Genomic DNA, 51,187 nt, shown 5'->3' with positions numbered 1-51,187 from the left:
AGAGAATAATGATTTTTTATTCTGCCTGAGAATTTTCCTGAGAATTTTTTTCTTTTCCAAGTGGTGTTACATCCCCTTCAGATACTCTACACAGACTGCCAGAGAGAAGAGGATAGAGAGATGGACAGATAAGAGCACACACAGCAAGAGACACCGACGTCTTGATTTACTTTGAAGCAAGTGTTAATTTCTTTTCTGGAACAAGTTGTTTCTGAACTTCAAGAAATTCATACAACTTCTGAAAGATAAAATACAAATCTTGCTTCTCAGGACAGAAGAAATGCTTCCAAAAAATGCCAGTGATTTTTTCTCCTTTTAACGAAAAGTGGAGAAAAACAACAGCAGTGCAACTCTGTCGGCTTGATTTAGCTTAATACAAGTATTCACTTCCTTTTCTGTAGATTACAGTCTGCGAAAGATGAAATGAACTTCTTGGTTACTCTTGGTCAGTGCAGAAGAAATACTGCCAGCTGGCAGGAAAATGACAGTATTTTATTTTCTTTAACTACAAACATGTGAGTTGTGAAAAGCAACGGGAATGTGTCCCTGTGCAGCTGTTAAACAAAGGGCTGGTGGGTCAAACGTACTCAGGGACGTGCTTCAGATTGTGATGATGTAAACAAAATCTCCGCTAAAAATTGAAGGGATTTCTTCGCAAACCCTCTTGAATGTGGCAGGAAATCTTTGTGTTTTACTCGTGTGCAACTACAACAAGTAAACAAATAAGTACATAAGTCAATGTCCAAGAAAACCATCTTCACGTGTGGAATTTTTCTTTAACTGGCTGTTGGGAGAATTCATTTATACACCCGTTGTATCCTTAGCAAAAATATTTTAAAATTAGAACACAGATTTGTTGGAGAACTTGACAATCCTTGACAATCATTATTAAATGAGCATTATACAAATGTGCGTTGATATTTTTAATATGTACCTTAATTGTAATATATATATACATAATTGCTTTGATATGGATGTTCATTTGAAGGAATTGAGGAAACTATGAAGGATCGCAGAACAACCAAAGATACATTTGGGCATCTGCTATTGGTAAAGATGAAAGAGTACCTTAAGTGTGAAGCTTTCATACACACGAGAGAAAAAAACAGTTTTAATGCACTTCATTAAACTGATGGTATGCTTATCAATCGTGCGTAAAGTGTACATAGCAGAGGATGGTTTCGATCCATCGACCTCTGGGTTATGGGCCCAGCACGCTTCCGCTGCGCCACTCTGCTGACAGCTGTTATAATGTGATTCAACACAACTGCTCTATCTTTGCTTTCTAAAAGTGCGCCCGAGATGAAAAGTCTAAACGGTAAACGCAGACGTCACTTTGAGCACTTGGTCTTTTATAGCACAAATCATCACCCGCTGCTCTACATGGGCGTGTCTTCAATATCGTTGAGAACCAAACCTTCTGCTTTCCGAGGCAACTGATTCTTTCGTCGTTAATTCCCAAATCTTCAATGAGAATCAGTGAAACGAAAATCAAACACATGTACACACTCGCGTCCTAACCTGAAAGAAAAATCTACACCCACTTTATAATACTGAAAATGATTCAGGAAGTACAGCAAAGTTCTAAAACCAGCGAATGCATCTGCATACAGTACATAAAATGTCAATTTTTCAAAAGTAAAATCTTCAGCTTTGAAAGATTACCATCCATATATTTTCGTTTTTCTCTTTTTTTACATAACACGCTTTCGAGAAACAAACTCTTTTAATTAAGGTTTCATTAGAAAATGTGTATCTTGGTTTGCCAAGTTAAAATCGGCACATCCCAGTGGGCAAAAGATGTAGAATATACGACTATTGAATGCATACCAGACGTGTAACTGTGCTCCGTAACTGGTCTAGAATGAAATTGATTATATGTTTATTATACATAAATGGTTGTAGTTCTATTATACGGATACATTTAGAAGACTACTATACATATATAGTTAAAGGTCTATTATACATCAAAGAAAGATTTTTATAGGTGTAGAAACTAGTAAATAAAGCCAATGATTTATTTTAGAAATTTATTCTTAAAATATACAACTATTCACACCTGAAAAATATGTAATTCAAATTATACATTATATACAATATTGTAATCAACAAATGTCTAACCATCATAAAAAACACAACTAGTAAACTTCAGTTACAAATTCTAGTAACATGGCAATATATATATATAGTAATGACAAACACAAACTAATTACATGAACACGCTAATATTTAACTCAAAACCACATTTCGAAACTTCTTTATTTCCACGAAAATATTATGAATGTAGCACAAACACTACTTTCTAATAAAGACAGAAAGAAACTATTTGTTTTGTGTCTCATGGTGATCCTCCTCTCGATACTAATGAAATGTTTAATATGATCCCTCGAGAAAAAAAAGGAGTCAATTTCCGCCTGGAATGATTGATGCCCTATCAAACATTTTGTAATATCCCCGGAAGTTTATACAGTAGAATCCTGGTTCGTGGCTTAAATTCAAGGTAAACAAGACTAAGGAAACGAGTTGGAAACTTGATGTCGAAGTGGGATTTAAATCACCCGGAACATTTCACTACATTGGGCAGTATGTGCTAGGGAGCATTGCTTGACATCCCTTCGATAGCTCAGTTGGTAGAGCGGAGGACTGTAGTGGAGTCAGTAGGGAATCCTTAGGTCGCTGGTTCGATTCCGGCTCGAAGGAAGGTGCTTTTTGTGTACTTTAATCAAAGAGTTAAAAAAGCGAATCTGTTTCATTCAGACATTTATCAAAAGTTCAATAAACGACGAAGTAGAGGTTCCTGTTCCGAATTCAGCCCACGTCTGATTGTCTTGTTTTGGCCAAGATCCGATCTTTGAATTAAGGGACTACTCTGTCTGCTTTGTAATTCAAAAATACATACAAATGTCAAGTTTTTTGTAGATATAAAGGTGTTCTCTGTTTTCAAAGGATAGGTACTTAATTGGCATAATGATTTGGTATTGATTTTGTATCGTTGTATTATGAAGTTTGTGCTTTCTGTGTTTTTATCGTATTGTGAACTTATTTTTTAAACAAATGCTTACAAAGGCAAACAGGGCACACATCTGTTTATACCAGTGGTGAATTGTACATTTGTACAAGCTACTGTGCACTTCTGGGAGTATAACAGGTTCGATATAAAGTGGCAAAAATATAAAAGGGGAATATACCCCAGACTGCGTATAAGCTCTCGTTGTGACTGTTGTTTTATTTTTAGATAAAAATGGCGTACTGTGCACGAAATGTTGCAGAAACACAATTTGATATTTTAATAATTATTATTTTAATAATTTGATCAAATTGAGGCCCAGGATCCAAATCTTCAGTTCTGATTTTTTTAAGTGATATCTTTCCTTCCTGTCGTGGAAGTCACACGATGTGAGCAATTGTTTTTTTTTACGTTGCGATCCAAAGATCCTCAGGCGCACTGTAACCAAACCAGGATGGATTCTGCTCGGAGCCGGACTGAGCTCATTCTCACTCCCTGTGCTAAAAACAGAATTAGCTCTTCCCCGAACATCGTCTACAGCTGCTGGATGGTGCTCTGCGTCTTACTGCTCCGGCAATTACTTTGACGAAAGACAGATCACTTGTGCGCTTTTAACCTTCTCGCAGCTACAGCTATAGCCCTGAAAAAAGCATTAGCTTTATCAGTTTTTACATTAATCTATTTTGAATCAAAGTTTGATATTTTTTTTTTTATTGCATTTTACATTACAATTATAATAATAATAATAATCATTATTATTATTACGCACACTTATATAGCGCTGTTCTGGATACTCCACTCAATGCGCTTTACAGGTAATGGGGACTCCCCTCCACCACCACCATTCTCCTGAATGATCACAGAGAGTCAGGACCTCGGTTTTACGTCTCAGCCGAAGGACGGCACCTGTTTACAGTTTAGTGTCCCCTTCATTGTACTGGGATATTAGGACCCGCATGGACCGCAGGGTGTGCGTCAAGCGACAGAAACCAGACGTGTGTCGGGCTCGGCTGCGAGCAGGACAATGACATCACAGGGACAAAGTAGAGGAAATCAAAAGGGTTCTATAAAAGACCTGTGTAAGCTGTTGGTTTGCAGTCTGGACTCTAAATCCTCCTATCCGATTTTAAATCTCTCTAATACCTGAGCTGCGGCTTCTTCCGAGTATTTATTCGTATACTTATTATGTGTAAGTGTATAGATGAAACCTTTCATATATTGTTCAGTTTAAATCAAAATGCTTTACTAATACAAGAGAGAAATATAGTATGAAGGATGTGACAAATCTATGATTTCTTGGAACAAAACGGTTTTTATTTGCATTCGAAATGAAGCGGAATTTTAGCGGGACACACAAACCCTTTGTCCTTTTTAGAGTTTTTAGAGTGAACAGACATAAATGTAGAAAACGTGTTTTTTAGCACTACAATAGCAGGGTCAGTGGCATAATGAATAACGCGTCAGGCCTCGCGTCAGAAAATTATAAGTTGGACTGCCGTCTGGCTTGTTGCGTTTATACCACTTACGTTGTTTTATATAAATGAACTCCACCTGAAAGCTATAGAAAACACTTTGGGTAAGTTGTCTGCAGCCTCATGCGAATTTCGACAACTAACCCAAAACACTGTACTGTCTGGAGATCAGCTCCAGCTCTGAACTCAATTGCAATGAAAAACCATGCGTAACAAAACTGGAGAACAGCTGAACTTGTGTTCAGTTCGGTGATGAGGGATCAGAACTGTCCTTGTTGTAATTAGCACGAACTGCACAGGCTCTGAATCAGACCATGTCAATTAGTCTGATCAATGTAGGACACGTTAATGTAGAATTATTAAAAGGTTTATTAGTTAGTTAGTTCAGGTTTACCCACCTGAACTAATGTAGAATTATTACTTGGTCTGTCTCTTGTTTGTATATAAATGAATGTCTCTGACAACTTAATGTTAGTTTTACGATGTAGGTCAGGCGTTGACATATGCACGAGTATACTAAATGTCTCACTCCTGATTCAACTCATGTTCTATAGGAGATTGGCGATTCCTCCTGTTTCTCATACAACCATATCAGAACAGAAGCCCGTTTCACCCAGCTCTGATTCAAGATCGACTTGCATCTTTATCCCTTTTTTGTTCGTGATCATTATTTTCTTTAGTTATGATCAATATTGAACTTTTTCTAAATGAAATGACAATAATCAAACATGCAGGCAGATTTTTGAAAAGTATTCGGAATTGACAGGGTGCCCCTTTGGAACAATCGTCAGAAATTGTGAGAAAATGAAAGTTATGTAAGCTCTCACACAAAGCATTGAAGATTGGAATCTGAGTGTAAAAAAGTTACCCGTCTCCCAATGATAGGCAGGGATACACACCATGACTCGAATAGACTCAGCGAACTTTAACACCTATGATATTACGAGTGCTTTGCACGTGTCGAATTTCAAGAAGGAACTACTACAACAGTTGTGGACATAATTCAATACCACCGGCAAAGTCCAATGCCGGCAACTTCTGAGAAAATAATGTTCACTCATGGAATTTGGTCTTTGAATGGCTGGCGGGAAAATTCATTTATACTCCTGTTGCACCCTCAGCTGAAACATGTTAAAATAACAACGCAGATTTTTTGGAGAACCTGACAAGAATTATTGGGTTAGCACTGTATGTATTCTTGTATATTTACTTTAATTTTAATATAAATGTAAACATGCATGCTGTATAATCTATTGTAATTTTAAAATATGTTAGCTGAGGATGCGAGGAGGGCTATTATACCTTGTGAAACATGCAAGGAACTGTAAAAAAGGCTGGTATTTGAATAAAATTGGCGATCACAAGAAAACCACAATTTATGTGGTATTATCATCAATATCCTTCAAAATCGACGTTCAAATGAAGGATTTGAAGAAACTATGAAAAAAGCAATAGTAGTAGCAGAGGATTTTGATTTTTGCTCTTCAAGTCAGTAGATCACCGTAGAGTTGTGCCCCTACAAACAGCACAAAGGATGAAACCCACCTCCTTCGCTATTGCTATGTTTGTGCCGGTGAAAGTAGCGTTTGTGCTATTGAAAGCATCTCGGAAGATGAAGGTGCAGTCACTTCCACATGTCATGATGTCATTATATCCGACGACAAGAGCTGAAGCCCCCCAGTCCAAGCCAGCAATGTGAGGAAGATGGACATGGAGGAAGGTAGCGTGGCCGAGCGGTCTAAGGCACTGGATTTAGGCTCCAGTCTCTCTGGGGGCGTGGGTTCGAATCCCACCACTGCCAAATGTTAATATTTTAAGACCTGTAATACGATCAGTAAAAGTGCTTTTTGTTAGGCTGCAGGAGGTGTTTAGAGATAGACTTTCTAAAAGACAGGCTTAACATCAAGGCAGAAAAAATATTTTGTTTTCTCAACAGAAATTCTCTTTGGCAAGTTCAGCTTTATGTAGGGAACAACATCTGCCAAGATCACTTTTGAGGCAGTGCACATGATAGTGTACCGGCAAGTACAGTACATTTAATATTGGCTGTGGTGGTGAGCTGCTTTTGTCTGTGAAACTTTTAATTCTTCACGCCGAATCGTTGGCAGGGGTAAAGCTTATTAAATCTTTGAACATAGCTCTCCATCAGAAGTACTTTGTTCGTGATCAAAAGAGATCAGAGGATTAACTTCATGAATTCACATAGCATACCTTACAGGAAAGATTTAAAAGGGGAATTGATTGTGCTTCCTGATGTTGTTCCTGTGGTTTCTTTGGGTACAAAGGTGAATGTTCTTTGACGTTCTGCTAGAGTATCCACTGGGTGGGCTTTATCAATTAGCTCGGATAGGTCATCAGTGCTCCGTCTCCGGAAAATAATCAGCACTGTCGATCACGAGTTTACAGATTTCTCCAAATAACAACTATACATTTAAACCCAGTGGTTAGCATTCCTTCAATCCAATAGTTTTACTCTGGGTAAAAAGCAGCGCAATCTACAGATAGATGATATTCAAATATTTCAACGTTCTTATTGGATTACCTGTATGGAGATATCGCTCAGAATTCCTAATATGATTTTGAGTTCAGTTTTGCTTTACTACTTTCAGAGTCTTTTATTGACCTTGCTGAAGCAGAGAAGTGACATAATCACAAATGCGACCTACCTGTGCTGCTGTTTCTGGTTAATAATGATTATTACGAGGAAAAAAAAACAGCTCCTTGCATGAAGAGCAAGAGCAACCAACGCACTCGCTTGTTGAGTTGGGTTTTTTCCGTGGTGCTCTTCCTCAGATGCAAAGTTATTTGGCGAGCAAGGACCTCTGAGAAGGAGCCTGAATCCGTCAAGAACTCAGAAATCACAGATCATCTTGAAAAGATTTGGGGATGCACTGGCTCAGTTATTTGAAGGAACCTATACCACCAACGCACATCTGAGAACCACCTGCACATTTTCGCAATCCTCTCTCTCACCTACAAAGTTATGAAGACACAGACGACCAACAAAAACTAATTTGATTCACTCAAGGCTTCACTCTTCTGTTACGATGTTGTTTTAATTAATGTTAGCTGTGATGAGGTGTTGTTTCTGTCTCTTAAAGTTTAAGAGTCTGCTCCTTTCTTCCTGGTATAGAAATAACATGTTCCATCTTTGTTTACAAACACCACTGTTAATAATTGGTCCATCTCTAAAGCCTGTGGGTATTGACAAGGCAATTCAAAAGCACATATTAAATAAAAACACGATCCTTCTTGTTACCATTCCCATGGTTGGAGCGTTGTTTCGCCCTTTAATGTTCTTCTACAATATTTACAGACAGGGCTTTATTACTGGAGTTGTGTGCATCGGTCCATGAACATCAACTGTACTGCTGTTTTTCTATTCGTAATTTAATCGCAAGCACTTAAAAGATGCAAAAAGGTTTCAAAGAAAACATAATTGAAAGACAGTCGAGTAAGGAGGTAGGAAAACGCACTCCCCCGTTGAAGAATCAACCACCGTCGCCCATGTGACTGGATATAAAAATAAATTATTCATTTCAATTATTCATGAAGGGTGGATTGTGGTCAGTAAACATATGCACATCTTTAAGTCAGTTCCACCATCTGTGCCATAGGGGATGTAGCTCAGTGGTAGAGTGCATGCTTTTCATGTATGAAGTCCTGAGTTCAATCTCTGGTGTCTCCAGATGTCTTATATTATTGTGCTCACATCGCAGTCTTCTGTTGAGTGAGAACTCTTTGCTCGTGTTCATAGAGAGCCAGGTTTACACAATTAAATTCAGTCACACACGAAGTGCTACAGTGTTGCTCTGCTGTTTTAAATGTACCTCCAAAGCATTTTGTTCTGTTAACTACCAAATGATTTGAACTAATTTTACGTCATATTCAGGAAATCCAGAGAAGGTCATCAGACTTTTAGTGGCTGTTGAAGAAAACACCTCTTGAATCTCACCAGAGATCATTCAGCAAGGGAGTTAACAGGGGTTAACATAGAGAGTGGCGGGGGTGGGATGTCAGGGCTTGACGTCACTGCTTTATGCAGAGAGTGGAGGGGAGGGTTTCAGGGCCATAAGACACTGCTTTATGCAGAGAGTGGAGGGATTGATGTCAGGGCCATATGACACTGCTTTACACAGAGAGTGGCGGGGGTGGGATGTCAGGGCCTGACAACACAGCTTAATGCAGAGAGTGGAGGGGTGGGGGTCAGGGCCATACGACAGTGCTTTACACAGAGAGTGGCGGGGGAGGGATGTCAGGGCTTGACAACACTGCTTTATGCAGAGAGTGGAGGGGAGGGTTTCAGGGCCATAAGACACTGCTTTATGCAGAGAGTGGAGGGATTGGTGTCAGGCCATATGACACTGCTTTACACAGAGAGTGGCGGGGGTGGGATGTCAGGGCCTGACAACACAGCTTAACGCAGAGAGTGGAGGGGTGGGTGTCAGGGCCATACGACACTTCTTTATGCAGAGAGTGGCGGGGGTGGGATGTCAGGGCCTGACGATACTGCTTTACGCAGAGAGTGGAGGGGTGGGTGTCAGGGCCATACGACATTTCTTTACGTAGAGAGCGGTGGAGGTGGGATGTCATGGTTAAATGACAGTGCTTTCCATTGAGAGTGGTGGGGGTGGGATGTCATGGCCATAAGACACTGCTTTATGCAGAGAGTTGAGGGATTGATGTCAGGGCCATACGACAGTGCTCCACTCAGGCCTCTGCTTGAATTTGTACTCCTCCTCTCTCTCCCTACCTCTACCTCTCCCTCTCTATACCTCTCTCCCTACCTCTCCCTTTTCCCCTCCCTACCTCTCTCCCTACCTCTACCTCTCCCTCTCTGTGGGGCCAGTAGGGGGCGCTCACCCTGCGGTCTGCGTGGGTCCTAATGCACCAGTATAGTGACGGGGGACACGATCTGGCCCACCAGCGACGAGCAGGTTACCAGATCTAGACACAGGGGGCAACTCTTAGTCGTATGAGCTTAGTCACACATCGCAGCGATTAAAAAACAAAACAAACATATTATGTCTGTTACTAACGACTTTTTTTTCTTACATTGAAAGTCTCTTTCCCGGGTGATTTTCTAGCGCAACTGGGGCTCTTCATTTCTCCTCTGTGTCTCATCGCGGGCGGATTTGAAACAGACCACAGAACCTGCCGCTGCAGTGCTCTCGGTTAGGGGCTCTCATCCTGCATCACCAATCTTCCACAGGAGGGACGGAGCTGGATTTCTGTCTGGAAAATAAACTCCAGAGTGAGAGAGAGAGAGCAGAGAAGGGTAGGGAGAGTTAGAGAGAGGTAGTGCTGTAGAGAGGTAGAGAGAGGGAGAGAGGTGGAGGGCGAGGGAGAGGGAGAGAGGTGGAAAGAGAGGGGGTTAGGGAGAGAGGGAGAGGTAGAGAGAGGGAGAGGTAGAGATAGGGAGGGGAAAAGGGAGAGGTAGAGAGAGGGAAAGGTAGAGGTAGGGAGAGAGAGGGAGGAGGAGTACAAATTCAAGAAGGAGAAAATCCACAACACAACACAGGCGTCGGCATGCGTGGGCTACAAAAGGAACAAGTAAAATGTTTCTTCCGGGCTGAAAAGAGAAGGAAGGAAAACACACCGTTGCGGCGCTACGACACGAAGACGCCGAGCCAGTTGAGCACAGCAAACCCAACCTGTTCTCACAAGTTGCCTGCGCTTCAGGCGAAATAAAAGCTGCTGAGCTAAATCAGGAAAGCAGTAACTATCAGGACTGCTCACTGTTCCTCAGGCTGGGACAGGAGGTCACACACTGTATTATTATTATTGAGAGACAGGCTCACTGTCTGTTCCTCAGGCTGGGACAGGAGGTCACACACTGTATTATTATTATTGAGAGACAGGCTCACTGTCTGTTCCTCAGGCTGGGACAGTGGATCACACACTATATTATTATTACTGAGAGACAGGCTCACTTTCTGTTCCCCAGACTGGAACAGGAGATCACACACTGTATTATTATTATTGAGAGACAGGCTCACTGTGTGTTCGTTTGGGCTGGGACAGTAGATCACAATGTATTATTATTATTGAGAGTCTGGCTCACTGTTCCCGAGGCTGGGACAGGAGATCCCACACTGTATCATTAGTATTTATAGACAGACTCACTGTCTTTTCCTCAGTCTGGGACAGGACGTCACACACTGTATTATACTTATTGAGAGACAGACTCACTGTCTTTTCCTCAGTCTGGGACAGGTGGTCACACACTATATTATTATTGAGAGACAGGCTCACTGTCTGTACCTCAGGCTGGGACAGTAGATCACACTGTATTATTATTATTAATATTATTGAGAGTCTGGCTCACTGTTCCCCAGGCTGGGACAGGAGATCCCACATTGTATTATTATTATTTCGAGACAGGCTCACTGTTTGTTCCTCAGACTGGGACAGGAGATCCCACACTGAATTATTATTATTGAGAGACAGGCTTACTCTCTGTTCCTCAAGCTGAGACAGGACATCACATACTGTATTATTATTGATTGACAGGCTCACTGTTCCTCAGGCTGGGTCAGGAGCTCACACAGTATTATTATTATTTAGAGACAGGCTCACTGTCTGTTCCTCAGGCTGGGACAGGAGATCACACACTGTATTTTTATTATTGAGAGACAGGCTCACTGTTCCTCAGGCTGGGACAGGAGTTCAAACTGTATTATTATTATCATTGAGAGACAACCTCACTGTTCCTCAGGCTGGGACAGGAGATGACACACTGTATTATTATTATTGAGAGACAAGCTCACTGTTCCTCAGGCTGGGACAGTAGATCACACTGTATTATTATTATTGAGAGTTTGGCTCACTGTTCCCCAGGCTGGGACAGGAGGACACACTCTGTATTATTATTATTGAGAGACAGGCTCACTGTCTGTTCCTCAGGCTGGGACAGGAGATCACAAACTGTATTATTATTATAGAGAGACCTGCTCTTTCCTGACTGTTCCTTAGGCTGGGACAGCAGATCATAATCTGCTTTATTATTATTGAGAGCCTGGCTCACTCCTGTCTGTTCCTCATGTTGGGAAAGGAGATCACACACTGTATTATTATTATTGAGAGACAGGCTCAATGTCTGTTCCTCTGACTGGGGCAGGAAATGACACACTGTATTATTAGTATTGAAAGTGTAGCGACGAGGCTTATTAATAAGGCAGAATTAAGTGTTTCTGAGCTTTCCCAAATTAGGCCTCATTTCTCTGTTCATCTCTGTGGTGCAGCCACAGAGAAACTATTCATGCAGGCTGATTTAAGATGTTTTCTTTTGATAAGGGACAGCTCCCAAATGGGGATGCACTTAGCTAAGCCTGGCTATCATGATCAATGGTCATCCATTGGTGCCTATCTGTCTAGGGAGTGCCAGTTGGACATCTGGACTGCATTCCTAAGTGTCAGGAGTAAGTGACTCATATCTCACCTTGATCAACCAATCAGGGACTGGTAGGGCCGAGTAACCCACGTGGGACTCTGATGCCCATGGAACTTTCAGCCAATCAATGAGCTGAAGTTACTCCAGGTAAAAACAGGCAACACAGAGATTCAGTAAGATTCAGAAGGGATTCAGGAGAATTCTGTGGACTTTTCTAAAGGGAATTCAAAGGAGAATTCCAGGCCAGGACGGCCCAGGAGCAGAAGGCTCCCAAGGGCAGGACATTCTCGCAGCGCGCCTCCTGACCATCCTGAGACTCAGCCCGGACAACCACGGAACGGCCAGTGTGTCCGAGTGCCAGAACTTTCCTTTGTTCTAAGAGTCTAGACTCTAGAGGTTGCCAGAGAGTAAGCAGAGGATCCACCCGACGTTAGCACCAGCAGCAGGCCTCGTGAACAGGTCGGAACTGTGGACAGCTGAATCACTATTCAGAACTAACGCTTCATCAGGAACGAACCGGTCCTCTTCCTGACTTGCTGGGACCCACAGTCATCTTTTCTCCTGTGCACAAACTTTGCTAGTTAAAGCCAACACTAACTAGCCGGTCAGTGAGCATCAGCAGCGCACCGTCGCAAGCCGCACAGCACAGCCTGGCACCGAGCCAGAGAGCGCGGCTTGGACAGCAACAGCCTGCAACTGTTTCTTTGTGCCCGCAGGAGATCTGAATCCCCAGAGATTGGATGAGTATTTAATTTCAATGCATTACAGCGTGAGGATTTAATTGTTATCCCAACCAGTTGATATCAATTTAATTCCTAAGAGTTATGTACTTGTTTTGAGTATCTAATGTAGAAGTTATAACCAAGTTAATTTACGAAACGGTCTTAATGAATGATATACTGAACGTATGTCCTCTTGATATGTGTAACACTTCGTAACTGACTGAATATATATCTTTTGTATTCTGATAACCCTCTCGATAAGATCTGTTAGGTTTACATGCGTATTCTATGTATTAATAAATGTATCCTCGTGTATTAGTACCTGTGTGTGTGCGTTGTTTGAGTTATGTCGCATGGTTGGATTCTAAAGCCATCAAAAGAATCAACTTTGTGATTTACTGCTACAATTAATAATTATTCCAGTAAATGCCCAAACCCTACAGAACTGGTGCCTTCAGAGAGCCACTACATTTACATTTTGGCTATGGCAACATTACAAGCTCCTTCAGGAACTTGTAGAAAAACTTTTTGGTTGGGTAGCTGCACTTCGGTAGCTGTATCATGTCTGTCATAGGTTATTGTAACAGGTAACTGTGGTGTGCTGACCAGCCAAATCTTTCCCACCTGCTCAACCTGGAGTTCCTTAACCTCACTTTTGCTCGTCACTGTGGCTTTACACTTTTCAGTGGCAGCCCCCTTTCTGATACCACATAACCTCTGAGTTGTGTCCCTAAGGAATGGCTTACTTGGGCATACCCAGTGGATATCCTTGGTTGATATACACAGTTCAAGTTTTGGAACAAGGTACAAATTCGGATCATCCTCCTGGTAAGCTATGAGCGGTGGGGTGGTCAACTTCACATGCATGTCCCCCCCTCCAGAAGCCAACGTTCAATATAGACTTGAGTCTATAGATATCCTTGCTACTCACGATGGGAAGGTTCAACAGGAAACCTATTTCCTTGGCTTCGGGGTTGACATGTATGGGAATGGCACTGCCTAGACTGTATGCAAGATGTACTTGCACTGGCTGCACCATCTCGGAAGTGTTTGTCCTCAGTACTTCTTCTACTAAGGACAGTGGAACCAAGTAGGTTGGAATCTGTCCCATGGCTAGGCTAGTTACCGTGGCACTAAGCTCCCTAAGCAGATCCTGCATCAGCATTCTGACCTGTTGCACATAAGCATAGTCCCACTGTAACACGTCGACAATCCTGCCCACGGTGTGGAGGGTGTTATTTAACACTGCTGCATGAAGGTTTACTGCTAAAATTGTGCCCTGTAAGGTTTTCCCTAGGCTTTTCAGCCGCTGCTGCTGTTGATACAGCCTGTCATAAATTTCTGGCATTTCCTTACGTAACCCAGACACCTGCCTACTCAGGGTGGTCAGGGTGACAGTGTTAGCAGCAAACAGACCAGCTGAAAATAGTGAACCCACGGCGGAGGCCGCAGCAATCAGACCCCCCAAAGAACCTTTTGGGGAGGCTGAGGCCTGTCATCTCCTCCTGGGTGACTGTTGCCTTCCTCAGCTGGCGGAGCATGTGTATAGTGTCTAGCTGGGCATGCCATATAGTATCCCCACCCCACTACCTACCATGATAGGACACCCTACTGTTCATGTTGATGTGCTTCCGAAACACATCATGTGGGTCCAGCCGTACATACACTCGCTGAGTATATGTTCTGCAATTTGTTAACAACAATCCGGGAGCGTCCTGCAGGACTATGCCGGTAGGAGGACCGGGTTCCACAACTTCAAGGGGCTGTGTCGAGGCAATCCACAGTACTGTCAGGACCAGCCATGGCAGTTTTAGGATTCCCATTCTGGAACACAGATGAGGCACATGGTACAGTTCCACTATAATTTTGAATATATTTTCCTAGCAGGACCTACACTACAGTACCCAACTACCTGCAGCTACAAAGGGGCACCCCCCTCTTTGATCGGGTTTGGACTTTTAACCCTATTCTGTGTCCTCCGGCACCATTTGAGGTGGGCGATACAACCGGAGGTGGTTGCGATGCACCCACTTGTAGACCAGAGATTGCCTTCCCTTTTCAATCCGAATTCGATAAGCTACCGGTGATACCTTATCAACAATCTCCTGGGGTCCTGTCCAACTGGGTAAGAACTTCCGGGCCACCCCTGTGAGTTTGGCAAATTGGAAGTACAGGACCTTGTCTCCTACTTGGAGTTCCTGGTTAACTGCCTTTCGGTCATAGTATGCTTTCCTACCCTCTGCACTCCTTCCCAGATTGTTCTGGGCAAAAGCAAAGGTTGCCTGCAGATGTGCTCGCAGGTCTGACACATACTGATGGGCCGTAGCAGTCCCCGTCGTGCTCAGGTCCTCCACCCCATAAAGACAGTGTAGGGGAAGAGTCATCTTCCGACCTGTCATCATCTCAAAAGGTGGGACCCCCGTAGAGCAATGGGGCGTGGCTCGGATGGCCATCAGAACCAGGGGCAGCTTAATGTCCCAGTCCCTACTGCTGGTGGAGACAAACTTTTTGAGCATACTAACCACCGTTCGGTTTGCCCTTTCTGCCTGGCCCGAGGATTGAGGGTGGTAGGAGATATGCAACTGGGCCTTGACCCCAAGCATATTCCACAGGGTTGCCATTACTGTAGCTGTGAAATGGGTTCCCCGATCCGAGTCCACGGTCAGGGGGAGTCCCCATCGACTGAACACATGGTTCACCAACAGCACTGCAGTTGTCTCTGCCGTGTCGTTGGGTGCTGGGAGGTACTCAATCCATTTTGTGAATGCACACGTAAAAGTGAGGAAATATTTGTTCCCTCTGGATGACCTCACCAGCGGCCCCACCCAATCCATTTGTAGATTGGACCAGGGGAATGTCATGCCCTTTTTCTGGAGTGGTGCCCGGTGCAAGGGCCGTGATGGTTGGAACTGGCTACACGTCAGACACCCCTTTACATACGCGGCGATGTCTTGGCCCATGTGAGGCCAGAATGCCACCTGCTGGATAGTGTCGTATGTGGCCTTGATTCCCCGGTGACCCCCACAGGGCTCGTCATGAGCGTGTTGGATCATGACCCCCCGATGGCAGCGGGGAACTACCCACTTTGGGACACCTTGTGCAACTGGTATACAAACCAACAACCCCTTTATAATTTTTAGATTGTCTTTCACCTCTGCCAGCTCCTTCAGCTCCGGAGACTGGCTCAGCACCTGCTCGGAAAGAGGTTGACTCACTGGGTCAGCGATATGCTGATACATTTGCCCAATTGCTGGGGGGTCCTGTTTCTGCATTTCCGCAAGATCGGTGTTAAAACCCTGTGACCCAAGCACTACAGATTGAGGGTCAGCTCTGACATCCTGTCTAGCCCTGCTTCGGGTGACCGCCTTGACCTCAGCCATGGTTTCTGGGGGTAGCCATTCCTGCTGGAACTGCCAGGGTTCACCCTCTAAGGCGCCATATTTGGCCAGCCGGTCGGCCTCATCATTCCCGTCTTTGTCGGGTCCCTTCACCTGGGAGTGTCCCTTCACCTTCCTCCAGTAAACCATCATTCCAGCCTCGGTCGTGAGCTTGTCACTGGCCAGGAACAACTCTTTGTTCTTTACTTCCTTGCCCCGGGCATTTTTCATGCCGTTACCCTTCCAATACGGAAGATGGGACACGAAGCTATGTCGGGCGTAGTTCGAGTCACTGCAGATGACAAACTGTTTAAGGCCATTTGTCAGGGCCTGCTGGAGGGTGATCAGCACCCCAGCTACTTCCGCATACTGACTAGTCTTTGGTCCTAGCTTATAGCGGGTCGGCCCACAGGGAGTATTGTCTTGCCAGACTACTCCTACCCCTGGTAGCACCTGCTGTTCGTGGCGAAAAGAGCAACCGTCAACATAGGCCATGGGTAAGCCCTGGCCTACGTTCTCATCGTAGTACTGATGATTGTTCGGTAGCTCAGCAGCGGGAATCATTTCTGGAGCTTCCATGTCAGTGTCACAGCCGTGACACACTTGGCCCAAAGCCAGGCCCTGTCCCAGGTACATTTTCTTGCTCTGTGCATAACGTACCTCTATCTCATAGCCTTGTAGGGCCATCATCCATGCCACAATCCTGCTATTTGACACCCTGCCCGCTTTCAGTCTCTGGCTATGCAGGAATGTCACAGGTTGGTGGCAGGTTTCGATGATGATCTTTTGTCCCCCAACATAACTACGGAAGTGTTCTACCGACCAGACCGTAGACAACAGGGCCTTCTCGCAGTCCAAGAACTTTTGCTCCACTGGGCTCAGGGCTCGACTGGCATACGCCACCACCCTTCGCTCTTGGTCATATTCCTGACTCAGAGCAGCCCCAAGGCAGTGCTCTGAGAATCCTGCTTCAAGGGAGAAGACCTTATTTTCTTATTGATTCCAGGTGAACTGCCTGTTTCCAAAGGAAAAGGCCAGTTTGTACTGGTCTGTCGGTTCTATCTTAAGGGTCCAGAACCCATTGGCCACATCCACTGTGGTGAAATATTTCGCTGTTGTCACCTTGGCTAACTCCTGATCTAGGTAGATCATTGGCCATCGTGACAAAGGAACCTGTTTATTCAGCTGCTGGTAGTCAATGGTCAGACGCCACTTACCATTGGGTTTCGGCACCGGCCACAGTGGGGAGTTATAAGTGGAGTTACACTCCCTTATGATCTGACGCTCTAGTAGAGCATCCAACGTCTGCTTTATGGACTCGTATGCCGTGAGGGGAATGCGATACTGCCTGACATAGGTTGGGCGGGCGCCAGGGGCCGTGGGAATGCGCACTGTGTGCAAATCCGTCACCCCGCAGTCATAGGCGTCCCGTGCAAACACTTCCTGGAAATCCTGGAAGATCTGACGCAGCTGCTGACGCTGGCTTTCCGTTTCCAGGGCATTTGCCTTACCAACCTGTTCCTGTACCTGCTCTAGCAACCCCGCTTTTGACGGCATGGCGGTATCCCGGGTCGCACTCTCGGCTGAGTGGTCCGTCGGAACACTTGCGCGTACTGTGTACACAACCATCTCATCCTTATCGCTAAGGTGCACCCTGCACACCTCCTGGTTGCAGAATCCCTCTATTGGCATAATTGCAATCATCCGCCAGGGGTAGGTGTAGTACACCTGCTCGGTTCCCCCCTCCCTGGCCAAGGGACCAGGGAGCTGCCCCAGTACTGGGATGGCCAGTTTGAAATCATAGAAACCATTGTAAATTACCAGTCCCATGTCAGTGCGAGCAGGGATTTTGACATCTTGTTTTGCTATGTTCTGCACCAACAGGCAGGTGGCTCGGCCATTCCGTTCCAGTCTGGGGGTACCACAGACTGCTAGGTTCAGTCTGATAAACTGAGCTGATGGTTGAAAGAAAACCATCTCAGCGTCCATTCTCTGTCCCCTCTTTAGGACAAGGCGTACCGGAAACCCTACTGATGATGCAGGAACGATCAGGTCCAATTCGTTTACTACCTGGCAGGCCTGAGGAATCGTCTGACCTGACCGAATGTTCTCGGGGTCGCCGCTTAGAGAGTGGGCATCTGGGTTCACCCGTGTCCACAGCACACTGTTTACTGTGTCCAGCTGGGCGCCCAGTCGAACCAACAGGTCTGCTAAATACAGACCGAATGGGTCAGCTGAGGTGCTACCTGGAAGTAGTGAGCAAACTTCCTTTTTCCGATGGAGATGGAAGCTACACAGCTTCCTTTGCTCCAAATGGACCTATGAGGTGGGGGTGCCCCTGAAGCTTTTGAAACTTTGTCAGCTCAGACAAAGACAGTTCCAGCTGTTTGGCTAGATTTAAGGCGAAACTCGATAGGACCTGAACTGCGTTCACAGACCCTCCTGTGTTAAGCTGGTTCGCTACCTTAGCTACTAAATCTACTTGCAGCTTCCCAATATCATCAAAGTTCAACTTTTCGATACCGCTCCAGTAACCAGGATTGTCGTTGCTAGAAATAGTACTTATAAGCGACTCCACTTCAGACATTTTAGCAACCATTGTCATTGCGTCAGAGAAACTTTAAGAGTATTACTTTTTTTTTCCTTTCACCAAAATACAGTATGGAATCTAAACACCCGAGCAGATGGATTTCCAATCAGCACACGTTACACTAAACGCTAGAAAACAGGGGGATTTCTTTACGCAGTTATCAGCACACCTGATATTCGCGTATAGAAGCCGTGGTGCTGTGCTGAACTTGAACTCACAGCAATATCAGTTATTCTGTGCGATTGATTCTCATTTCATTCTAAACTCAGCCCGCACAGGGACGCCATTAAATGTAGTGGTTTGATGGGTTTACTGAGACAATTATTAATTGTAGCAGTAATCACGAGGTTGTTCGTTGGGGCTTTTAGGAAATCAATCGTCAGAACAACTAACAATGCACACACACTGGTTCAATACATGAGATACATTTATTAATATAAACTGTGCACCAAACATATACTAGTCTGCCTGGATACAAGCGGCAGACCTTACTGTGAGGGTTATCAATATACAAGGTATATAATCTTGAAGAGATGCAAACACAAAGAGATACACAACAGAGAATATATGTCAATATATATCGTTCGGTTACCAAATCGCTAATCAGTGTTATTACCCACTATTACTCTAAACTCGGAAGTAAATGCATTACTCATGAATTAAATTGATAACAACTTGTGTTGAGGTACAACTGAATTCTCGAGATGCAATGTAGAACATGGGGTTTACTTATCCACTGTGTATGTATTTGGAATTTCCCGGCATGAACACCAAACCAGCTGACAGGCTCTGTTGCAGCCTCGGTTCCAGCGGTTGTCCAATGGGCGTTGTCCCGGTGTCCTCTAGCTACCGGCCAACCAGTCGAGGTGCAGCTCGGAGTAGGAGAGGCGGAGGAATCTGACTGCGGTGTGCAGGGCAGTCATTGCTCCGAGGGGATCTACCAGCAGTCCGGCTGGCTAGTAGAAAGTCTCTATGCACAGAGTGTGACCGCTAGTCCTCACAAGTCACTCTTTTGCCCAGGAAGAAGCTGGTTTGTTCCCAGTCCAGCGCTGCTTCTGAATAAGCTATTCAGGTTGTCGACGAGGGTCCAACTGTGGGCTGCCGTTGATCAAGCGGAGCGTTCACGTTGGTAGAATTCTGAGTACGTACGGGATCCTCGGCCCCGCGCTTAGAACAAAGTCCAAGTCCCTTTGCAGACAACAGCCTTTGTCACGTGATTGTCTCTGAGGATGCGCGAAAATGGCCAAGGAGAGCCCCGACCTGAGCTTGCCCTCCCTTTTTGACCAAGACACAGACGTGTTCTGATTGGTTGAGAGTTTGGTGGGCATTGGAGACCCACGTGGTGTTACCACGCCCTGCCAGTCTCTGATTGGTTGATCAAGGTGAGATACGAGTCACTTACTCCTGACACTTAGGAATGCAGTCCAGATGTCCATTTGGCACTCATTTGACAGATAGGCGCCAATGGATGACCATTGATCATGATAGCCAGGCTTAGCTAAGTGCATCCCCGTTTGGGAGCTGTCCCTTATCAAAAGAAAACATCTTAAATCAGCCTGCATGAATACTTTCTCTGTGGCTGCACCACAGAGATGGAGAATGAGATGGGGCCTCATTAAGGAAAGCACAGCAACGCTTAATTCTGTCTTATTACCAAGCATTGCTGCTACAACTGCTTAAATTCAAACTAAACAGGACTATGGGAATGAGATTTGATTTCGAACTGGGTTTTAAATAAATAGGACCGCTGCACTACATTGTGCTTTATGTAAGACAAAAGGTGGGCTTCCTGTGTTTTCGATAACTCAGTTGTAAGAGCGGAGGAATATAGTGGAAACAGCTGGGAACTCTTTGTTCTCTGGTTTGAATTTGGCTGGAAGAAAGGTGTTTTTTATGTTCTTTAATCAAAAAGTGAAAATTTGTCGTTCACTTAGTTGTCTTATTTTCTAGGCTTGTAGACTCCTCACTCTTCCTAAAAGAAAGTGCTGCAGATAAAGATACAGTAGTTGTCGGAAGTTTAGTTCAGTGGTAGAGCACATACAGGCTGTATGTGGTTGTTTTCAATCGCCGGGGTCTCCACTCTGGATTTCTCCCTAAGCGTGATATCTTTCCTTACTTGTGTGTGAATTTCAGCGCGACACATAAACCCTTTGTCTGTTTTATAAAGATTAAATCAGTTAAAACAAAAAAAGTACCAATTACATACATGTAGAAAACACATGTATCTGATTTGAAAATTTGGGCAATGTATTACTAGTAGTGGAGCTGAGCTCACAGAAGAGCAGTTGATATTGTTAAACCACGTATTAGTTTTAAATGACGCTACTAAGCACTGGCACGGTGTTTGTGCAGTCCTACCCAAGCTTTCTATCGGCTGGATGAGTCTCCTGTTCCATCTCCAATTCTTTCCGCACATTTCGCCTGTTTCACCACCGTTATCATTAGACTATAGCCACTAATACGAGAATACTGTTCTGAAAGAGTGTCTTAAATAATAATGTTGAAAAGGGTAATGATAAGAGTTTTTTTCATTATGGTAACCATACATTTGCCTGTATAGTACAACTTATTATCTGTATCCGCAAATCCCCAATATTAATGCTGTCTCCTGAGAAACACAAGTGTAGAGTCAAATAATATTACAACAAATCTATTCAATTAACACCCCTATGTGACAGAACACATTTAAGACTTACACCCCTTTTAAATATGTATTTCCTTCATTTCAGCTCTCTCCCCGGGATACCTGAAAATTCATTATAGTATAATAAAGTCTGTGCATGCATTACCTGTAATACAGCTACTAATATAGATAACATTAAACTTCATTATTAAGATATTACACTTTTATTAATAAAATATGTATTGATAAAATTCCTTGTGAATAATTGTAGTGTCTGGAAAGCAATTGTTCATTACTTAATGACGATATTATTTCCACTACATTCAGGACAGTTCCAATGTAATCTATTGTTCCACTTCGTCTGCTTAGTCTCCTACTTTAGTAACATCTAATGGGGAGCAGCTGTTATTTTAGGTTTGTTGCAATTGAGAACAGGTTTGCTACAGAGCTGCTGACAAATTTCAGCAGCCAGTTTGTTGCAACTGACCTGTTGTAGCTACCAATCAGAAGCAAGGAGAAACAAACATCAGGTTTGCCTTTTTTTTAAAAAAAAAGGAAAACAGAGTAGTAGTTTATGTGGTAATTTCAGGTACAATGTATGAACTAAAGTTAACTAGTCCCACAGTAATGCGTGGGGTCCTATCAATAGAAAAAAAAATTGTTGTAACCCGAAAACACAACAAACACAAAACGAGAAGTCTTACGGGAACCTAGGTAAATCCCTGTAGTTGTCTAGCAACTATAAAAAAACAACCAAATGCAACAACTTCAAAAGAAAAAGAACATTAAAAACAAATCTGGGGAACAACATAAACACAGAATCTAATGCGAGAGCTTTATCAAGTCTTCAGTGCTCCTCTCGTCTCAGTAGACCTCTCTCATATATTTGTGTACAGGTCAACTGGAGGTACACAGCTGATAGTAATTTAAGTAGGGAGCTGCATCACAGCATGCGTGGGCTGCAAATGGAAAAGTTTAGGTTTATTCCATGCTGAAAATAGAAGTAAATACAAAGTTTCAGCTGTGGAGCCTTCTTTGATTGTGACTCGAAATAAATCTTTACTTGTTCATTTGATGTTAATTTATCTCCATCAAATACCTAAGAGTATCTAAACTCGACAGTTGCTCTCAGTAGCTAAAGACACTGCTCCAGGTGAGGCTTGAACTCACAACCTCGGCATTAATTAATAATAATTAATTTATTATATTTACTATATTTATTATACACGTGTAAATTAATTACTGCCAAAATAATTTACTTCATGCACTGTGCAGAGTGCCGTATACTCCTAGTTGCGGCACACACGATACATACAGTAAAAAGCCTCAGGCACTGTGTTAGATGTGTTTTCGACGTTATATATGCGTTCATTCATGTCGTCGATTTTACGGTTGCAATTCGATGTTGATTATACGTCGAGGCGACGTATATATACGTATAGATGTAATTTCGCCGTAAATATACGTATATTCGACGAATCAATGCCCACAGCTTGGCATACAAGGGTTTTGCTGAGGGGGTCTTGCCACCTGCCTGAAAAAAAACAGTAAAATGTTTGAGTGCCTATAGAGTTTCTATTTTTATTTTCTTGACAAAAGTTGATACCATTTCCTGGACACCCCGTCCCCCATCAGTGCGCGGTGCCCGGGGAAAAAGCTGTAGGGGGACGTCTGAAATTCTGAGGGGGGAGTGATATTTCGGTTGAAATGGAGCTGTACGGTGCAGCTACCCAAATGAAATCTCGCAGCTATGCCATTGATTAGTGCTTCATGATAGAAGATAACGACTAGCAATCTGGTATTTGCGATGAAGTTCAGTTTCACATTTTTCGTCACTCTCACGGTTTGTATTGCCTGGAGCGAAAAGTACCAGCATTCATTTTTGCAGCTACATGGATGTTCTGAATCGTTAAGAAAAAAATGTTGTAAAACCAACAGAAAGCACAGACTGCTATAACTAGTCCTAGTTATATAACGATTTTAAGTATAATGATAAACTACTGCAAGGAATCGGTCCACCTGAGCAAACAGGATCGTATTGTTGACACTCAATAACGACACTGATATGTGCAGTTCCTGGACGGATAGCCCTCCTGCCCATCAAACAGACTGAGTGACTGTTCGTGTCATTTAGTGTTGTCCGACCATTGACAAAGTACAACTATTTTTTTAGGGCGCAAATTAAGTTAGGTAAATCTTTTTGCCCAAAACTGAAGGGGCGACATTCCCCCCTCCCCCCGTGTTGCCAGGCCTGTCCCCATCCTATTCCATAATGTCATTATATATAATACCATACAACAGTGACCGATCCTTACTAACTGCATGCGTTAAAATTGCACATCAGCTCATAGCAGGGGGCACATAGCCGCGATGTATTATCAATGTTAAATTTCAACCATAATATCGACAACATTAATAAACGCATACGTTGAGAAAATATCGAACCCAGCATTTTTTCCGGTTATATACCACAATGCATTGCTAGTATTCGTTGGTCACCATTTTGGACACGTTTTTCAAACGTAGAAGTATATCTGCAAATATCTCAGCAATCCTCTTTTGACGAGTAAGTATGAACAATAATAATACTATCTGAATACATACAGATCTTTCTTAATATTATTTTGATTAAAATAGTAAGTGAATAAGCAAAAAAATGGCACATAAAATAGTGTGAATGGGGAAGATGACACAAAATCGTTTTGCCGTTTCTCTTATTCTTATTCTATGTTGTCCTTTCAAACTTTGGGTACTCTTTAATTAGGACAGACTTTATTGCTCAACTGCTATGATGCAAGCCAAATTTTATACATTTATTTCAGCTTTGAGCTTAGTAAACCGTTCATTTTTTAGATTATACTAAAGCAGATATTAATCATCATTTATTTGGGAAGTAATATTATATAATTTTCTCCTAGCTGCGGTGCTGAAGTCCCACCCTACATCAACAGAAAAAGAAATAAAGGAGCACGCAATGTGTTACTTGAAGAATGCATATGCAAGGCAGGGGGCCAGGAGATCACAGCCTCCCGAAATAATAGGTTTTTGGTTCTAACTGTTAGGACAATTAGACAGGGTTTGCAAATAGTGGACAAAAATCGTCTTAACTTCCATTGTAATATTTTTTTTTCTTGGAAATATAGAAGTTGTACATTTTAAAATGTATATTTGAATCAAAATGTGGTTTTGAGTTAGTGTGTTAATGTAATTAGTTTTGTGTTTGTCATTACTATACTGTATATTGCCATGTTACCAGAATTTGTAGCTGAAGTTTAAGACTAGTTGTGTTTTGTATGATTATTGCCCATATGTTGATTGTTGATTGATTGTATACAATGTATAATTTGAAATACGTATGTTTCAGGTGTGAATGTGTATTTTCAGAATACATTTCTAAACCTAATCATTGGCTTGGTTTACTTGTTTCTACACCTATAAAATCTATCTTTGATGTATAATAGACCTCTACCCATATATGTATAATAGACCTCTAATGTTATCCGTATAATAGACCTCTAACCATATACGTATAATAGACGTCTAAAGTTATCCGTATAATAGACCTCTAACCATATACGTATAATAGACGTCTAAAGTTATACGTATAATAGACCTCTAACCATATACGTATAATAGACCTCTAAAGTTATACGTATAATAGACCTCTAACCATATACGTATAACAGTCCTCTAAAGTTATCCATATAATAGACCTCTAAAGTTATCCGGAACTCCAACCATATATGTATAATAGTCCTCTAAATTTATCCGTATAATAGAACTCCAACCATTTATGTATAATGAATGTCTAAACATAGACGTATAATTGACGTATAACTTTAGACGTATATTAGAATTTCATTCTAGACGAATTGTAGACCACATTTAGACGTCTAAGGTATGCGTTTAATAGACGTATATTATACGTCTTTTGCCCACTGGGGTAGCACGTCTCACGGCATCCTGAGCTTCTGTAGATCCACTGGCTATTTAACAAAATCTGTAGGACTCCATCCATATCTTGTATTCCGTATACAAATCCGGAGCTCCGAGGTTCAGTGGAAGCGGTGGAAAAAGCTGGGCATAAGCAAAGCTTCTCGGCGCGGCTGCCGTATCTTCCATTGCGCAAGCTAAACGAAAAGTCCGAAAATTCAGAAGTTCGTTTCTACCAGCAAGAGAACTAAAATCTGCACTGCACTCGCTTTGAGTCCGTCAAGCACTCATCTCTCATCGCCTTCAATGTTGTGTATCTTAATAAAGAGACGTTTTTATATTATTTTAACTATTTTATTAACTACACAGATCACGCCCTTACACCATATATTCCTGCCTTCTACTCTCTCGTTCTGTTGTCTGGCGATGTCTACTCACTATACTACATTTAGCATGACTTCTTGTTGCAGTTGAGCTCAAAGCTGGAGATGATCTCCATATTCTACCGCACTATCTAGTCCGAAACGTAGTACACAGTACATACTTTTTTAAGTGAAGTCAGGTTGTTAAAAAATTAAACCAGCGCCCTGTCACAGAAACGTACCCCAGTCTCCCGCGCAACAAGCGGGGGTACTCAGCACTATGCTAACGAGGGGCGCTTGTCTGCAGCTGAGCGTCAGCTCTGTTTACTGTCAGCAGTCATTGCCTCATTTCCAAAGACTTTTTCACCTGCTCTCAGCTTTTAAAGACAGTCATAAACGCTCAAGAAGTAATTCATGTCAGTTTGAAGTCTGTTTCTGTTGTCTCAGCTCTTGATAAAGAAAAGCCGTGCGTGGGAGACTCCCTCTCTGAAGACGTTTGCTGTTACCCTGCGAGGGAGAAGAGCCATCAATCACCGAGGCAACCACTGAGACAGTTAACATTAAACACGTGAAATGCGAGATGTTGTGATTTTTTTCCGCTTAAGGCTTCTATCGTTTCTACTCTAACGAGAAAGACCTCTTTATTAGAAGCGAGATTTTAACAAACGTCTCCAGGGTTAACTGCGACCTGAACGCAACGCCTTAGACCACCAGCCATCTTGCCTGTGGTATTTAGAGCAGCGCTCAATAAAAATGATCAGAAACCGAAAGCGCTTCTTATGCGGATCAGTATATTCCACTGGTTCTGCAGAAGAAATAAGAAAAGCCGAACTCAAAGCACTGTGTTGCCATTACGGGTACTCTGCAGCTGCTTTAAGATCTACTCACACCGTGTTGCCATTAAGGCTACCTAGTTAAAAAACTCGGACGTGATGTTCTGCAGATGTGCAGTGTGCCTTTCCTCTTGTCGTATTCAAGAGTACTCACTGTGTGAGCTCCTCACTGCGTGTTCTGTACTCTACTGTGATTTAATTTAGATGATTACGTGGAGTAGAGTGACAAGATCTACTTGAACATTTTCGGTTTGTGAAATGAAACACTAAATACACTACTGTAAATACAAGTAATGGACATTTAAAATAATCATAGTACTAGAAGAGTGAAAGATAAAAGACTATTTAGAATGACATTCACAATAGACTTAAGAACAGCACAACCGCCTGAACAGGGACTTGAACCCTGGGCCCTCAGATTAAAAGTCTCATGCTCTACCGACTGAGCTATCCGGGCTCTGAAAGAAAGTCGACACTGTCGGGATCCTCGCAAGTCACGTGTCTCTTGTTCCGAAGAGCAGTCATACCTGACCCGTCTGGAATGACCACTGACAGACTTTATCATGAAGCGACGGCACCACTCCCAGTAGAATGAGTGAGAAATACAGCATGACATTGGTAGTTAAGGGGCTCCCACAATCCATCTTTCCTCACATTACTGATTTTTTTCAATAGCATTTTGACCTTTTTTCACATTCAGATTTTTTTCTCATTTAATAAAATCTTTTAATCAACAACATTTAAAAGAAAACAAATGGAACGTTTTTTGGAACAATAATTAAAAAAAAATATTTCAATGCCTTGGTTGTATACGTGTGCACACCCTTTATAAAGGGAGTTGCAACAGTGCTGAAATTTAAAGAGCATTTCTGTAGAGAAAACAGCCTTGATGTTAAGCTTAGGGAGCCTGTCTTTTCGAAATTCTATTTCTTAACACCTTGCACAGCCTCCCGACAGACTAACAAATATTTGTTGGAGAAATTGGTTCACACACCGGAAGACACTAACGTTTATTTACGTTAGAGTATGTGAATAACAGTTTAACCGAAAAAGTTTGTCATTGTGATTTTGTTAAAATTCAATAAATCGTCTATCAACAGTTAGAATTTATTAAGAAATTGTTTTATTTCATAAACTATAAGACAATTAAGAGAGTTTATAGGTCATATCCGTCGCTTATGTTCTTTTAACTCTAGCGTTCAGGATCCAAACCCAGGTGCGGACGATTGTGTTTCTTGAATCTCTTGTAATCATCAAAAGTCGATGTGTAGTCCTTCAGTACTTTCTCGAGTTGTGTCATGGCTATTTTATACGATCAATACTTCTCATGCTCTTTTGCATTTTCCTTAACAAACGGAAAAAGTTCAAAGTGTGTTTATGGCTGTGCTTCTACACATCTACACGACAGCACTTGTAACAGTACAGGACACGGAGTGAGGAGTTCATGAAGCTTTCAGTTTAGTGCGGAGTTCAGAAGGAGGATTCGCTCGCTGAATGATCTCTCAGGAAATCCCGGGTGAGATTCAACAGGTGTTTTCTGCAACAGCCACGACAAGTGTGAAGCAATCTCTGGATTTCCTGAATTTGAACTAAATTATTAGTTCAAATAATTTAGGATTTAACAGAACTAAATGAGGTACATTTAAAACAGCAGTGCAACTCTGCAGCACGTCGAGTGTGCCTGCATTTAATTTTGTAAACCTGGCTCTCTCTGAACACGAGCAAAGAGTTCTCACTCAACAGAAGATTGCGATGTGAGTACTATAACATAAAGCACCTGGAGATGCCAGGGATCGAACCCAGGACCTCATACATGCAAAGCATGCGCTCTACCACTGAGCTACATGCCCGATGACAAAGTTTATGGAACAGACTTAGAGATGTGCAAATGCTCACTGATCACACCACTCACGAAGAATGCCTGCAGTTTCCCACTTTCGCGTTTCTTCTACTACAGAGTAAATTCATAGGAATGAAGAAATAAGGAAGGAAAAATAATCGCATCGAAGCTTCAAGAGACTGGGCACAAATTAATCTGTTATTTTTGTATCCAGTTACATGGGCGATGGTGGTTGATTCCCAGACGGGGGAGTGCTTTTTTTCTACCTCCTTACTCGACTGTCTTTCAATTCTATTTTATTTGAAAGCTTTTTGCGTCTTTTAAGTGCTCTTGATTAAACTATGCATAGAAAAACAGCAGTACTGATGATTTAACATAAAAGGGTGAAACAACGCCCCAACCACAGGAATGGTAACAGGAAGGATCGTGTTCTTATTTAATATGTCCTTTTGAGATGTCTTGTCAATGCACACAGGCGGTAGAGCTGAATAATTTACTTTTAGTGGTGTTTTTAAACAAAGATGGAACACGTTCTTTCTATACCAGAAAGAAAGGAGCAGACTTTACCTTTAAGAGGCAAAAATGACACCTTATCAAAGCTAATATTAATTAAAATGACATCACAACAAAAGAGTGGAGCCTTGAGTGAATAAAGCCTTCAGTGGAGCCTTGAGCTTTCATTGGACGTCTGTGTCTCCATAACTCTGTAGGTGAGAGAGAGGAGTGTGATAACTTGCAGGTGCTTCTCAGAAGTGCGTTGGTGGTACAGGCGCCTTCCAAATAATTGAGTCAGGTTTGAATCCCAGCCAGTGCAAACCCAAATCTTTTCAAGATAATCTCTGGTCCGCTAACACATCTTTTGAAACACTACAACAGGTAACACCCGTGTGAAACATCATGAGCATCTGTTAAACCTCTCTACCTGCCCGTTCCTCACAGAGACATGACGAGGGTCTAAAGGGACATTTTGAGCCATAGAAACATTTTATCATTCCGTACCTTCCTGTGCGGTCAGGCCAGTTCCACTTTAACTGCGCCCGACAACAGAGGTCGTTTTGAAAACAACGAGAGTAAAGGGACACTGCACGTCTGCAGAACATCACGTCCGAGTTTAAGGACAGCAACATCAGAGATTGGAAGCTAGAGAGTTTCAGGTCTGTGTTTTTATTACAGGTTCAAGAAAATCTGAATACCTTTTCAAGAAGTATTTCAGAATCCCAGTCAAAGACAGTACGAATGCCGCATAGATCTGCATTGTACAATTAGTATAATTTGTCCGTTGAATCAAACACGCCTTACGAAACATTTCTAAAACAGGAGAGATCGTTAGGGAATGCGTCTTCCTGTAAAAATAAAATGACTTCAAGGGCACTATAAGCAGAGGTGTGAAAGCCTGCTCTACAGAAGAACAAAAGCCAGAGATGCCAAAGAGGTCGAGATTTCACCATGTGAGAGAAATCATCTCAGAAAACGAAGTTGCGGTCGTTTCCACACGTTATAAAACCACTAGGTCAAACAAGAGCTGAAGAGCCGCTGTTGAAAGTAACACGGCCGAGCGCTCTAAGGAGCTGGCTTAAACCTTGAGCCTCTTCAGGAGCATCTGTTGGAGTCACACTGCTACAGCGTATCTCCTTGTTAAGTATCCCTTTTATTGTTGTTGCTACCTCCAGGCGATGTAAACCAGATTCAGAAAAAAAATAATTTGAACAACATTATTCCTATATTTGCTTGAAGGTGCCATGGCCAAGTGGTCAGGTGTCGGCCGTGTAAACCGAAGGCTGTGGTTTCAAACCCCACCTGTGCCTGTTTCAAAGTCTTCAAAAAACTAGCAATGTGGGAGTCTCAATAGTAAGAGAACATAACTGTTGCCAGTGATTAGTGCATATCCTGCCTTGATCTTTAGTCCACAAAGCTTGTCTCTCTTCACACCCATCTTCCGAATGATCGCCTCAGCATTGGGAAGGAACGTGCGCTTGGTACAGCCCCCGACTTCATGGTCTGATCACAAACAGATCTGGTGAGCTGTCAGTCCAGGTTGGAAGTAACTAAAGCACTAAGAATCTGACTTAGGAACGAGAAGACCGTGTTTTTTTAAACGAGTAAATAAAATAATATAAAATAATATACTGCCTGCAAGACTGTCAAGTTCAAGTTCAAGTTTATTGTCGTTATACTCATACGCAGGTATATGGTATAACGAAATGCTATTTAGCTAGCTCTCGGACATAAGTAGTACAAAGAAAAGAACACAACAACAATACAATTGTATAACAAAAGAAAGGCAGAGACAACAGCTGATGTGCAAAAAACAACAACAGGCAGTGTGCAAAACAACAAAAAGGTAACAGGTTATGTGCAAAAACATGCATCAAAAGAATGAAATAAAGGGATAGAAATGATGGGGAGTGAGCTTTTGACATGTATGGGAGAGGTAGATTTTCAATGTGTGTTTGGGTTTTTGGTAAGAAAGAAGGCACTGTGAGTTTCAGATCATAGGTGAGAGGTTAGGTGAGAGTAAGAGAGGCTGGGAGTTTAATAGTTTGATAGTGCGGGGGTAAAATTATTTTCGAGTCTGGTAGTCCGGACCCGAATGCTCCGGTACCGTTTTCCATGTCATGCTAAACGCCACAAATTGTGTTCGTCCAGTCGTATCTATCGTCCTAAAGTTACGGAAAATTGCATGCGACTGGTGCAATCAGCACACATTTCTTCAGGATAGTCGAGCAGTTTAAAACAGCAAATTCACAGCTTTTTATAAGCTTTGTGTTTCGCTCTCCAAATAGGGCCATGGGTTCAAATCCCACTCCTGACAATCACGTGTTTTACCCTGTCTTTTTTACCTGCCTTTACACTGTTTCAGTCTTGTTGTGTTCGCTGACAATCACAGTACGAGGAAAACGGAGAAACTGCTTAGCAAAAACATAACGGACAGAAAAAAGCGTCGTAAACACGTGAATGTGATTAGCAGCAGTTAAGGTATGCATTAAAATGTTTAAGGCTGGTTTATAAAAGCAGCAGAAGAAAGGTGCAGCACAATGCAATTTGTGAGAATTTGCGGGTTTTTATGCTGCTTGGACTTCTTTCAAGCCTATGAAGTGACCCCCGTTTTATTTTCATTTTCAAACTTCAGAACCGAATAACAAAAAGGTTTCATACTGTATGTGACAGCATTCCGTTGCAAATACCGTTTCCACTATGTATTCAGCGACGGGAATGAAATATTTTAGTGCTGGCTCAAATGCGAGGAATTTCAGAAAAACCCGGAAAAGCAACGCTTGCAGTAAATGACAAATTTAAAGCGTGTAGTCAGCATGAACAGAACAACGCAATGCTCTGTAAAAACGATCTGAAGCCGCAATTACTCTTTTATCTCGGGCAGTTCATTCCGATACGATGTTTCCGCAGAATAAATGAAATGCCGAACTCCAAAGATGTTGTTGCCATTATTGTTACTCCTGCTGCTGTAGTTTTAAGCTTTAATCAGTGGGTATGTAATGTTGTAAAGGGGCTGGACTACTATGTTCAGTCCAAATTCCACTATGTGAATTTATGCTTTTTTAATATAAGCATTAACAATACAATGCGTGCTCAAAAACCGTTACTTATTAGCTTAAGAAGCGGCAGTGTTTTGACAAAGTGTGGTATTCGAACAGAAAATGCTGAAGTGTTTAATACTTGCTTGTAAGCAGATCTCCCTCGATTTAGACAAACTCTTGTTCGGCCGATGATTTCAGATCAAAATCTGAATCAAATGGAAAGAAAGCTGAATTACGCTGGGTACTGGGTATCACTGTTACGCCATCAGGTCATGCTAGGAGGATTGGGGGGGATCAAATTGACACAGAGGGACCCAATGTGGGGGCTGAACCCACAGTTCTGAGATTAAGAGATTCTTGCTCTATGGACTGCGCCTATATAACTCTTGTGCTACAGCAGTAATGCTTCTGGGTGTGGATGAACATGACATAATAGACTGACAGCAGGAACACGTGGCCCACAGGCAGTGACAGTATCGCTATATTTGGCTGCAGTATATTGTGTTAAGAGCAGCAATAACTTTCCTGCAGAGATGGGAGTGCCTTTAATACAGCTCTTTCAATCAGACAGAGTAACAGGAACTGACCTAAAGTTTCGGCTGTGGATCCATCTCCACATGGGGGAAAGAGACAGTAAAATAGCGATGAAGAAACAAAGATTTGTGCTCGCTGCAAAGTAGCAAAGAGGTGGTCAGACACATAAAATAGCTTGGTGATAATTTGCAGCGACAGTTTTATGTTATTTAGTACACGGATTTCTCTTCATGTTCCTTAAGATGTGTAATTTGTATGTTGGTTGTATGAGAACAGTTTCTTCTAAAGTCCTGTCAATTGACAATGGAGAGCTAGCTGGTGCACATCTTCAAGAAGACTCTCTTTAAGGCGATTACAAGTTTCTCAAACAAATCTGTGTCATATTTTTAAAATATTTTAGCTAATGAGCAACGAGAGTATAAATGAATTCTCCCACCCTCCATTCGAAGGTAAAACTCCATGTGCGAGTCTAAGTTTCCTTGAAGCTACTGATGTTCGTCATTATTGGACATTCCCGGTGATATTGATTAAGGAGCTCAATTTTTACTTGTTGTAGTTCAACATGTGCAAAACATTCGTGTCCCCTGCAAATATCGGCAAGGTCAGTGATATTCTCAACAATTTGTGCCATTGCAATTCGTGCAATTCATGCCATACTTTTTCGAAATGTATTCTGACATGCCAGGATCATATTTAAAAAACTGGTGCCTTAAAATTCTTGCACTTCAGGATTTTGATAGTCTGTTACATTGTCTTTCACACGTCGGTGTCAGAACTGTGAGACATTTTCATAATCGGGGGGAAGGCCGTAGTAATAAGCAGAAAGTGCAATCAACTTTTCTCAGTGTAAGTCCGTGTTGTGGTGAGTTTTTAAAATTCGTTTGCCATTTTCTGAAATATATTCCATACAAAAATATAATTTGGACAGTAGCTATTTATTTGGATATTCCCTTTCAGTGAAGATGTCTACAGTATTCCAGCCGGATTAGTATTGATCGAAGAGATCCATCTACAGGCGAAAGGCGACATAACATCACAGCAGCACCATTTAAGGTGGAACGAAAAACACCCATAAGAAGCTGGCGAATAAGAAGCCAATTTAAGCCTCGTAGCAGACCCTGGGAGGCACGCTCAAAATAATCATCTTTCCCAGTACTTCAGAGTCATATTTAGATCGCTTTACTGCATGTTATTTGATTGGTGGGAGATGTGAAGCCATCGAACCTGTACTGCGCTTTCACATTGAAATTGAAGCCATTTCTCATGCTTTCTCTCAGTGTCCGGGCTGCAATTGCGTGTAAAGGAGGCGACTTGAAAATGAAACGTGTAATCACCTTACAGAGGGTCTTCACGACGGGGTGCGTCAGCTAGTTCTCCATTATTGTCAGTTTACTGGACTTCTGAAGAAACCTATCTACAACGAAGATACAAACTGCACGGTTTAAGGCACATGAAGAGAAATCTGTTTGCTGATTGACTCAAAAAATGTCGATACAAATAATCTGCCAGGCTGATTTACTTGTCCGACCACCTCCCTCCGTCCCCCTTTGTTGTTAGCACAATTCTTTCAGTTTCTTTTCTTGTATTCTCCTTGCTATTTTAGTGTTCCCCATGTATAGATGGATCCACAACCGAAACCGTTTTCACCCTGTGTTTTTGCAGCGTCAGTCTGTATGAGGAGCATATCTTGCACAGCTCCTGTGGCGCAATCGGCCAGCGCATGGTACTTATACAGCAGTACACAGCGGAGTTGTGAGTTCGAGCCTCACCTGGATCAGTGTCTTTAGCTACTGAAAGCAACTGTCAAGTTTAGATACTATTAGGTATCTGATGGAGATAAATTAACATCAAACGAAGAAGTAAAGGTTTACTTCGAGTCACAATCAAATAAGGCTCCACAGCTGAAACATTGTGTTTCCTTCTCTTTTCAGCATGGAATAAACCTTGACTTTTTCCTTTGAAGCCCATGCATGCTGACGCAGCTCCCTACTTAAATTACCATCAGCTGTGTACCTCCAGCTGACCTGTACACAAATATGAGAGAGGTCTACTGAGACGAGAGGAGCACTGAAGACTTGAAAAAGCTCTCGCATTAGGCTCTGTGTTTTTGTTGTTCCCCAGATTTGTTTTTAATGTTCTTTTTCTTTTGAAGTTGTTGCGTTTGTTTGTTTTTTTCGTAGTTGTTAGACTACTACAGGGATTTACCTAGGTTCCTGGAAGACTTCTTGTTTTATGTTTGTTGTGTTTTCGGGTTACAACATTTTTTTTTCTATTGATAGGACCCCACGCATTACTATGGGTGTAGTTAACTTTAGTTCTTACATTGTACCTGAAATTACCACATAAACTACTACTCTGTTTCCCTTTTTTTAAAAGGCACAAGTGAAGTTTGTTTTTCCTTGCTGCTGATTGGTAGCTACAATGGGTCAATTGCAATAACTTATATACAGTACAATAACCTCCACTGAAATTTGTTAGCAACTCTGTACTAAATCTGTTCTCAATTGCAACAAACCTAAAATAACAGCTGCTGCCTGTTAGATGTTACTGCATTAGGAGTCTAGCTTAAACCACCTCTTCATAGGTTTTGAGCAACTCAGTAGCGGACTAAGCAGAACAATTGATCACATTAGAACTGTCTTGAATGTAATGGAAAAAATGTACTCATTAAGTAACAAGGTTATGCACCACTTGCTTGAAAATTATTATTATATTTAACTAAAATTGCTTTCCAGACACCACAAATATTCACAATGAATGTTATCATTACACATATTTACTAATAAAAGTGTTATTTATTAATAATTAAGTTCCATGTATATTTTTATTAGTAGCTGTATTACAAGTAATGCATATAGAGTCTTTATTATACTTAGTTTTCAGTTATCCTGGGGAGGGAAGAGAATGGAAATTAAGGAAATAAAAATTTAAAGGGCTTTTAAGTCTTCAATGTGTTCTGTCATAGCTGTGTGTTGTCATATCTGGGTGTTAATTTAGTATATTTGTTGCATTATTTATTGTGATTTGACACTAAACTTGTGTTTCTCAGGAGAAAGCAGTAAGATTTTTTTTTTTGAGGGTACAGAAAATTGTATTGTACGGCCAAATGTAAGGTTACGTTAAGAAAGCATTATTGTTACCTTTTGCAACGTTATTTATTTAAGACGGTTCTTCGGAATAGTGTCCCTTACGTATCTGTGACTGTGGTCCAACAATAACGGTGCTGAAATAGCCGGAATGTGTGGGAAGAAGATGGAGATGGAACAGGAGGCTTATTCAGTCGATAGAAAGGTTGTGTAGGACTGAACACATTACGGTTATGGTATTGGGTTTAGGAGCATTACGATCCTACAGTCTCCTGATCCATAATCAGATGCGTTATCCAATACACCACTGGCCCTTGTACCGCATTCCTCAAGTGCACCACTGTGAGCTTGCGCCGCTACAATAATACATCGCCCCAGTCCAAATTTTCCCAATTAGGTGCACATTTTCTATGTGTATTTAGTTAATAAGTCTTTCATTTTGTCTGTTTTAAAAATTGCATCTCTTTAAAACAGACAAGCGAGTTTATGTGTTGCGCTGAAATTCACACATGAGGGAATTCAAACAAAAGAAATCACAGAAAAGATATTGCGCTTAAAAAGAAATCCAGAGTGGAGACGCTGGTGATAGAAAACAAAGCTTCATATGATGCATGAGATGCTTTACCTCTGAACTAAACTCGGCTCTTTAATCGTGTTAGTAAGAGTGAATAGCCAACAGTGTACATTTTAAAAATCAAAGCAAGACAATGAGACACGAAGAGAATTCGGAACACAAGCCTCTCCTTCATTGTTTAATGAGCTTTTAATGAACGCCTAAGTGAAAGACAAATTCACTATTTTCACTTTGTGATTAAAAAAACACTTTTATCACACGTTAAGCACTCCTGATGGTGTCGAATAGTTCTCTTTTCTACCCTCATCATTTGAGGATCCCCAGCTAAAATATCTTTTTAAACTACAACAAAATTGCAATATTTTGAATACTATTTAAGTTTACATAGTTACATTCCCGGTGATATTGACTTAAGCGCTCAACTATTAACTTCTTGTAGTTTGACTTTAGCCAAAAGTTTGAAATCTCTGCAACTATCAGGATGCTTAAGGACATCCACAGAAACCCCATTACATTTAGGGGAGACGGTGTTGAGGTCGGATTAATTTGAAATGCGTCTTTGGGGACTTTTGATTTACCAACGTTATGTTTAACTGAAGGATACGCTGACTGACTGTGCCATAGAAACTAACGCACATCACATTTCTTCTACATTCACAGGTTTTTGGTTAAAGACAAAAAAATCGTTTTCGTTTCCTTGCCAGCTGGCAGTAATTCCTCTGCACTGACAAAACAGATGAGTATTTTATCTTTCGCAATTTGTATGGATTTTTTTAAAAACAAGTCGTTCCAAAAATTAAATGAAAACTTCCATTAAATTTAATTTAGAAGGATGTTGCTGTCCATAATGATAAATTGTGTGGCAAGACAGGCACCACTAGGATTCAAACCCATGAACTCCTGTTTACTAGGCAGGTGCTTTAACCAACTAAGCCACAGCATTCTCTTATCCTAGTGTTAATCCCGCATCAGCAGGGTCAGCTTGTCGGCACGCCCGTCTCCATTTGGTGGTTTGAGCTGACGCTGCCATGACGTTATCATTAAATGCGACCGAGAATACTCCAACCGGCGCGCCGCTTCGCCTGCTGTCGGAGAACTAAGCCACGGCACTGGCATCAAATATCCCTTTTACAGCCACTTGGACACATCTCAATTGCTCTGAGACACCTGCATTCAGTGTGCGCTGAGCCTGCTCACTGAGCAAGTGACGAGAAATGGCTGATGTCCAAGGAGCTCAATTTTCTTTTTATGTTCAACGGGGTGTCCACTACAGCCGGCACTGAAGCGCAGCACAGGTTCTGTGGTTTGACATCTCCCAAGGTAAATGTTGAAATTGTAGGTGGAAGAGGAAAATTACCCTCGTGTATGGGGAAAGAAGCCAACTCATGTCCGGAAGGGGCTAAAGTGTGTATGGAGGTGGCCTAGTGGTTAAAGCAATAACTTCTTAATACATTATACTCTACACAAGTAGGTTTGAACCCCATCCTTCTCGAGAAAGGGCGTTGACACATTTTGACCTTTTTAAACTTGGTGTGCTTTCGTTTAGTTTCTTCACTCCTATACTGTAACAGTAATATTTCTAGATGTGCATGAACATGGTAGGCTGACAGCAGGAACATGTGGCCCACAAGCAGTGACAATATCAGAGGTGTCTGCAGTGTGTTGGTTTGTGAGCAACAGTAAAATAACTTGACGTGGAAGCAGGTATGCCTGCATTAACACAGCTCCATCGAGCGGAAAAAGTAACACAAGAACAGACTTAAATTCAACAGCGAGTTTCTGTAGCTGAAAACACAAACTACTCCACGTGATGATTGAATTCACAACCTCGGCATAACTCCGCTTTAAAAGCACCCCAACCTGACCAATTGCGCTACGTTCTGAATCATTAAGAATTCATTGTAATACCAACAGAAAGTACAAACTTCTATAACTACAGTCCTAGTTATATAACAATTGTAAGTATAAGGATAAACTACTGCAAGGCAGTGGTCCACCTGAACAAATAAGGTCGTAATAATGTTGACACCCCAAAACATAGATACTATGTAACGTGCTGTTCCTGGACGGATAGCCCTCCTGCACATCAAACAGTCCGATGTAGTAACTGTGAATTTGGGGTTAGTGTAGTTATCTAACCATTGACAAAGTACAACTATTTTTTATGGCGCAAGTTAAGTGAAAGTGTTCAAAAACTTTTTATCCAAACCTTTTATCCAAAACTGAGGGGGGTGGGACTGTTCAGTTGAGGGTGCGATTTTGGCATGCCAGTAACATTTTCAGAAAATATCCTAGAGTTACAAAAACACTTACTTTGTGTATAAAGTGCATTGTGTACACACTGTAAGTTCACAATGTGAGAAATACTGCTCAATATGGGATCCTTTCCAGGAATATCAGGGCTGTAGGTGGTCAGATCTATAGATGTAGCAAACACATTAGTGGAGACGGTGTGTCTGCTCTCTGTGAGAGAGCCGGACAGGAAGAATAATCTGTGGTCTGGGAAGAAGAGACCCTCGTTGGAAGACTGGCATCCTCACAGGAGAGAATGAAAAAAAAACATTTTTCAGGGACGCTGATTTTTCTCCTGGGGGGAATTAAAAGCACTTCTAGGGAGTGGCCTCGTGGCGTAATGGTAGCGCATCTGACACCACATCAGAAAGTTTTGTGTTCAAATCATGTTGAGATTGGCTGATGTATTTTCAGGTTCTGAACCCAGACATTACACCATGCAGTCCAGTTTTATCTGTATACCACATAGATAATCTAAATGAAATAACAGAGCAGTACAGAACACGCATTCAAGAGATTGCACAGCAAGTCATCTTGAACACGACAAGAGAAAAGGCACACTGCACATCTGTGAAACATCACATCCGACTTTAAAGACAGTTACATCACAGAATGGAAGTTTCAGGCCCCTTTTTTATTACAGGTTCAAGCTAACCTGATAGTTACAGAGTTTTAGGTCACTTTTGTATTAAATAAAATAAATATTATTTGCCCTTTTTTAAATTGTGGATGAAATCCACTCCCATGTACCAAGACCTTACAGTATATTCATGTTAATTAAAATGACCAACGCTATTGGACATTAGCTGGTGCTTTTTGTAACGATTTGCTATTTCATGCAGGAAAGAAAGGAAACCCGACCCAACATTTGCTTTCAGGTGCGGTTCATTCACATAATGGACATCTATTTCTGAGGACCCTGATTTAAAATCACACAAATCCAGTAGAAGTCGAACCTACAATCTCATGCTGCAAAATCAGATGCGTTATCCATTAAACCACTGGCCAATCATGTAACTGAATTGCACCATGGTAAGTTCAGCACTGCAACTAGTAATACACCATACCATCTAAAATTTCTAAGTGAGAAACGTGTTTTCTACATTTTTATCAGTTTTAAAATATCATATCTTTAAAACAGACAAAGGGTTTGTGTGTCACTCTGAAATTCTGATTGATTTAGAATTCAAAGAAAAATATGTTTTCTTCAACAACGCAGTGAAATTATGACATCTTCACTCTACTTCTCTCTTGTAGTAAAGCAGACCTTGCAGTGTGAGCATTTGCTACAGTAAATTAGGTCATGTATCATGTTAAATCACTTCTTCAAAACAAAACATTTCCTGGTGCACGTTTTCTCCATGAAAAAATACATTTTTCCCTTACATGCTTTCTCGGTTTTTTTCCATCAGAGTACAGAAAGAAGAAAAAAGGGAAAAGCAGTGTCGCAAAAGAACTCTGTCACCCTTGGGAGATGTCAAGCTCATCGGATATGAAAAGTGCCCAATAAAAGCAATTTCTCTTCATTTATCTTAGCGTCGGGGCTGTTATTGTGTGTGAGTAGGCAACTTGCTCAGCCAGCAGACTCAGCGCTTACTGAATACAGGTATGTTTTGAGTGTCATGCTGATCGTCTTATAAATGCAAAGAAACTTTTAAAGCTGATAAAGTAATTTGCATGTGGCTACAACATCCCTGGAAGAGAGATTTTATCCGTTGCACATAATCGGTATTTCTTACTTTTTGTTCAGCACTGGAAATATATTTTTTTAAGTTTTCTTAAGAAGATCTCATGAAGTATTGACAGGACCTACCTTTAGCACTCAATAGCGATATTAATGGAGTAGAAATGTAAGATAAATTGATGATCTGAGCTAAAATAGTCCTTACGCGCCTCCTGTAACAGTGTTATATATTAGCAAATAATATTCTTTTTCAACCCCAAACGTTGCTATTGCATTAAGCTTTGTGCGACCATTAGAGGTTTTGGTAGCTTCTGGAGAGCGCACTTTTCCAAACTGAAACCTATAAGAACATTATTCAAGGTACACTATGTCCCAGAATCGTTCATCGGGACTAGGATTAATATCAATGGAAAGTACTTCAAAATAAAAGATTTAACTGAAATATTAAAAGAGTAGAAAAGCATTTAAAATAGAAAAAATCAGTTCACATGATATTTAATTTTTGAGAAATGGGCACATACATCAGCTCAGTGAGCAGTGCGAGGTGCTCTCCTGGAGATGATGTTAAATTAGTTAAAATCATGTGAAAGTTGAAAAAGCTTAATACTTAGTGAAACAGCCGGCACAAATGGTTGTGTTTGTGATTATGCCACTTCTCTACTATAGCAGTGTCGATAAGAGACCCTCTGAAAGCAGTAAAGCACTGCACAACTGAATTCATTGCTATTTGGAGAAATCCACAAACTCGTGTTTTTCATGTGCTTTAAAAGACAGCCATACTCACCGACAAAATAATGACACTGCTGCTGATTTTTTCCGAAGCACAGTTGACCTTTCTGAGCCAAATGATGAAGCTCACCCAGTGAATACTATAGCAGAAGGTGGAGGAAAGTGCAACTTTGTACCTACTGCAACCACAGGAACAACTGCAAGAAGCAGAATCAATTTCCAATCGAATGGTGTTGTTGTCTGAGGTACGCGATGTGAACGTGTGGAGAGAATCCCACAATCTCTTCAAAACTTGGAAAAGTATTTCTGATGGAGCGCTGTGCGCAAAGATTGAATAAGCTTTGCTCCTGCCGATGGTTCTGCATGAAAAAGCACAGCATTCAAGTTTCACAGACAAATGCACCATGCCTACAAAACCAATTTTAAAAACAATTGCGGCATTTACGATTCACACTGACTCAAAAGTGATCATGGCAGATGTTGTTCCCTGCATAATGCTGAAGGGACCAAAGAGCACAAAAATGGAGCACAAACCCAGCACTTAGACCACCCAGCCACACTCCCAACACCTTACTCTTTTGGAGAACGTCGGGTGTCAACAGAGAACATCGTTGAAATCGCTGAACTGCCTAGCGGACACTTTGTCACCTTCTTCTGACCTGTATTTAATGCGATTCTCTGAAAACTTGGCACGTTATATCTGTGCTACCTTTATGGAGGGCACATTCATAAGAATCATAGATTCGATCACAAGCATCTAAAAATGAGCATGAGAAAATGACATCACGCTATAAGGCTGAGTGGCACAAATTCTCCTGTTACTTCTGCAGCAAATGTGTGTTTTTTGCTTCTTAACACTGAGATAGTTGGAGATATTTGGCAGCAGTGGGGTTCCAACTCACACCCCCAAAGAGACTGGAGCTTTAATCCAGCTCTAAATTAAAAACTGGGTGACTTGTAAGAGCTGGTAGGAGAGGAAAGGAATAAATACTTCTTTTTTGGATAAAGTCTTTATCTACTAAAAGAAGGAAAGAAATATTTGATTATTGTTTTTTCACCAGTTGTTTTGATCAAATTATTGTAACGCAGTGCCATATTAAGGTATAATATGTACATGAACGTCGTGTCTGAGTCGATGATGGCAGTTGAGTATCACTGGAGGACAGTTCATCATGAGTGGGTAAGCCTGCATAATGAGGGAGAAGAGATCGGCCTCTCTGACGCAGTGTCCAGTGACACTAACCTTCTGTCCTACTGTTCTCTGCTTATGTAGAGGGTGAATGTTTATTTAGGTGAATGTAAGGTTTCATTCTTGTAAAATATTTCCGAGCACTTTTTTTGTTGCTGAAAATTAATCTTGTGCATTTGAATTCATTCCGATATTGTCACCTAATTCTATACATTGTTTCATCAGACTAGAATATTTAGAGGAGCTCAATTGCATTTATGAATTGCATAGTGATATTATTTCTTTCCGTTTAAATACTTCAGTCAAAAATGTAGAGAAGGTGCTCCTGTTTTCACCATTATAAGAACTGTGATGCACCAGTAATATTTACTCTCACAAAAGTATTGTAATTGTATTGTTCTGTAACAATCTTGAGTGACACAAACCTTCTGTTTTACTGCACTACACTTCTCCAGAGGCCAGTTCAGCACACAAGGATCCTCAGTCAAACAAACACTGCAATCGCTTGATAAACGCCATTTCTCATCCTTTCTCTTAGTGTCAGTGATACTATTGTATGCAAAGGAGGTGACTTGACAATGAAATCTTAAAGAGAGTCTTCATGAAGGTGTGCGTCAGCAAGCTGGGCAATTGACTGGGCTTGTGAAGAAACCAATCTCATTCAACAACCATACAAATTGCACAGCTTAAGGCACATGAAGCGAAATCTGTGAGCTGATTGACACAAAACAATGTCACTTCACATTATCTGCAAAGTTGTTTTGCTTGTCTGACCACCTCTTCCTACTTTACAGTGAGCACATATATTTCAGTTTCATTCCCCCATGTGGAGATGTACCCACTGCCAAAACTGCTGTCTGATTATTTAAATTATCTGTAAAACTGTTACATGACTTCATCTAATTGTAAATTTATAAGATGGTCTATGAGACATTTGTAAGAGTAGCTAAATCCCAGGGCTCGTATGGAATCACACACAGACGGGTCTTCTGTGTGATCTGAGTCCCACTGCCCAGAGCTACAGACTGGTCAAATGGTCACTATTGTAGACACGACCATCGGACCATCGGCTACAAATAATCAATTTACTGATCATAGTGTCACTACTGGTGTTTATTACATAAATACTATATATAAATAATAAGATAATTCCACACTCATATGTGTTATAAAACATTTATAAACATTTTGGGAGGCTGACATACAGTAAAGAAAGTAATACTGAAGGGCTGGAAGTCCTGGAAAGCGTTAATAGAACCTTCATGCTTTCAACCTTGAACAGAGCCCACAACTGCCAGATCAGTGACCCCTGAGCCCAGTTCACAGAGAGGAGAACCAGGAGCTCTTTTATGTCTCTAAGAGGGCTGGGAGGAAGGATAAAAGGGGGAAATGTGACATGAGTCCAGGCTGTTCTGTCTGATATTGTTCATGTAGCAGCACTGATTGTCTGAATATCTTCTGGTTCTGGATTGTGAGGATAGAGATCAGTATGGAGTTGAGATCCTGTCTGAGTGAGTCTGAGCTGTGAATCTGACTGAGAAGAGAATAATGATTTTTTATTCTGCCTGAGAATTTTTCCTGAGAATTTTTCTTCTTTTCCAAGTGGTGTTACATCCCCTTCAGATACTCTACACAGACTGCCAGAGAGAAGAGGAGCGAGAGATGGACAGATAAGAGCACACACAGCAAGAGACACATACGTCTTGATTTACTTTGAAGCAAGTGTTCATTTCTTTTCTGGAACAATTTGTTTCTGAACTTCAAGAAATTCATACAACTTCTGAAAGATAAAATACAAATCTTGCTTCTCAGGACAGAAGAAATGCTGCAAAAAAATGCCAGTGATTTGTGAAAAGCAATGGGAATGTGTCCCTGTGCAGCTGTTAAACAAAGGGCTGCTGGGTCAAACGCACTCAGGGACGCGCTTCAGATTGTGATGATGTAAACATAATCTCCGCTAAAAATTGAAGGGATTTCTTCGCAAACCCTCTTGAATATTGCAGGAAATCTTCGTGTTTTACTCATGTGCAACTACAACAAGTAAACAATTAAGTACCTAAGTCAATGTCCAAGAAACCATCCTCACGTGTGGAATTTTTCTTTAACTGGCTGTTGGGAGAATTCATTTATACATCCGTTGTATCCTTAGCAAAAATATTTTAAAATTAGAACACAGATTTGTTGGAGAACTTGACAATCCTTGACAATCATTATTAAATGAGCATTATACAAATGTGCGTTGATATTTTTAATATGTACCTTAATTGTAATGTATATATATAATTGCTTTGATATGGATGTTCATTTGAAGGAATTGAGGAAACTATGAAGGATCGCAGAACAACCAAAGATACATTTGGGCATCTGCTATTGGTAAAGATTAACGAATACAGTAAGTGTGAAGCTTGCACACACACAAGAGAAAAAAATCAGCTTAAATTCACTTCATTAGACTGACGGTGTGTATAGCAGAGGATGGTTTCGATCCATCGACCTCTGGGTTATGGGCCCAGCACGCTTCCGCTGCGCCACTCTGCTGACAGCTGTCATCGTGTGATTCAACACAACTGCTCTATCTTTGCTTTCTAAAAGTGCGCCCGAGATTAAAAGTCTAAACGGTAAACGCAGACGTCACTTTGAGCACTTGGTCTTTTATAGTACAAATATCACACGCTGCACTACATGGGCGTGTCTTCAAGATTGTTGAGAACCAAACCTTCTGCTTTCCCAAGCAACTGATTTTTCCTCCTTAATTCACAAATCTTCAATGAGAATCAGTGAAACGAAAACCAAACACGTGCACACTCGAGTCCTAGTGTGAAAGAAAAATGATGGAAGCATTTGAGAAATAAGAAGAGTAGTCTGAACAGCTCCAGTCTATCGACTGCTCTACAAAGTGATCGCTACTTCCACACCCAGTTTATAACACTGAAAATGATTCAGGAAGCACAGCAAAGTTCTAAAAGCAGTGGTTGAAAAGCGTCTTGATACATAAAATGACAATTTCTCAAAAGTAAAATCTTCAGCTTTTAAATACTGTCATCCACATATTTTCGTTTTTCTCTTTTTACATAACACGCTTTCGAGAAATAGACTGTCTTGTAATGAAGGCTGCATTAGAAAATGTGTATCTAAATTAAAATCGGGTTTATGACTTCTGCGTTTTTCAGCTTTCTTAGCGCTTGGGTCTCGATTCAGATATTGCAATGAAAGCAACAGGGGAGTAAGTTTTCCTTTTCTAAATCAAAGGTGATCTGCTCACAAGGAAGTATAAAAACTTCAGCGTTTACTTTTTGAAGACCGCAAATTGTCGAAACACTGTTGCTTCATAAGCTAATAAGTAAGGTTTCTGAGCACGCATTGTATTACTAATGCTGTTATTAATAAAAAAAAGCTGAAATTCACATAATGGAATTTGGACGGCTCAAAGTAGTCTATTCCTTGTACAACTAAGTTGCCCGCTGAGTAGAGTTTTAAGCAACGGCAGCAGATATAGCAGTAATAGCAACAGCGTAGAGTGTCACAATACTCTATGAAAGAATTGCGGCTTCAGATCGTTTTGTTCTGTTGAAGCTACCTACAGGCTCCGAATTGTTGACATTGGCTGTGATCATCTTTTTTCAGGTTTCATGAAATTCTTCACATATTTGAAATATTTCATTCGGGTTCGCCCAATACATGGTGCAAACCGTACCTGCAGCAGAATGCTGTGGCACATGAAGCCCTTTTGTTTGCCGGTTGTAAGGATTGAGGTGCGTACTACAAATCGAGCAAGCGAAAAGAAAATTAAACAGGAGTCTTTTTTTGGATTGCTAATCCACTGTGCTCTGCTCGTCTAGGTTCAAATCCCATCCTTGTCATAGTTAAGGCCTGAGACGTGTGTGTTTTTTTCTAAACGGTGTTTGCATTTGTTTCTTTTTTTACTCCTGTACTAGAGCAGTAATATTTCTAGCGGTGGAAGAACATGGTATCACATGCTGACAGCAGGAACACGTGGCCACAAGCTGCAGTACATTGGTTTTGGAACAGCAATAAAATTTCCTGTGGAGACAGGTGCGCCGGTATTAATACAGCGCTTTCGAGCGGAAAGAGTTACAAGAACTGACTTAAACTTACCAGTTATGTTCAATAGCTAAAAACACAAAACCAACCTCTTCAGTGGTTGAATCTAAATAACAGAAGCCAATGCTGCCATCAAGGGGAAAAAAATCCTGAGTTATGTAGTTTTGAGACTACATATCTGACTTTCAGTTTGAAGCGGTACAATGGATTCTAGGTCACATTCGTTCTTGATTCAGGATATATATGAGTGTGGTAATGGTTAGAACTGTGTTTACATGAGGTACAAACGGTAACATTTTCATTGCGAGAAGAAAGTCAGTCCGTGCGCATTTCTCAGCATGAACATTGTCAGGAAAACTAAACCCACAGTGCCAGCAAACCTTTCGATAGCCTGTAGGTACTGCCATTGCAAATGTAACAGGTTGTTCATACACACAAATGACATCGTTGCTATCTCGTAATTAGGAGATAATTTGGTATTTATTAATTAAGATTTTTTCCCTGGGTGGCAACAATGCGCTTCCGCAATAAATCATAGACTCTGCTTTCAAAATAGCTGCACCAGGCACTTGGACACAGATAAACACAGGGATTTAAAATTCAGGAATATGAATGGTCAATTGCTTACAGTTGGGTTTTTACGTTTTCTTAGCGATTTGTGTATCAGTCTTTTAACAATTCATTAAAATGCTAACAACATGTAAAATAAAAACAACAGCAACGTTAAATGAAGGGGAGACAGGTAGTTTTTTTTTTTACAATCAGATTCCAATCTCTAATGCTGTGTGTGAGAGCTTAGGTAACTTTCCTTTTCTCACATTTTCTGACGACTATTCCAAAGGGGCACCCTGTCAACTCCTAATACTTTGTATGTTTGATTATTGTCGTTTTATTTAGAAAAAGTTCAATATTGATCATAACTAAAGAAAATTAGGATCACGAATAAAAAAAGGGCTGAAGATGCGAGTCACTCTTGAATCAGAGCTGGGCGACACGGGCTTCTGTTCTAATATGATTGTACGAGAAGCAGGAGGAATCGCTTCTCTCCTATGGAGCATGAGCTGAATCAGGAGGGAGACATTTTGTATGCTTGTGCATATGTTAACGCATGACCTACATCGTAAAACTAAATTAAAAACTAACATTAAGTTGTCAAAGACATTCATTTATATACAAACAAGAGACAGACATAGCAATGGTTCTACATTAACTTGTCCTACACTGATCAGACTAATTGAAATGTATGAAAGCCCGTTTCTGCCAGGGAGTTAAAAAAACGCGCTATGGTATCGCAGAATTCCAACTAAGTAACTCAAAATTGCGACTTGGTAACTCAGAACTCCGACTTTATATCTAAAATGTTCTTTAGCTCAGCTAGCAAGGCCTGGATTCAAGCCAATACAGTGAGGCACGAAGTAGGGTGGGAGCGGCGAGGGCACAAGCCCTAGAACCCGAATCCGTTACAATAACAAAAGGACAGACAATGAAATAGGGGCTATTTCGAAGTCGCAAATGTGAGATATAAAGTCAAAATTCTGAGTTTTTAGGTCGCAATTCTGAGATTCTAAGTCACAATTCTGAGATACCATAGTGCGTTTTTTTTTACTCCCTGGCGGAAACGGGCTTCCATAGGTTCTCAGTGCTGCGAAGCAAAAGCAATCTCTAAGAAATCAGACAAATTATTATCAGAACATGTCAAAAGCTGATCAGTATTTCTTTACTGGGAAGCAAAGAAATGCTTGTATTACACATTTTAATATGACATGCAATTACACATGAAAATTAGTAAAATTATTATTGTAAAATTACGTGTTGATAGAACAGCCCCCTCGATAAAAGAAAGTGTGGACGGACGTGTCGCATGTTCCGTACTCTGTCTGTCTGAGTTTAACACACTGTCCTTGGAAATTAGAAACGAATTGAACAATAAATTAATCTGAGCAAATTTTACACGTGTGGATGATTTAATTCTGTCGAAATTACGTGGAACTCCTCCGCTGGGGTCAGATACACACGGGGAAGTGTTCAGGCGGCTTCACGGAGTCCCGCCTCAGACTGGAAGCAGGTTCTAATTAGACGCTGAGAACAATTCGGGTCTCTGTGTGTAATTGATTGTGTTGATTGAGCGGCAGTGCGACCATGTGTGTGGTAGCATAGTCCTGCTAGTATAAAAACCTAGTCACCGCGTTCACACTTTATGCTCTCTTGCTTCAACACAGTTTGGTGGTTTATGTGTCTTACTTCTGTAGCAGTTTAGCGGGACGTTAATTTGGCGATGCGCTCGTTTCTCTTTGTGCTGTGCCTGTGCGCAGGGGCCGGGCTCCCCGCACTGATCTCTGCCGGGCCGGCTGGCTGGGACTCTCGGGAATTAGCGCTCCAGGCCGACCTCCCGGCTCCTGAAGACGCAGCCCAGTCGGAGGATTTGAACCTGGCAGATGCGCCCTCCGAAGACCTGTCTGCAAGCGAGAACGACTCGCAGTCCTTGGCTCCCGACTTTCGCCGCCTTCCCGTGTCCAGAGACGCGTACTCGCCCTACTTCGACAAGGAGAAGATGAAGCCCGAAGCCGGCAGCCGCCCCTTACCCGCCTACATCAAGAGCGTCCTGTTTCCTCCCCAGCGAGGGCGGCAGCCGGCTCGCCCGGCCATCGGGGGCACCCGAGGAGTGGCTGTGTGGTGCGACTCCAGCAGGATGTACGTGAGGGTCAGTCGGCTCCTGTTCGGCTTCAGCTGTCGGCCATCGGAGGTGACCTTGGGCAACTGCAGCGTCAGCCAAACCACACGCAGTTACTTCTTCTTCATCTACGGGCTTCACGAGTGCGGCACCGAGCGATCGGTAAGCGGGTCTTTATCTACAGGCAGTGTATCGATGTGAGCTGTAGGGCGGTATCGGGGTTGCCTTTCCTGGGAATATCCCTTCCTCTGTGACCCTGCAGGTTGTCCAGGGCTGCCTGGTGTACTCCAACACTCTCCGCTATGCCCCGCCCTCCTCCAGTGCACCTGTGCATCGCTTCATTCCCTTCTCTGTGCCTGTCAAGTGCTCCTACAACAGGTAGGCAGGGCTCTGCTGCTGCTGAGAAGCCGCTGGGAAAGTGTCCAGAAGCCCCTCATCCCCTCTGTCCTGCAGGTTCCACTACTCCTACAAGGTTGGCTATGTCCCCACGTGGGCCAGGAGAAGGACCTTCTTCAAGGACCTGAAGAACAAGCACAGCTTTGTCCTGCTCACCACCAACTGTAAGCTCCTTGAGCGAGTGGCTCCACCTGCCTGCAGGGGGTGCTGTGTGCAGGTGTAATGCTGCCTCTCTCTCTCTCCAGCCCACTGGGTCCGGCTCTCTCCTAAGGATGAGTACTTCCTGGGTCAGCCCATGTACTTCCAGGCCACTGCCTACTTTGCCACAGCGGAGCAGAGGCTGTACATCCACTCGTGTTACGTAACGGAGAAACCAGACCAGCACTCCCAGCCCCGTTTCCCCGTGATCGACAACTTGGGGTACGGCCCCTTCTGGGAGGGGAGGTGGGCAGGAGCCCCGAGAGCCTGCAGGGGTTCATCCTTGTCCTTGTCCCCAGGTGCATGGTGGACAGCAAGGCTGCCTGTCCAGGTTTGTCCCCTCCAAGCAGAAGGATGTGCTCCGCTTCACAATTGATGCCTTCCTCTTCCAGAAGAAGCTGTCCAGGAAGGTACTGCTCTCAAAGGCTGCTCAGCCTTCTCGCTCTACTGATCCATGGTCTGCTTTTTCATCCATGATCTAGATGTGAACCAGACTGTGGCAGCTCTAGTGCCTAGAGCTGCCAGCTTGCCTTCACTGATGGCAGAAGGTCCTTCTCTGTCCCTCTATTGGCCTTGATCCCTTAATGCTGTGACCTTCCCTCTTGCAGCATGAAGTGACTGAGCTGTACATGCACTGTGTCATGGCTGTGGCTCCTGCTAAAGCAACACCAGGGACCAAGTCCTGCACCTACAACAGGGAGGCTAAGAGGTACTTCTGCAAGGAGCCTGCTGAGGGTGCTCTGGGACATGCCAGGTTTAGGCCTCACCTGTCCTCCTCCTCTCCTCCAGGTGGGAGGAACTGTATGGTGACCATGAGGTCTGTGCCTGCTGTGAGTCCAGGTGTGCTGGCAGTCGGAATGAAGGTGGGTCTGGTTCTCTATCCCTTGTGGATGCATCTCTGCCCAAGAGACAACCATGCTTGGACAACTGAGGAATGATCCCGTGCTGGACAAAGGGACTTTTTAGATGAGTAGACTCTGGGTCCCCAGCTGTAGCAGATCCCTCACTGCTGGGTGCCGCTTGTCCACAGGTACCAGGAGCCTGGTTACCAGCAGTCGGGTGGCTGTGGCACCAGTAGAAGCTCCTCTGGATGTGGGAGCTGACTGGACTGAGGATGAGGAGGGAGACCCTCAGATCTCCAGTGAAGATGCTGAGAGCACCAGTGAGGATGTGGAGGGAGCAGAGGACTTTGGAGATGTTGGCCAGTGGACAGGTAGGGTCTGGCAGGAGGAGCCCCTATAGGGGTGGGTGTCCTGCAGTTCAGCTGGATTGTTCTCCTTCTTCCTCCCCAGGTGCCTGAATGAAGGCTCCAGCCTGGCCCTTGTGACTCTCCTGCCTCCACTTGCCTTGTAATGGCAACATCTCAATAAAGCTGTGAAAGACCCTTCTGCTTGCCCTTGTTTCTTTATGGTTTGAATGGGGTGGAGGAATTCAAGGGAAGTATTTGTGGGGGTTCCCCTTTCAAGAATTCTTCCCGTATTGCTGCCACTGAAGACTGAAAATTGATGTTGTAATAAAGCATTGTACTGGGGGAAGATGGCCGCACTATTCCTTGGGCAGGTCATTGTGACTTTTTTACTGGGGGAGAGACAGAGGTGTTCAATATACTGGCAGTCCTCCTGTTTCCTAGAGGGGTAGTGCTTATGGAGTGTCAGTTGCTACTGTAGTGCCCAGTAAGAGTGAGATCTGATGTCCTATTCTAGGCTGCACAAACTGACTAAAAGAAACACAAGGAAGGGATTGTCAACAGGGGCTTGGTGTAAAGTAGGCCTTCCTTCCTTAGCAGAGGAACAATACTGGTGCCCAAACATCAGTGAATAATGGTACAGTTAGAATCTCGGAGGTCTTATGTTATGGGTGTTGGTTTCACAGCAGTGGTATTGGACAGTCACGGGAAGTATTAGGATTGAAATTGGAGATCCCAGTACTTAACTGGGAAGACAAGTGTTCACAACCACCTCTACTAGCAGCACAGACTGTGTAGATTGAGACTGAACGCTTACTACACAAAGCCTCTCCACTGTTTCAGTGTCCCATGTCATGAATTTCAAGTGAATCCTAGTCTTCCTTTGTGACTACCTATA

The 51,187-nt window shown here is 42.3% G+C and overlaps 1 protein-coding gene and 4 non-coding genes across 5 annotated transcripts; 3 read left to right on the top strand and 2 right to left on the bottom strand.

The window, feature by feature from the left end:
* Positions 1-2,612: 2,612 nt before the first annotated feature.
* trnay-gua (transfer RNA tyrosine (anticodon GUA)) lies at positions 2,613-2,700 on the top strand. The gene is given in 2 exon segments: positions 2,613-2,649; positions 2,665-2,700. It is a non-coding gene; the product is annotated as a tRNA-Tyr (tRNA).
* A 3,498-nt stretch (positions 2,701-6,198) lies between these two features.
* trnal-uag (transfer RNA leucine (anticodon UAG)) lies at positions 6,199-6,280 on the top strand. Its single transcript has one exon. It is a non-coding gene; the product is annotated as a tRNA-Leu (tRNA).
* Positions 6,281-26,696: 20,416 nt separating this feature from the next.
* On the bottom strand, positions 26,697-26,769 carry trnak-uuu (transfer RNA lysine (anticodon UUU)). The gene has a single exon. It is a non-coding gene; the product is annotated as a tRNA-Lys (tRNA).
* A 1,321-nt stretch (positions 26,770-28,090) lies between these two features.
* On the bottom strand, positions 28,091-28,162 carry trnaa-ugc (transfer RNA alanine (anticodon UGC)). The gene has a single exon. It is a non-coding gene; the product is annotated as a tRNA-Ala (tRNA).
* Positions 28,163-48,064: 19,902 nt separating this feature from the next.
* Positions 48,065-50,306, top strand: LOC138242813 (zona pellucida sperm-binding protein 3-like). Its single transcript, XM_069198369.1, has 8 exons — positions 48,065-48,671; positions 48,772-48,887; positions 48,963-49,069; positions 49,151-49,325; positions 49,403-49,513; positions 49,712-49,812; positions 49,893-49,966; positions 50,134-50,306. Exons 1-6 carry the CDS (start codon positions 48,114-48,116, stop codon positions 49,719-49,721), a joined length of 1,077 nt encoding a protein of 358 aa, XP_069054470.1. The 5' UTR covers positions 48,065-48,113; the 3' UTR covers positions 49,722-49,812; positions 49,893-49,966; positions 50,134-50,306.
* Positions 50,307-51,187: the final 881 nt, after the last annotated feature.

Source organism: Lepisosteus oculatus, chromosome 14 (assembly GCF_040954835.1).
Source record: "Lepisosteus oculatus isolate fLepOcu1 chromosome 14, fLepOcu1.hap2, whole genome shotgun sequence".
Classification (NCBI taxonomy): domain Eukaryota; kingdom Metazoa; phylum Chordata; class Actinopteri; order Semionotiformes; family Lepisosteidae; genus Lepisosteus; species Lepisosteus oculatus.
The sequence above is the reverse complement of the archived record's forward strand: the minus strand, read 5'-3'. Positions and strand labels throughout refer to the sequence as shown.

What these genes read in the sequence shown, in the direction of transcription:
- LOC138242813 (XM_069198369.1), top strand. Translation starts at nt 48,114, where the DNA reads ATGCGCTCGTTTCTCTTTGTGCTGTGCCTGTGCGCAGGGGCCGGGCTC. An exon ending in AGTGCGGCACCGAGCGATCG is followed by an intron (nt 48,672 to 48,771) that starts GTAAGCGGGTCT and finishes GTGACCCTGCAG; the next exon opens with GTTGTCCAGGGCTGCCTGGT. An exon ending in TGTCCTGCTCACCACCAACT is followed by an intron (nt 49,070 to 49,150) that starts GTAAGCTCCTTG and finishes CTCTCTCTCCAG; the next exon opens with CCCACTGGGTCCGGCTCTCT.